General features: G+C 43.6%; 3 protein-coding genes across 3 annotated transcripts in view; all 3 read right to left on the minus strand.

The window, feature by feature from the left end:
- The window catches only part of LOC139565023 (speckle-type POZ protein), a 139,938-nt gene extending 121,491 nt beyond the window's left edge, over positions 1-18,447 (minus strand). The window contains exon 1 of the mRNA XM_071385030.1: positions 18,363-18,447. The gene's annotated coding sequence lies outside the window, so the exon portion shown is untranslated. The remainder of the gene's footprint in view (positions 1-18,362) is intronic.
- A 29,487-nt stretch (positions 18,448-47,934) lies between these two features.
- On the minus strand, positions 47,935-52,148 carry LOC139565380 (cytochrome c oxidase subunit NDUFA4-like). Its single transcript, XM_071385672.1, has 4 exons — positions 51,676-52,148; positions 48,878-48,963; positions 48,625-48,685; positions 47,935-48,199 (listed from the first exon to the last, which is right to left on the minus strand). Exons 1-4 carry the CDS (start codon positions 51,715-51,717, stop codon positions 48,143-48,145), a joined length of 246 nt encoding a protein of 81 aa, XP_071241773.1. The 5' UTR covers positions 51,718-52,148; the 3' UTR covers positions 47,935-48,142.
- A 3,161-nt stretch (positions 52,149-55,309) lies between these two features.
- On the minus strand, positions 55,310-60,723 carry LOC139565381 (solute carrier family 35 member B1-like). Its single transcript, XM_071385674.1, has 9 exons — positions 60,073-60,723; positions 59,456-59,559; positions 59,171-59,301; positions 59,034-59,064; positions 57,517-57,674; positions 57,254-57,380; positions 56,525-56,631; positions 56,160-56,313; positions 55,310-55,869 (listed from the first exon to the last, which is right to left on the minus strand). Exons 1-9 carry the CDS (start codon positions 60,192-60,194, stop codon positions 55,817-55,819), a joined length of 987 nt encoding a protein of 328 aa, XP_071241775.1. The 5' UTR covers positions 60,195-60,723; the 3' UTR covers positions 55,310-55,816.
- Positions 60,724-61,632: the final 909 nt, after the last annotated feature.

The raw sequence follows: 61,632 nt of genomic DNA on the forward strand, positions 1-61,632 counted from the left end.
TTGAAAACGTTTTTGGGAGATGCGATGGATCATTGGGGTTCATTCAATATTCACTTGTTCAGTGAAATCATCCCATGTGAAGAGTCAACTCATTTAATTAAAGTTCAATTTGTAACTAAATAGTTTTTTTATTTCTATTGGAAGGATTTAATAATTTGCAATTATGTCTACTTATGATAAGGTAAAAGGTTTATGTTTCTGTCTCCATTTGATATTTGAATATATCCAATGCAAAAAACATCTACATTTAAATGGTATTAATATCAATTCCCATGGAAAGTTGCCACCTCTGAATATTCCCCAAAATGTGTTATCAGTATAGTTTAGAAAATATTGGATATCAGTATCGGCCAACAATGTCATATCGGTGCATCCCTAATGTCTAGTAATACACACTAGCACTTCTAGTTCCTGCAGAGACTCCCACATAACTGAACAGGAGATAGACTTCATCAGGTTGTATGGTCCCTTTAAGATATGTACTCATATCTTAAATTATATAATTATTATATAATTTACAGACATGTACAAAGACAATAGCTGAGCGATGTGAGACACTTCAAGCTCTTCTGGTTTGTAAGACAAAGTACTGTTTCAGAGCAGTAATCTAAAACAAATAGGCCCAACTTGAGACCATGAAGAAAGCCAATCCAACCTCAATCACAACCCGAAGCCAAGTGCAATACCATTCTGACTAACAATGTCTCTCTGTGACATGTTCTGAATAAAGAACACTCTTCCCCCTGTCTTTAATCCAGACCCTGCCATAGCCCCTGGGTCAGAAACTCAGAGAGAAGAGAGGTGGACTGAAGGAATCATCTTAACACCCTCAGGTTTACACAAGCCAGTCACAAATGTCAATCAGATGCAAAATATAGAGGCAAAATGCAAGCACGGAATGTGAGAGGCAGTGCTATTCTCAGAGGTGTGTGTCTCAGGGGGACAGAGGCTTGATCAATAGCTCACCTGCAATGAATATGTGAGTGTTCTTATTGACTGGACAAGCAGATGTGTATTCAAAACCTGACAACAGAAGCATGAGTCCGGTCGATATTTTTTGGCTCCAAAATCACTAATGCCTCCTGGTTCAAACACCGTTTTAACAGGCAAAAATGGGGATTAAGAGAAACTTAGGTCTGACGATATGCTGTGATTGTGTCAGACTGTGTACAAAATAATGAGTCAACTGTGTGAGGTGAAGAGGGTGCGTCTCCGTGGTCCTGTGGTGGGCAGAGCCTTCCTGGTTGGTCTGTACAGTGAAAGTCATCTGGCTAAACCAGCCTTCAGACCTACATACATAGTGGGGCAAAAAAGTATTTAGTCAGCCACCAATTGTGCAAGTTCTCCCACTTAAAAAGATGAGAGAGGCCTGTAATTTTCATCATAGGTACACTTCAACTATGACAGACAAAATGAGAAGAAAAAAAATCCTGAAAATCACATTGTAGGATTTTTAATTTATTTATTTGCAAATTATGGTGGAAAATAAGTATTTGGTCAATAACAAAAGTTTCTCAATACTTTGTTATATACCCTTTGTTGACAATGACAGAGGTCAAACGTTTTCTGTAAGTCTTCACAAGGTTTTCACACACTATTGCTGGTATTTTGGCCCATTCCTCCATGCAGATCTCCTCTAGAGCAGTGATGTTTTGGGGCTGTTGCTGGGCAACACGGACTTTCAACTCCCTCCAAAGATTTTCTATGGGGTTGAGATCTGGAGACTGGCTAGGCCACTCCAGGACCTTGAAATGCTTCTTACGAAGCCACTCCGTCGTTGCCCGGGCGGTGTGTTTGAGATCATTATCATGCTGAAAGACCAAGCCACGTTTCATCTTCAATGCCCTTGCTGATGGAAGGAGGTTTTCACTCAAAATCTCACGATACATGGCCCCATTCATTCTTTCCTTTACACGGATCAGTCGTCCTGGTCCCTTTGCAGAAAAACAGCCCCAAAGCATGATGTTTCCACCCCCATGCTTCACAGTAGGTATGGTGTTCTTTGGATGCAACTCAACATTCTTTGTCCTCCAAACACGACGAGTTGAGTTTTTACCAAAAAGTTCTATTTTGGTTTCATCTGACCATATGACATTCTCCCAATCTTCTTCTGGATCATCCAAATGCTCTCTAGCAAACTTCAGACGGGCCTGGACATGTACTGGCTTAAGCAGGGGGACACGTCTGGCACTGCAGGATTTGAGTCCCTGGCGGCGTAGTGTGTTACTGATGGTAGGCTTTGTTACTTTGGTCCCAGCTCTCTGCAGGTCATTCACTAGGTCCCCCCGTGTGGTTCTGGGATTTTTGCTCACCGTTCTTGTGCTCATTTTGACCCCACGGGGTGAGATCTTGCGTGGAGCCCCAGATCGAGGGAGATTATCAGTGGTCTTGTATGTCTTCCATTTCCTAATAATTGCTCCCACAGTTGATTTCTTCAAACCAAGCTGCTTACCTATTGCAGATTCAGTCTTCCCAGCCTGGTGCGGGTCTACAATTTTGTTTCTGGTGTCCTTTGACAGCTCTTTGGTCTTGGCCATAGTGGAGTTTGGAGTGTGACTGTTTGAGGTTGTGGACATGTGTCTTTTATACTGATAACAAGTTCAAACAGGTGCCATTAATACAGGTAACGAGTGGAGGACAGAGGAGCCTCTTAAAGAAGAAGTTACAGGTCTGAGAGAGCCAGAAATCTTGCTTGTTTGTAGGTGACCAAATACTTATTTTCCACCATAATTTGCAAATAAATTCATAAAAGAATCCTTTTTTCTTCTCATTTTGTGTACCTATGATGAAAATTACAGGCCTCTCTACAGGCCTCTCTCATCTTTTTAAGTGGGAGAACTTGCACAATTGGTGGCTGACCAAATACTTTTTTGCCCCACTGTAACAGCAGAACAGCTACTTAGATCTACTACCTCTACTGTCTGAATCGGAGACCAAAATCCCCTTGGCTCACTGCAACAGCTCCTCCTGGCCCTGTCTATGACCTATGATCATTTACTCTGTGCTTTCTCTCATCTCAATCTCTTCTGGCCATCCCTCCTTCACCCCCTCTTCTCCTTTCTCTGACCTGTACTCATTCTCTATGCATCCGTCTCCCGCCTTGCTCCTTCTCTTCCCCTCCCTCCCTGACTGATAGGCGTTGGTCAGCGGTGTGGTAATGAGTTGGAACTCCAGGAAATGAGGGTTGACCTGCAGTGTGTGATCCTGTAATCAGGTTGGGTAAACGCTGGGGCCTCGCCCTGCCACCCTCCTTGCCTCTGCACTCCCTGCCCCGGTCTGTCTGTCTGTCCACCAGTGAGCCTGATCGTTTAGTCAGGTTGGAGAGGGGAGGGAAGGGGAGATGAGATGACAACACAGACACCCGCTGCCATCCATCCTGTCAGGACTCCATGGCAGAGCAAACCTACATCTCCTCAGCTTGAGAGAGCAGGGATTGGATGGTGAGGAGGGGAATGAGGGAGAGGGAGGGAGGGAGGGGAGGATGGAGCTGAGAGAGACAGGAGAGTAGCGGGGGGAAACAAAAGTGTAAGAAGAACACAAATGGAGAGCAGAAAAAGCAAAGTGAGAGGAAGAATGGGAGATGAGAGGCAGGATGAAAGATGGGTCGATGTACTACAGGCTGATGAAAAAGAGAGAAGGGGAGCAGCAGACAAGGAGAGGATAGAAACAAAACGAGAAAGGATTGAAGACAAATTAAGCAGAGGGCGGAAAGGGACGGGAGAGATGGGGATAGACATTAAAAGACGTCAGTCATGATACGGGGAAAAAGAAAGAGAAAAAAGGACTGTTCCTCACAGGTTCACTGCTGCTGAAACCCCCTAAGACTTGAAAAAGAGGAATATTTAGAGAGCGGCAGCTGGCCAGGGGGTCACATCAAGCACTTGACCATGTTTAAAAAGAGCCACTAAGAGTGAATAACTGTCATAATTATGAGCACAACTGGGCCAGTCAACCCTGTGCTGCACACAGTGGAGGATCTGGGTTATTCACACACACACACACACACAGGGCCATAAAGGAGTAATATGCCTCGGGTAATTCAAAGGTTGCCTACGATACTCGCATCCTGTCCAGGGGGTTTACACCATCAGCCAATCCGGTGGCTACTTAATACTAGGGCTGGGAATTGCCAGGAATCTCACGATACGATATTATCACGATACTTAGGTGCCAATACAATACGTGTTACGATTCTGTATGTATTGCAACTCGATGTTCCAAGCATATTGCTCACCATATGGTCTGCTGCAGAGGCACAACAGAGAGCCATGAGAAAATGCATTTTAATCAATCTATTTAAAAAGAAGATGGAGAACAATAATATATGAAGGAAAAATACTGGAGTTTTGGTGCAAGTACAGCCAATTAACGCTAAAATAACATTGCGATATTGTCAAAACAATACGATATGGCCTCCCGAGTGACGCAGTGGTCTAAGGCGCCACTGCAGCCTCCAGTTCGATCCCAGGTTGTGTCACAACCGGCCGTGACCGGGAGCCCCATGAGGTGGTGCATAAATGGCCCAGCGTCGTCTGGGTTAGGGGAGGGTTTGGCCGGGGGATTTCCTTGGTTCATGCTCTAGCGACTCCTTTTGGCCGACCGGGGGCCTGCAAGCTAACCTCAGTTGGCAGTTGGACGGTCTTTCCTCCAACACATTGGCGCACATTGGTGCAGCTAGCTTCCGGGGTAAGTGAGCAGTGGGTTAAGAAGCAGCGAAAAAGAGCAGCGTGGCAGGTCATGTTTCGGGGGACATAACTCCCACAGAACTACTTGACCTCTTACTCCCCTCTCTCTCTAGATGAAATCCTGCGACTAATGAAGGCTGGCTACCCAACAACCTGTCCACTTGACCCCATCACCTCCTCCAGGCCTTCTCCCATTCCTCACTTGCCTCAACTCAACCCTGACCACTGGCTGCGTCCCCTCTGACTTCAAGTTTGCCTCTCCTTCAGAAACCAACACTTCATCCCTCTGACGTCAACAACTACAGACCGGTATCCCTTCTTTTCTTTCCAAAATACTTGAGCGTGCTGTAACTCTCTCGTTATCACTCTCAGAACGATCTTGTTGATCGTAACCAGTTAGCCTTCAAGTCGTGTCACTCATCCGAGACTGCTCTCCACTCTGCCAAAGCTGACTCTGTGTCTGCACCACGTACTCTCACTACTGGTGTCCCCCAGGGCTCAGTTATAGGCCCGCTCCTTTTTACACGAAGTCATTCTGCTCTGTCATGTCCTTTCATGGTCTTCCTATCATTGCTATGCAGATGACACTCTACTTTTTCTCCCTCACCCCTTCTGACAGTCAGGTGGAGACACACATCTCTACGTGCCTGGCATATCTCAGCTTGGATGTCGGCCCACCACCTCAAGCTCAACAAAACACAGCTGCTCTTCCTCCCAGGGAAGGCCTGCCTACTCCAAGACCTCTCCATCACAGTTGACAACTCCAAGGTGCCCCCCTCCCAGAGTGCAAAGAACCTTGACAACACTGTCATTCTCTGCAAACATCAAAGCAGTGACTCGCTCCTGCAGGTTCACGATCTTCAGAGTACAACCTTTCCACACACAGGAAGCGGCGCAGGTCCTAATCCAGGCACGTCTAGACTACTGCAACTCTTTTGGCTGGGCTACCAGCTTCTGCCATCAAACTCCTGCAACTTGGTGGAACAAGCTTCCCCCTAAAGTCAGGGCAGCGGAGTCCCTGCCCATCTTTCAAAAACATCTGGAAGAAATGTGTTGAGGGAAATGTACTTGATACAATTGTGATGTATTGTCTCACCTAACTATCTTAAGATGAATGCACTAATTGTAAGTCGCTCTGGATAAGAGCTTCTGCTAAATGACTAGAATGGAAAACGTAGAATGAACAATATGTACTCACAGACCTAGACACACATTATGGTTACATATGGTTCTTATGCACAGCTCATTTGTGCATGCAAATACGCATCTTGACAGGAACTGTAGTACAAATCTGTTTATTCGTGAAAACTTGAACCAAGAGGGTAAATCAATTTGAATCCCTTTGACAGCACCCCTTTTGATTTGAAGCAAACTTAACATACATATTTGCCCATTGTAGAAGTGCTCAGAAAGTTACTTTTTGGACCCGAATACCAAAAGATTCAAGAGATAAAAAGGTACCATACATCCATGTCTTCATCACCGCAAAAGTTAAACGGTTGAGATTGATATCACTTACAAACAGGGTTATCAAACTACTCAATTTGTCGTCATTTTTATTTTATTTTTGACCTTAAATGTTAATTATCTAAAAACGCGTAAACTACAGTTTTTTTTAGATTCACATATGTTGTAGCTTAGAGCCTTGTGTTGTGCTCACCATTGGTTGAGACAACATGTTCTTGAATACAGGGTGGGTGTCATGTTTTGGTAACTAAATGTACTGAAATGGAAATAAAATTTACATTTCCACTTTCAAATGGAACCACAAAGATGATGTGAGGGAGAACGTTGCCTTGAATGGGAATATCTGTTTGTTTTAATTATACTGTTTATACTCCATAGGAAACCTATTGAAATCATAATTTAAGTTGACATCTGATGGTGGGTGGACCAGCAGCCATCTCTGTGGTAGTAATTAGAAGTTACAATTTTAACTCAATTTACATTTCAATGGTATACCAGCTAAATTACAGTGGTCTGAAGGGATAGGTCCATTCTATGAATAATTGTTCTACGCTTGAAATGACACCCACCATTCAAGAGCATGTTGTGTCTCAACAGATATCGGGCACAACACAAAACCCGCAGAAGATGTGAAGTTGGGTCGAAGCTACAATATACGCCCATATCAACAAAAAAAATCTGAGTTTACGCATTTATGCTAATTGGTAAAAAAAAAAAATATTATAACACATTTTTTGGGAAGAAATTATCAAATAGGTTTGAAAACCCTGCTTGTGAGCTTTTGATATAATTTAAACTCAACAGTTTATATTTTCCCAGTGGATGTCTCATGGTATGGTATGCAAAGTGGATGAACTTTGAACACCTTTATCTCCTGAATGTTTTGGCAATCAGGTCCAAAAAGTCACTTTCTGGCCCCTTCTTCCATGGGCTAACATCAATGGAAAGTTCTGCTAAAATCAAAAGGGATGCTGTCAAAAATTTATTGAATTCAAATGGATTAAACCGACAGACAATTGTGTGTGCGCGAGTACTGCGTGTGTGGGAGTCAGATAATGGGTGAGGACTGACGAGTCCAAGCCTAATCTCTGGCCATGTTTACACAAACACACATTCAGATAAACACAGTCCCCCTGACCTCTTCACCTAACTTCATCAACTCATCCCCCATTCATCTCCTAACCTCTCAAGCACCGTCTCTTTTTATCTACTTTTCCCACTATCACACTACCTCCCTCTATCCCTCTCCTTCAAATTTCCCATTCTAAATCCATTCCTCCCTCCCTTCTTTTTCTCTGCCCATCCACAATAGCAGCCTTTCCAGGAGGGCCATCAATCTTCTTCAAGGAGAGCAGAGCCAGAGAGCGCTAAGGCTACGGCAGATTACCATCTCTCCTTACTGATCACTGCTGCTGCTCACTGGACAGCACAGGGAGGGAGGCACAGGGAGGGAGGCACAGGGAGAGAGGCACAGGGAGAGAGGCACAGGGAGGGAGGCACAGGGAGGGAGGCACAGGGAGGGAGGCACAGGGAGGGAGGCACAGGGAGGGAGATCGTGGTTGGAGCCCCAAACCAGGAGAGAGCGACGCCCACCAAATCTGCAAAAGGTATTTGCATCCTAATTCAGAGGTGTATACATTTAAATCCAAACTGAGAACTCCCTATCTGTCCAACCCACACCTGTCTGCCTGTCCCCTGAGAGGACTCAGAGCCTAAGGAGAGAGCATTTAGCTAGGTTTTCCATAGATAGATAAGACCCACTTCTAGTCTTTAGTCTATATGTAATGACAGGGTAGAGGTAATAGCCCAGTGATTGTGGGGATCCATAACCAGCCTACAAGGGTTGGCTTCCACTTACAGCCTGTGAGATACGGTAGAGTTAGAGGGAGAGTAGAGGACAAGTGAGGGGCAGATAAGATAGAGGTGGAAGAGAGGGGAGCATTATGCATTAGGTAGAGGCTGGGAGGCAGGGGGGCAATGAAGCAGCTGATGTTTATTCACTTGTCAAAACGCTACAGGCAAAGACATGCGAGGTGTGCCTTACGGAGACTTCAGGGCAGAACAGAGAGGGTTAGGGGGGTGTGTGTAGCTAAGGGGAGGTATTATGGTGTTAGTGTGGGGGGTGTTAGATATGTATTTACAGGCCAGGATTAGGGGGATGCGGCAGAGAAGAGACGTGACCTTGCAGCCAAGAGTCTTTTTTTTACGAGACGCCTCACAATAATCCACACACCCACACACACGCCTGTGCCACCACCAAGGCTAGTCCTCTACTCTAGAGAGAGGCTGGTGGAGAGGGGGGAGAGGAGGGGTTGAGGACTGAGCGACAAGGGCTCAGATCTTATATATCTCCATGCTGTCTTCGGTAACTCCCTGCAAGTTCAAAATCTAACTGGAATAATAGGAATCACTCATATCATTCTGCAGTGTAAGGTCCTTGTTTCTCCTTCTGAAAGCAGGGTCATCTCAGCTTGGATAAGAACCTAAGCACCAGGATAGCTTTATACAGTTATCCTATAACTTAATGCAATGCCTCTTCCTCCTCACTGAGGTTAAGGCTTTGGGGGTGTTGCCAACTTTCAGTACGCTGTCACCTTGTTGTCTGGGGATCAGAGTTGAGGACAGGGGTTATACTTAGAGCTGTCTACATACTGTACGTCCCGCCACAGCGCTGACTTGGGATCAGTAGCTCTGTTCGGGGCCTCTGTGCCACACGGCGGGGAGGAGAGGTATGGCTCAGCGCTAAAGACTGACACTAACTTAATCACTGTTAATTGAGTCGGCTGCTGGGGAAGGTGCAACATTAAAAGGGGCAATCTGCAGTTGAGGGATGGGGCTGGAGAAATGTAACCACTATGAAATTCATAGGCAGAGCTATGAATGCAAGGACTGACAACATTTAAGTTTGAACTATGTTTTGAGGCTATATAGTTTACAAACAGTGGAGTAAACAAGCTTATATTTTGGGTTCCGATGGGGTACGACAGTAGAACTAAGCTCATGAGGCATTTATAAGTTATATTCTTCAAGAATCAAATGGGTACTTATTCATTCATACGTTTAAAAAAATTGATGCCGCAGCTGCATATTGCCTCTTTAAAGGATAAAAACGGTAGGCAGGGCTGGCTCAGCCTGTCATTGGGTGTCTAATCACTGAGAAGACACACACATGCGCACACACACATCAGATCACTATCGGCTATTAGCTCAGAACCACTCAGGACCCTCAAAGGGGCTTTGATCAGTCGAGGGTCGAGGAGAGCGAACGGACAGAGGGGGGGGCGAGGACACAGCCCACACACACCGTCAGAGGAGCGAGGGACAGAGAGACAGATGAGTGTCCTTCCCTGTCATCAGGACCCAGAGGTGTCCAAGGAGATGACAGAGGGGCATATTCAAAGGGCTGTCTGCCTCCATAGCTGCCCCCAAGAAGCTTGGATCAATTACACTGTAATTACACTGTAACTGCTTAAGTTAGGCTGCTACCCCCAAAGTCAGGGTGCTACCCCCAAAGTTAGGGGGGAATGTAACCCCATTCCATGGCCTTTAATATCATCAACTTGAGCAACAACACATGCTCTTGCTAGTGATCCCAGCAGCAGTTTTAGTGAGTGATGAGACAGGTGACAGTGGGTTGTATAAAGCCTATAGCAGTGGGTTGTGTATAGCCTATAGATAGCTGGTGAGTGGATTTATGAAGATGGGGGGGTCCTGTAATAGAGTGTTGATGAATTGACCAGCCTCCACCCTTCCCTGACCATAGGGAGCATGTCTGGGAGAATGAGACTGGATATCTGTCAAACTGTCTGGAGCTGACAGGGTTAAAAATCAACTGATAAAACTACTGCTCTATCTAACGACAGAGAAGAAAGGAAAGGACAGAATAGGAAAAAGCCCAGCAGGAACAAGCAGAGAGAGGACAAGCTCTTCCCTCTTATTAAGAGTTTCTCCCACAAATGCTGACAGCCTCACACTGCCAAATGAAAGGTTTTTGAGCACACACACAATGACAATGACATGCACACGTTTCTTTCTTGTGCCGCAACATCCATACACTTTGCTGTCGTGGCTCAGTGCATGGATGCCGTGAGATCAAAGATTTTACAGATCGTATGAGATGCTTTAGCGGTGGACTGCAGGGGTCTGACATCAAATCAAATGTATTTATAAAGCCCTTCTTACATCACCTGATATCTCAAAGTGCTGTACAGAAACACAGCCTAAAACTCCAAACAGCAAGCAATGCAGGTGTAGAAGCATCCCCTGCCATGGAGATAGAGGTATGGAGCCATGGAGGAGAGAGAGAAAGGAAGAGGGAAAAAGAATGATCGAGAATCCAAATGAAAGGCTGCCAAGCAAAAAGAGGTAGAGTATCTGTACACTGAAAAGCAATACAAAAGCAGACATAATGAAAGAAGATGAGAAATAAGCACAGCATACATCATATACATTGAGCTTTTATTTCTGAAATGGGTAGAAGAATATAGATTTAAGTTTAAGTAAAAATGCCTCACACAAAAATCACAATATCAAACAATTACTCTGATCAGAATTGGATCAGAGGCCAACAGAGTAATGTTGTGCCAAATGGAATTGTTTTCTTACCGTTTAAACTGCCATGTTTGGGGAGGGGGGTTCCGTTTAAAACAATAAGGGAAAAAAATATCCACATTTATTCATAATGCAAATGAAATGGTCCTATTACAGATGTATGACTGTTAGGGCCGGGAAATTACGTTATCTACCGCGACCCTTTACACACACAGAACGCAGTACAGTAACATGTCCATAATTGATCACTTTGACAATTTTTTAAAAAGTGCCGCATCAGCAGCGTATGTACCTTTTCAGACACTAAAATTCTGCTCCAGCATAGAACGTTCAATTGTTTTCCTGACAACAAACGTTGCTGATTGATGTGCTGCTGTGTCGTTTATGCTGTTTTTTATGGTAGGGTAGCTAGAAGTGCTTTCTTTCTATTAAATGTCTTCGTAAGTCACGATAACTAACATACTTTAAAGTACTTTTTTTAGTCAGAGCACAGGCAGCAGGCATGCTAGGATTGAAAGTTCTGGTCGCCTAGTGATGGAAGGTTGTCCCGCTTCGGCATTAATTTACAGACAAGTAAAATGGCGTTCATGTCTCCAGAGAAGGTTTCTTGTCGGCGTTTAAAAAGCCATAGTGTAGTCTACCCTAACAGACAAACAAGCATGACGTAACCGAGGCGCTTTCAAGAGGACACATATCATTATATCTGAAAAGGGTAATCAACAGGCTACACCAGTACCCTACTGTGATTTCATATGAGACAGAAACACCCCTACCCACTAATCAACTAAGAGAAGCCTACCCCGTGCAAGACTGGCCCGAAGATACTGTATACCGCCAACACCAGTGCCATGAATAGCCTAAGCGAGGATATTCTACATGCAACAGACCAAAGACTGAACACACACTTGGGTCCTTAGCGAAGAGAAAGAGCAGGCAGGCCAGCATGAGAGAGAGAGAGGAGGGGCAGGCAGGCCAGCATGAGGGAGAGAGAGGAGGGGCAGGCAGGCCAGCATGAGGGAGAGAGAGGAGGGGCAGGCAGGCCAGCATGAGGGAGAGAGAGGAGGGGCAGGCAGAACCGTACACGGTTTGGTAATCTGCATCTCGCAATGTCTTAATTGTCTTCCATGCCTCGCAAATTCACCAAAGTAGCCTAAAGTTCACCTCTTCCTCTGAGTTTATTTAAATTACACTACCTTCTGTAGGCCTTCATAGCCATAGTCTAGTTAGGCTATAACAAAGGGGGAAAAAGAATGGGAAAAAGTGTGATAACTGCACTGTGACTTTAATATGTGGGGTGGGGGTTCGGTTAGGGATTTCTCTTAACGTTAAGGATCCCAACTTCATTTAAATGTTCACACCCCTAGTTTTATTAATGTACAGAAATAAAAAATCCTACATGTCAAAATGTAGGTGATATGCATATTGGCTACAGCTTCATGTCCAAACCGATGCCGAAAAGAGGTGCCAAAAAATGTGGCCAAACTTTAATGAGACTTAATTACAAAAATATAGTGATGATTGACAAATATAATGAAGGATAATTAACATGAGCATCTAAAGGCTTGATTCTGTCGACATACTGGAGGCACGGTTCCTTCAGATCAAATGGTCACAAGACTGGAGAGTGAAGGACAGTCCCCCACCTTAAATCTGAGCGGGGGCGGTTAGCATTTTAAAACTATTTAACCGTAAACATAATTGTTTAAAACCTGGACATTTAATGTAATTTTATGAAGCACGTACCTTGTTTCAAAGTAACCTAGCATAGCCAAAATACAACCATAGAAATGTTGTTCTACTGGTACATTATTTTATTGTCCAACAGCATAATCCTAGTCATATTAGTAAGCCATGCTAGATACTGCATCTTTAGATCTCCCCTTCATTTTTACATGAACCCACTGGTGCATGCGGTGCGCTTTTGAGAAAGATCTTTTCCTGCTAATTGCATTGGGGAACATTCGCGCATAGCCTACAGCCATGTGCGCATTGTTGAGCTTATAATATAAAGAAATAAAACTATCAACATTTTAAGCTAAAGGGTCTGATCTGTCGCATCAGCCTCATTGTTTTTTTTTTAATGTGCAGTGGTTGGATGAATTTTAAAACAGTCCGTTTTAAAACAGACATTTATCATCATTACAGGGACAACGGGACTCCCTTAATGTCGAGCCCTGTAGGGAAAAGTATTTTGTTGTAATTGTAACGTTGCACTATGTTGGGTGGCTAACAATCCTCCAGGAGAGCTTTAAAGGGACAGTGTTGTATTTTGAGACAGGCTCGACTACTCAAAGAGTGTAGCATACATTTTGGTCTGATTCTCTATGGTAAAAAAAGATAGTGATGCATGGGTCCTTGATCATACAATGACGTGCAAATGGTGTTAGTGACATGACAAGCAAAAAGTTAATGCCTAGCCCTGCCACTCCATATTCCCTTGACAAGATCTCCACAGCGATGTCAGCTCTGCCTCATGAATATTCATCCACTTCATTAACACACAAGTGGGGAAACAACATATTGCATGAGCCTGACATTATTTGGAGAGATGGGAGGGAGAGAGAAGGAATAAAATACAGATGGGACAGACGCTAGAGAAAGAGGAGAGAGTCCACTAGTAGAGACAGACAACACAATAACTCTTTACTGAACCTCAAGAGTACCAGAAAGTTGTCCTACATTATTCCACGATCCAGCAGCCCCCTCTCCCCCAATTCCAAACCCAGATAAGGCTCTCTAAAAGCAGGAGCAAAGGCAAGGACATCAGGCTGGGAATTACATGCCATTTTACCTTGGAAATCCTCCAGGAACAAAGGTGACAAACAGCTGCAATTTCTCTGCTCATGTCTGGCTGCACACACAATGAACTGCTAAGTGCAGCGTGGAGGAAGCCACAGAGCAATCTGCTGTCATTCTACTACCATTCAGCCAGAGAAGAGAGTCTGCAACCTGGTGTTGTTTTTCCAACCTGCCCCCACAAATACACACACTCAATCACACAAGTGTACAAAGAATGTATGTTTCCTGCACATAGGTTATGCAAACCCACTCCCACAACAGAGAAACTCAAATCCACTTAGCCACAGACACACACTGACAAACCTACACACAAACAAGATTATTTTCTCTTTATGCTGTAATGCCAGTGAATCTCTTAAGAGGGACGGCCATGGGGGAAATCTCCATTCTCTAGTGATGTCCTCAGAGACCCAGTGAGACAGCACACTATATTTCCCAGCTAACTTCTTTGATGACTGAAAAAGTGGGCCGCTTTGGCGAAGCGATAAGACAAAGTCAGTCGGCACCCAAAAACTTTGTCCGGCCTTGTCCCCAGCTTTAAGGGCTGCGGAGCGAGGGCCTCGGACAAAAACACCCAACTATAATTGGAACATGGCCCAGGAATCAATACTGCTGCTCGAGTAACGGTCCTCAGCCAGAGCCATTTCATATTATACCCGCCATACCTGTTTCTGACAACAACAAAAAAATATCAATTTCAGAATGGTATGAACTATTGATTTCACTACCGCAATCCTCTTCCACCCCCAACATTACCTCTTTCTCCCCCCATCTCAATCGCCCTCTCTATACCTCTGCCTCACCTACTATATAACTCCTTTTCTCGTTCCACCTTATCTAGATTTGTTCATCTTTTTATCACCATCTTTGCACATAACACTCCTCACTCCACCTGCATTAAACCCGTTGCTTTCACTCCCAATTTACCAGACGATAGTTTAGTATCTCCCTCTGTAAAGTCTAACTCTTATCTTCCTCCCTCCATCCCTGTCTGGGCATCTCTTTGTATAATTTCACCTTTGACCTTGAATTTGCACAGCGCTTAAACCCTGTCTCACCCAACCCTCAGAGATACTACCCCTAGATGGGTGATTCATTCCCCAAATACCAAACAGCCATATGGAAATTACCTTTGAATTCAATTGGCCTCGCATCACAACAGCAAGATGGTCTACTGCTGCTTTCAAAGCTCAAATGGCAGTAAATACCAGCACGATTAGATCTGACTTTGGGGCCACGGCCGCTTCTAAATCACTGCATTGTCATTGATATTCAGATAGCTTCCCGGGGTCAGCGGCAAGGCTACTCGGCCAGGGAGAAGTAGGCCTCTAGCCCCCAGACCAGGCAGGCCTCCAGCCCACACTCTCCACACCCAGCCAGCCAGACACTCACTAAGCTAAACCGCCACCAGCACAGCACATTTAAATACATCTAAATGGCAGATGGAATGAGCTGTGCCCGGTTTCCCAATACCGATGGAATTTACACTTACGAGTGTTTTAACAATGCATCTTTCCTATAACGCGTTTCCCAAAACACCACGCAGAGAGGTCGCTAAGTGCGTTGTAGGAGCATGTGTCGATACTGATAGGCTGGAAAGAAAAGCAGTACTGCTCTCGGATCAGCTTTCTCCATTAAAAATCTTGCCTTAACAGAATGATTTCACAATACTGACGACGGATCAGAACTTTGACAGCATTTACCACCTAAGGCTGCAAATATTGAGGAGTCTTATTCTAATGTATTCTAATGCTTACCCAATAAAAATGCACTAAGTCACCGATTGGCACATCAATGCGCATGTTAGGCTACACATTATGAAATATATTGAGGCAAATTAGAGAAATTAGCAAAATAGAACAATTGATTGAACATGAAATGTATTTCTATATAATATGAGGCCTATAGCTTATTGTTTATATTTGAATGCAGTTCTCAGTTATTTGAATAATCTTTTTAAACGTAGCTTGGAATTAATTGCAAAGACATTGCCGATAACTACAAATACAGAGTTGTCAGTCACAGAGAGACAGATAAACCATTTGATTCTGTTTAGCGGAGACCTTCTGTGTTTAAAATGACATGGGAGGGCATCTAACGGCGCACTTAGCTGTTCTACGAGTGGTCTGAGGCAAGCATTAAATTCCAAGCATTTAAGTGCAACGTTAATAACGATGGTTTGCGGAAAAGCTTGGATTTAACAATGCTCCTACGAAGGCTCTAACGATGAACTTAGCCTTATGATGCTTTTGGGAAACAGGCCCTGGGTTTGTGTTTCACTTTAAAATGGATGCCATAATGTAATGGAAGAGCAGCAGGCTTGGTGTTAGTCTGGCTGAAAAATGGCCTGGCGTCTCTTTAAGGTGACTAAAAACATCCACTTCGTCTGTGTCACTCCTGCTCCCATCCTGTTATTGGAATGCAGGAACGAGCAGTGGAAACCCATTAGATACCGCCACTGTCTGCATCAGTCACACAAAATACATTTCATCCCACACATCCAAAACAGCCAATAGCACAGGCAGGCGTTTGCGACCCCAATCCATATTTCAATTTCCAACCTCTCAGCAAACTAATTCAATAGTTGTTGCATTCCCTCACAAGTAATCAGCATTGTGAGAAATGGGCTTCTTCTAAAGCTGCACCTGTAGTGTCACAGTAACTCACACACATTTACTGGAGCTGCACACACACACCTATTACCACCATTATCCACATATATACTTAACACAGGTGGAAAGACACAGTTACACAACTAAACTGCCTGGATGCACACTCCGGTGCTCTTCTCCTCATAGCTCTGTGGCCATGTGGAAGCTGAGGCAGGCGGGTATTAGCGACAAATTTAGGAGCTTAAACAGCGACAGCTTTACGATGCCTGAGCGGTCTCTACCACTCCATTGCTGTCAGATTACATTAGCTTGCCCTCCGCCATGCACTTCGATTGTCTGTTATTCCTAGCAGTTACAGAAGCACCTCGCGTAAATAAAACAAAGTGTTCTGTCCTATGGATAGTGAGGAGGGCCGGGGGATGGTGTGTAGAGTGCATCTCCGCTAAATCAAGTGCTGTCCAATTTAACATATCATAACATAGAATGGATGGAGTTGGCTGGGAAGTGATGGCTGGCTAGGAGTTTGTGTGCAGTGAAACGACTAGGTAGGCATTGCAGTACCGGTAACTTTTGAAGTGTTCCATCGCCAGTCATGGTCATGAAGGTGTTGTGCAACGGAAATGTCTTTTACCATTTTGGCATAATCACTGATTACAGCCTGACTTTAACTACAGAACAACGGAACCCTGTGCCTGCTCTGAGGATCCTTTCCTGTCAACGCAGTCTGGAAGCATGTACAAAATTTGTCTTCATACAGAGAAGCACATTCCTGTTGACAACCACAGGGTTTTCCTTACCGTTATGAGATGGCTGTCTCTCAGCACAGCCACACTGACTGGTGAGGCCAGCATGTCAAATCAAGGTAAGTACTCCAGTCAGACAAGTACTCCACTCACACCAAAATGACTTTCTCAGTTAAACAGCTGCCAAGATGAAGTCTCTGCACTCAAGCCACAACTAAACACGTGTCTGTCTTCAGACTTTCACAGGCCCCATTTTTCTCATCAATAGAGCCAAAACTCTCACTTACACTGAAATAGTGTAGGCCTATCAGTTTTGAGGTGTCTGTTGGAGCAGGTGTGTGGCAGGTGAATGAGTACTTCTAGTGCAGCTCCTTGAGGGCAGCTTTTAGGACTGGGACTGTAGTGGGTGTCCCAGTTGTTGTTATCTATGCTGTCTCAGAGCATACCTCACTAAACCACTCAGATGCTGAACTAAACTCCAACATTGCTCCCTCAGTTTCAACCTGCATGTGTTTACAATCTGGAAAAATGCTGAAGGACCACACAAGAATGATTGAGAATTCCCACAGCACTTCATGTACTAAAACTAATCTTGCGTCAACATTTTATTTGGTGAAATACCAGCTGTGCCCCAAAACGCCCACTTAAAAAACATCTGCCACCGTAAAATCTCTCTGTCTGTGCGTGGTTACCCATATTGACAATTTCACAGTTTGCTTATCTTTAGGCAGGACCTTATTCTGCAATGCAGCAACCCCTCAGCCTGGCTCTTCACATTCTCTATGGAGCTCAGTTTCTGGCAAAGGACACTGTACTGCACAACTCATGCAAACAAATACGGGAGACAAGTGATGGTCACTATTTGGCAGGATACAGGCAGTTGTGGGATGGTGGCTTCAGAGCAAATTGTGGGTTCATAATGTGGGGGGGAAAAATGCTTTTACTGACGCACAGGGCCCCTGTGAGAATTACTCATGTATTAATTTCTAGGAATAACTCACCTCTTTCCCGCACACCAACTGCCTTAAATGAATCTTTCCTTCACAAATGGTCAAGCTAAAACCAGCTGTCAAACCATTGTCAGACAAGCGTGAGGCAGCGTAGATTGGCTAGCTAACTAGCTCAGCTGGCTAACCAACTAGCTAGCAAGCTGGCTAAGTAGGAAACTACAACAAGTAGTTTGCTACATTTTAGCACGATTAGCTAATGTTTGGTAGACGATTTGTCAGGGCTTGCTTCCAACGAGCTAACTACCAGTCTGCTGGCTAGTTAACTAGCTAGCGAGCTAACGTTAGGTAGCTAAGTGTAGCTTGCTATCTCGAAAATCAACAGTCGAGATTGTTGAGAAGGTAAAATAGATAGATACAAGTTGGCTAAGTGCCTTCCGTATTCCTGTTAGATACCAAACTCGCACGTTCACTGGTGTTTGGTCTCAGAATGAAAGCAAGTACAAGCAAAGTTTATCATTTGTTCAAAGCAATGTTTCCTTTAGTTTTAAAACTCACCTTTTTTCAGTCTGTTCCACGACAGGATAGCATTTTTTTTGTCAGCACTGGCACTCTACATCCGGGTTATGCCTGTGACGAAAGCATGCACGCCCATACCAAAACATTGCCATGCTTTGTTATTTTAGCGAAATACTTTATTCATGAATGTACATGTCTTATTAATACATTTATTAATGTATATATAAGAGTCAAAAACCTCTGTTTATTCTTTTTGAGAATTAAATTGAACATTAAATAAACACAATTCATTCTTCTCATAGCAACAAAAAAAAACTATCAAAACACGCTATTTTTTATAATGTATTGTCTGTATTCCCCTCACTGTCGTTTGTACAGTGAGGGGAATATTAATACATTTATTAATGTATATATAAGAGTCAAAAACCTCTGTTTATTCTTTTTGAGAATTAAATTGAACATTAAATAAACACAATTCATTCTTCTCATAGCAACAAAAAAAAACTATCAAAACACGCTATTTTTTATAATGTATTGTCTGTATTCCCCTCACTGTCGTTTGTAATGCTTGTATACTCTGTTGTAAACTCATTGTTTTTCTATATATTTTGAATTGGTTTACAATAAAGTATAAATTATATATATAATTGCCATGCTGTGATAGGACAGTCAGTATGTGAAAAAGCCTGATGATACAGTCTTCTTCTTCTTCTTCTTCAATAAAATTACATAACAATAACGAGGCTATATACAGGGGGTACCGGTCCCGAGTCAATATGCTGGGATACAGGTTAGTCGAGGTCATTTGTACATGTAGGTAGGGGTGAAGTGACTATGCATAGATAATAAACAGTGAAGTAGCAGCAGTGTAAAAACAGTGTAAATAGTCAAGGGAGCCATTTTATTAATTGTTCAGCAGTCTTATGGCTTGGGGTAGAAGCTTTTAAGGAGCCTTTTGGACCTAGACTTGGCGCTCCGGTACCGCTTGTTGTGCGGTAGCAGAGAGAACAGTCTATGACTTGGGTGACTGGAGTCTTTGACCATTTTTTGGGCCTTCCTCTGACACCGCCAAGTATATACAGTGGGGAGAACAAGTATTTGATACACTGCCGATTTTGCCGATTTTCCTACTTACAAAGCATGTAGAGGTCTGTAATTTTTATCATAGGTACACTTCAACTGTGAGAGACGGAATCTAAAACAAAAATCACATTGTATGATTTTTAAGTAATTAATTAGCATTTTATTGCATGACATAAGTATTTGATACATCAGAAAAGCAGAACTTAATATTTGGTACAGAATCCTTTGTTTGCAATTACAGAGATCATACGTTTCCTGTAGTTCTTGACCAGGTTTGCACACACTGCAGCAGGGATTTTGGCCCACTCCTCCATACAGACCTTCTCCAGATCCTTCAGGTTTCGGGGCTGTCGCTGGGCAATACGGACTTTCAGCTCCCTCCAAAGATTTTCTATTGGGTTCAGGTCTGGAGACTGGCTAGGCCACTCCAGGACCTTGAGATACTTCTTACGGAGCCACTCCTTAGTTGCCCTGGCTGTGTGTTTCGGGTCGTTGTCATGCTGGAAGACTCAGCCACGACCCATCATCAATGCTCTTACTGAGGGAAGGAGGTTGTTGGCTAAGATCTCGCAATACATGGCCCCATCCATCCTCCCCTCAATACGGTGCAGTCGTCCTGTCCCCTTTGCAGAAAAGCATCCCCAAAGAATGATGTTTCCACCTCCATGCTTCACGGTTGGGATGGTGTTCTTGGGGTTGTACTCATCCTTCTTCTTCCTCCAAACACGGCGAGTGGAGTTTAGACCAAAAAGCTCTATTTTTGAATCATCAGACCACATGACCTTCTCCCATTCCTCCTCTGGATCATCCAGATGGTCATTGGCAAACTTCAGACGGGCCTGGACATGCGCCTGCTTGAGCAGGGGGACCTTGTGTGCGCTGCAGGATTTTAATCCATGACGGCGTAGTGTGTTACTAATGGTTTTCTTTGAGACTGTGGTCCCAGCTCTCTTCAGGTCATTGACCAGGTCCTGCCGTGTAGTTCTGGGCTGATCCCTCACCTTCTTCATGATCATTGATGCCCCACGAGGTGAGATCTTGCATGGAGCCCCAGACCGAGGGTGATTGACCATCATCTTGAACTTCTTCTATTTTCTTCTATTTTCTAATAATTGCGCCAACAGTTGTTGCCTTCTCACCAAGCTGCTTGCCTATTGTCCTGTAGCCCATCCCAGCCTTGTGCAGGTCTACACTTTTATCCCTGATGTCCTTACACAGCTCTCTGGTCTTGGCCATTGTGGAGAGGTTGGAGTCTGTTTGATTGAGTGTGTGGACAGGTGTCTTTTATACAGGTAACGAGTTCAAACAGGTGCAGTTAATACAGGTAATGAGTGGAGAACAGGAGGGCTTCTTAAAGGAAAACTAACAGGTCTGTGAGAGCCGGAATTCTTACTGGTTGGTAGGTGATCAAATACTTATGTCATGCAATAAAATGCAAATGAATTACTTAAAAATCATACAATGTGATTTTCTGGATTTTTGTTTTAGATTCCGTCTCTCACAGTTGAAGTGTACCTATGATAAAAATGACAGACCTCTACATGCTTTGTAAGTAGGAAAACCTGCAAAATCGGCAGTGTATCAAATACTTGTTCTCCCCACTGTAGGTCCTGGATGGCAGGAATCTTGGACCCAGTGATGTATTGGGCCGTAATGCACTGCCCTCTGTAGCACCTTACGGTCAGATTCCGAGCAGTTGCCATATCAAGAGGTGATACAACCGGTTCGGATGCTCTCGATGGCCCAGTTGTAGAAATGTTTGGATCTGGGGACAAATGCCAAATCTTTTCATTCTCCGAAGGGAGAAAAGGTGTTGTCGTGCCCTCTTCACGACTGTCTTAGTGTGTTTGGACCATGATAGTTTGTTGGTGATGTGGACACCAAGGAACTTGAAATTCTCGACCCGCTCCACTACAGCCCCATCAATGTTAATGGGGGCCTGTTCAGCCATCCTTTTCCTGTAGTCCACGATCATCTCCTTTGTCTTGCTCACATTGAGGGAGAGGTTGTTGTCCTGGCACCACATTGCCAGGTATCTGACCTCCTCCCGAAAGGCTGTCTCATCGTTGTCGGTGATCAGGCCCACCACTGTTGTGTCGTCAGCAAACTTAATGATGGTGTTGGAGTCGTGCTTAGCCACGCAGTCGTGGGTGAACATGGAGTACAGGAGGGGACTAAGCACGCACCCCTGAGGGGCCCCCGTATGGAGGATCAGTGGGGCAATTTACCAGCGGCCAGTCAGGAAGTCCAGGATCCAGTTGCAAAGGGAGTTATTTAGTCCCAGGGTCCTAAGCTTAGCGATGAGCTTTGTGGGCATTATGGTCTTGAACGAGCTGTAGTCAATGAATAGCATTCTCACATAGGTGTTACTTTTGTCCAGGTGGGAAAGGGCAGTGTGGAGTGCGATTGAGATTGCGTCATCTGTGGATCTGTTGGGGCGGTATGCGAATTGGAGTGGGTCTAGGGTTTCCGGGATGATGGTGTTGATGTGAGCCATGACCAGCCTTTCAAAGCACTTCATGGCTACCGACGTGAGTGCTACGGGGCGGTAGTCATTTTGTCTGGTTACCTTCGCATTCTTGGGCACAGGGACTATGGTGGTCTGCTTGAAACATGTAGGTATTACAGAGTCGGTCAGGGAGAGATTAAAAATGTCAGTGAAGACACTTGCCAGTTGGTCCACGCAAGCTCTGAGTACAAGCCCTGGTAATCCATCTGGCCCCGCGGCCTTGTGAATGTTGACCTGTTTAAAAGTCTTGTTCACATCGGCTACGGAGAGCATGATTACACAGTCGTCCGGAACAGCTGGTGCTCTCATGTATGCTTCAGTGTTGCTTGCCTCGAAGCAAGCATAAAAGTCATTGAGCTCGTCTGGTAGACTCGCGTCACTGGGCAGCGTGCGACTGGGTTTCCCTTTGTAGTCCGTAATAGTTTGCAAGCCCTGCCACGTCAGAGCCGGTGTAGTAGGATCCAATCTTAGTCCTGTATTGACGTTTGATGGTTGTCTGAGTGCATAGCGGGATTTATTATAAGTGTCCGGATTAGTGTTCTGCTCATTGAAAGCAGCAGCTCTAGCCTTTAGCTCGGTGTGGATGTTGCCTGTAATCCATGGCTTCTTGTTGGGATTTGTACGTACGGTCACTGTGTGGATGATGTTGTCGATGCACTTATTGATGAAGCCGGTGAATGAGGTGGTATACTCCTCAATGCCATTGGATGAATTTCGGAACATATTCCAGTCTGTGCTACCAAAATAGTCCTGTAGCGTAGCATCCGCGTCATCTGATCACTTCCGCATTGAGCGAGTCACTGGTACTTCCTGCTTTAGTTTTCGCTTGTAAGCGGGAACCAGGAGGATAGAATTATGGTTTTGCCAATGGAGGGCGAGGGAGAGCTGTGTATGCATTTCTGTGTGTGAGTAAAGGTGGTCTTGAGTTTTCCTTTCCTCTGGTTGCACATGTGACATGCTGGTAGAAATTAGGTAAAATAGATATAAGTTTGCCTGCATTAAAGTCCCAAGACACTAGGAGCTCTGCTTCTGGATGAGCATTTTCTTGTTTGCTTATAGACTTATTGTAACAGATTTTCTCTTCGTCTGAGGAGGAGTAGCAAGGATCGGACCAATGTGCAGCGTGGTAAGTGTCCATAATAGATTTATAATAAATCAAAATGAACACAGAACAAAAATAACAAAACACGAACAAACAACCGAAACAGTCCCGTATGGTGCAAACACTGAAACAGGAAACAATCACCCACAACACACAATGAAAAACAGGCTACCTAAATATGGCTCCCAATCAGAGACAACGACTGACACCTGCCTCTGATTGAGAACCATACTAGGCCAAACACATAGAAAATTACCTACAGAACAAAACATAGAAAAACAACATAGAATGCCCACCCCAACTCACGCCCTGACCAAACTAAAATAAAGACATAAAAAAGGAACTAAGGTCAGAACGTGACTCTTATTCAGCTCGTTGACTGCGGTCTTAGTGCCATCATCGGTTTGTGGTGGTAAATAGACGGCTACGAAAAATATCGTAGATATAGATAGTGTGGTCTACAGCTTATCATGAGGTACTACACCTCAGGCGAGCAATACCTCAAGACTTCTTTAATATTAGACATTACGCACCAGCTGTTATTGACAAATAGACACACACCCCTGCCCCTCGTCTTACCAGATGTAGCTGCTCTATCCTGCCGATGCACGGAAAACCCAGCCAACTCTATATTATCCGTGTCGTTGTTCAGCCATGGCTCGGTGAAACATAAGATATTACAGTTTTTAATGTCCCGTTGGTAGGATAGTCTTGACCGTAGATAATCCAGTTTGTTTTCTAGTGATTGCACATTGGCCAACAGAACCGATGGTGGTGGCGATTTACTCACTAACCTACGAATCCTCACAAGGCACCCCGACCTTCGCCCCCTGTATTTTTTCTTCACGTGAATGATAGGGATTTGGGCCTGGTCTCCAGGAAGCAGTATATCCTTTGCGTCTGACTGATTAAATAAAACCCTTTGATCAGTTCTAGGTGAGTAATCACTGTGTTGATGTCCAGAAGCTATTTTCAGGTAGGCCAGTTGAGAACAAGTTCTCATTTACAACTGCGACCTGGTCAAGAATAAGCAAAGCAGTGCGACAAAAACAACAACACAGAGTTATACATAAACAAACGTACAGTCAATAACACAAAAGATGTCACGCCCTGGCCTTAGTATTATTTGTTTTCTTTATTATTTTAGTTAGGTCAGGGTGTGACATGGGGTATGTGTGTGTTTTGGGTGATTATATGGTATAGGGGGTGTTGGTTGTAGTGTATGGGTTTGTGTTGAGTGTATGTGTCTAGGTATGTCTATGGTTGAGTGTAGGTGTTTAGGAAAGTCTATGGTTGCCTGATTTGGTTCTCAATCAGAGACAGCTGGTTATTGTTGTCTCTGATTGGGAGCCATATTTAAGGTAGCCATAGGCTTTAGGTGTTTGTGGCTAATTGTCTATGTTGAACGTTTGTAGCCTGTGTGTGTGCAGCCTGTGTGTGTGCGCACTACGTTTATAGCTTCAGGGTCGTTTGTTGTTTTTGTATAGTTTGTTAAAGTGGTTTGCTTCGTTTTTTCCTTCTTCAAATAAAAAGAAGATGTCTTATTTTTCACATGCTGCGTTTTGGTCCGTCTCCTCCACACGATCGTGACAAAAGAAAAGAAAAATAGAAAAATCTATGCACTGTGTGTGCAAATGTAGAAGAGTATGGAGGTAGGCAATAAATAGGCCCTAGAGGCAAAAATAATTACAATTTAGCGTTAATACTGGAGTGATAGATGTGTAGATTATGAATGTGCAAGTAGAGATACTGGGGTGCAAAAAAGCAAGAGAGTAAGTAATAATATGGGGGTGAGGTAGTAACTTTATGTACAAAATAAGTTACAAACAATGCAAAAAAACGAACTAAATAGCACAGTTGGTTAGGAGCCTGTAAAACGGCAGCCATCCCCTCCGGCACCATTATAAGAACATTGTAAGAACATGCAACAATTTCAAAGATTTTACTGAGTTACAGTTCATATAAGGAAATCAATCAATTGAATGATTTCATGAGGCCCTAATCTATGGGTTTCACATGAATGAGAATACAGATATGCATCTGTTGGTCACACTATTTGCCTCATGCAGCGCAGCACATCTCCTTCGCATAGAGTTTATCAGCCTGTTGATTGTGGCCTGTGAAATGTTGTCCCACTCCTCTTCAGTGGCTGTGTGAAGTTGCTGGATATTTGCGGGAACTGTAACAAGCTGTCGTACATGTCGATCCAGAGCATCCTAAACATGCTCAATGGGTGACATGTCTGGTGAGTATGCAGACCATGGAAGAACTGGGAAATTTTCAGCTTCCAGGAATTGTTTTCAGATAATTGCGACATGGGACCGTGTATTATCGTGCTGAAACAAGATGTTATGGTGGCAGATAAATGGCATGACAATGGGCCTCAGGATCTCCTCGGTATCTCTGTGCATTGAAATTGGCAATGATAAAATGCGATTGTGTTCATTGTCATAGCTTATGCCTGCCCATACCATAACCCCACCGTGGGGCACACTGTTCACAACGTTGACATCAGCAAACCGCTCACCCACACGTGCCATACACCATATCTGCCATCTGCCCGGTACATAAAACTGGGATTCCTCCGTGAAGAGCACACTTCTCCAGTGTGCCAGTGGCCATCGAAGGTGAGCATTTGCCCTGTTGAGGATGATGAGCAGGCAGATGAGCTTCCCCGAGACGGTTTCTGACAGTTTGTGCAGAAATGCTTCAGTTGTGCAAACCCACAGTTTCATCAGCTGTACGGGTGGCTCGTCTCAGACAATCCCGCAGGTGAAAAAGCCGGATGTGGAGGTCCTAGGCTGGCGTGGTTACACGTGGTCTACGGTTGTGAGGCCGATTGGACATACTGTCAAATTGACATTGGAGGCGGCTTATGGTACAGAAATGAACATTCAATTCTCTGGCAGCAGCTCTGGTGGACATTCCCACAATTAGCATACCAATTGCACAATCCCTCAAAACTTGAGACATCTGTGGCATTGTGTTTCGTGACATAACTGCACATTTTAGTGTGGCCTTTAATTGTCTCAAGCACAAGGTGCACCTGTGTAATGACCATGCTGTTTAATCAGCTTCTTGATATGCCACACCAATCATTGGATTATCTTGGCAAAGAATAAATGCTCACTAACAGGGATGTAAACAAACATGTGCATCACATTTGAGAGAAATAAGCTTTTTATGCATATGGAAGATTTCTGGTATCTTTTATTTTAGCTCATGAAACATGGGACCAACACTTTACATGTTGTGTTTATATTTTTGTTAGGTATAAAATAATCAAATAAATCCCTACTAACTTCTAGCACATGCTCCCCCCAAAATCCCTCCAAGGCCCCCCAATCCCATTAACTTAATCTATATCATTCTGAAACAATCCACCTTTAGGATTATTCAGCATGTCAGCAACCTTTTCCACAGTAACATTTGTTACCTCCAATAACTATTTTGCCATATCCACAATAACCTTCAACCTGGCATTTCTGCTTTCCACAGCCGAAGTCGTGTTGATAACCTTACCAATGAAAGCTATGAAGTCAACTTTATTCATTATCAAAGTGTCCAGATTTCTGAACAGGTCTTGAAACCATGCTAGGACCAGCAGAAGCACCACTCCCGAAAGGAAGTCCACTTACTACAGGAGTCCGCACTGTAGTTACACCAATCTGCATATGATACATCATGACTGATTCTATTGTAACAATCGTCTGTTGAATTAGGTGTGGACCAAAGCGCAGCGTGGTAAGTGTTCATGTTATATTTATTAAAACAGAACACTAAACAAAATAACAAAGAGAAAGAACAAAAACGAAACAGTCCTGTAAGGTGCAGCAACACAAAACAGAAAACAACTACCCACCAAACCAACATGGAAAATGACAACCTAAATAGGCACCCCAATCAGAGACAACGAGAAACAGCTGTCTTTGATTGGGAACCAATTCAGGCCACCATAAACCTACATACCCCTAGACCATACAAAATCCCCATAGATAAACAAAAAACCTAGACAAGACAAAAACCCCTAGACAATACAAAAACTAAACAAACCACCCTTGTCACACCCTGATCTAACCAAAAAATAAAGAAAACAAATATAACTAAAGTCAGGGCGTGACATCTATTTCTCTGAGCCTATCTAGCCTCTCTCTTAATCGGATAGGGTGTAAATAAGGTCCTGTGTTCTCATCAAACCCCATCACAACTTTCCACTCCAACACATTTTTACTCTTACTTCCTACCTTATGGTGTCTTTATGCTTTCCATACTAGACGCTCCACTGCTTTCAGTATCATGATCTCTCTTCTTCCTATGTCTTTCCACTACAGACCATTCAGATCCTTGACCCTCATCCTTCCACTCCATATCATCAGAACTGTCACCCATAAAGATCGCATTCCAGCACAGCTGTTGCTTCCCCAACCTTTTCTCCATTTCCTCCACTTTGTCCTCACTACTCGCCGCCATTTGATCTCATTCCAGGGCCATGTTCATTACGAAAATGTTGTAGATAGAAATACCACAAATAGAGCTGATGTGATTCCTTATTCTAGATGTCAGAGAGGTATGTTTGTTCTATCTGAAAGTTCCAAAACGTTGTGTCCTCCTGTACGTGGCCCTGGTGAAAACTGTTGAAGCAAAAAGTGACAATGTCACAGCGTTGAAATGAAAGATGTGAGTTTCACAGACAGATTGCATATTATTTTGTGGACTTTAATCTTTCATAGATTATTCATCTTGAACTGAAGTTCTTAGATTCTATATCTGTGATCTTCTTCCAAGCAGTTGTCTACCGGGATATATGGTTTTGAAGGCAGAATAAGTTTATAGAAATATAGTAAAGAAATGTCAAATATTTGTCAAGAAGAAAAAATATAACTTTAAACGTTTATTGAACTCTTACTAAAATTTTAAAAATGCATTGGCACCAGCATTTGGATGTTGGCTTGAACATTTGTGATGTTCCCGAAACAGTGGATGTGTTTGCTCTTTCCCACTCATAACAAGGGGAACAGCCTTGACAGGAATACCATTACATATTTAATTTGTGATTTTTACTACCAAGCATAACACACATGTTCATGAGTTATGCAAAATCCTTGTTATTCCAAGCCAATAGAATGCAGTCACCACATAGTAGTGTATTACCCTGTGACAGTGTCTGCTCAGTCTGCAGGATTGGCACCATGTTCTCCGGTAGCTCCACTCTGAAGGAGTTTAATGCAATTATAAATAAATAAGCATGTGGTGGGGAAGAAGACTGGGCCCTTTGGGGACAAGCTGAGAGAAAATAGTGGAAGTTTAATTAAAGCTGCAAAACCATACTCCTACTCACACACACACACACACACACACACACACACACACACACACACACACACACACACACACACACACACACACACACACACACACACACGCAAACACACACACATAGTGAAACAAACAAACACAGACTGGCGAAAATTTTTGTGTGTGTGTGCTCATGGATGGGCTTTCATTATGTGTAGCATCTGGAGAATATCCTCTCATGTGGCCACACTTATCACTTGGTCATTCATCATTGGTTTTGATAATGTAATCATTATCATTAGAAAGAAAGGAATTACCTGAATGTGGAAAAAAGTGAAGGCAAGATTTCCGGGAGGCAGGTCAAGTGGTGGTACAGTCAGAGTGCTTCAGTTGTGCCCTCCTATCCCCACACCATAAAAAGGCAGCACATTGTCTTTTTTTGCTCATGTTTTTTTCTGGTGAATGATTGAACTGCCAGTCTCCCTGTAATTACCTGAGGGGTGTCAGGCGAGCAAATGTGCAGCCAGTAAAATGTTGATGAGGGAGTATTGAATTTGCACTTTAATTAGAGTGCTTATAGAGTGTGGATTACACGTAGCACTCCAGGGTCACCGCTCTCACTCAATTACTTCACCAACCACACCATGGGAGGAGGGACAGCAGGGGGAACGGGAGGGTTAGGGTTAGGAGAGAGAAGGTACAGGAGGAAATGAGGAAGGTTGGATATGACAGGATGAGGGGCTGAGGTGCAGTTTAGGTCACTTAGTGGACTGTACTGAGGACATGTGAGGAGAGTGAGAATAAATAATAGATGGGGTAGGCAAAAGGAAGATCCTAAGAAATTAAGAGAATTGTGAAACATTGAGCAGAGAGGAAGGTTGAATACATTCCCAGTGCACTTCTCTACGTTTTATTAAAAGCAAGTGGATACCAACCACTCAGTCCAACAGTGATGACTTTTTGTCTGTTGAAGTGTTTATCTCTCCATTTTCCATTTATGTGCTGTTTATTTACATAATTATCCTTAAAGTTGAAAAGTCTGGACCGAGGAGTCAGTAAACAACAACATCAACCACAACAATGCGCTGGAGTCCCTGGGTAAATTCACAAATGGATTTATTGAGCCAATGAGTGAATATCTCCGGCCATTTAGAGTGGATTTGTCTGTTAGGCAGCGATAAACGACAGCTTGCCTTTCTTCGGATTAGCTCCTCAGTTCTGAAAAGGAGATCGTTGAAGGACGTGCTTATAGAGTAAACAAGGCAATGGCAAAAAGGAGAAATAAACTATTTTGATTGCTTGGCTGCACTTTAAAAGACAAAGCGAAATAATATGAATAATTAATTGTTACAGGTCATTATGGCGGGCTTTTACTGCTTAATTACTGTTTGTGTTGTTTACACAATCAAGACAGACTCAGATTAAAACATTTCAAAGGGATAACTTGAACAGAGGGAATACAGTGGCAAAAACCTGTTTAAAATTCTTCAGTCAAACTTATATCATAATATATCATAATTAATGAGATTTATTAATTTTTTTTTTTTTGATATATCCCTACACAAAATGTGTGAACAGACACAGAGGATTGACTTGAAGCATATTAGCCTCCTGTACTAATTTAGAATGTAATAGGCCTACAATGATATGTCCATTGTCCACATGCTTTGCATAATAATAATTAGAATGGGATTTGAGACCACAGATCAGAACAGATCAGATCTTTCTTTCTTTCTTTCTTTCTTTCTTTCTTTCTTTCTTTCTTTCTTTCTTTCTTTCTTTCTTTCTTTCTTTCTTTCTTTCTTTCTCTCTCTCTTTCTTTCTCTCTCTCTTTCTCTCTCTCTCTCGTCAACATAGAGGGCGTGTAGCCTTGTGTGTAGTCTTCCCACAGGCCCTGAAGGAATCTCTCCCACCGCACTCACATAATCACTTCAGACCCGGCTGCTTAGGCCAACATATCCACTGAGACTCACCAGCCCCTCGCTGCAGGCCAAGTCAGACCGCTGAGTGAAAAAAATCAACTGTAAAGACAGAAACAAAAAACTACAAGTCAGACGCTGTCATTTAGATGCCTACTGTCACATGGTATTCTACTATATTTCACTGTGGTTTGTATGGAAATGAATGCTGGACTTTAGGCCTACACTCAATGGATAATGCATGCTGTAAGACTAAATATTCAGTGTGTGTTTGCTTGATCAGGCTTGTATCCTTGACTTCACTGCCAAGGAAATGAAAATATGCATAGAAAAAGCTCACAACGCCCAATCCACAAACTTAATGGGCTAAAACTCCCTTCAACGATATTAAAGGAGAGGGCTTTAATGCTGTGTTTAATGATTCCTTACTCTGGCAAATGGACTTTTTCAAAATCCCAACGCTGTTAGAAAGGGACTCTTTCTCCTCCAATTAGAGACAGTTCCACTATTCCAAACGGAGGTCGTTTTCTTTATTGAAAAGAAGAAATCAGTGCTGTTTGTGCTTGCTACCTCTCTTATGACGAGCTTGAAATGCATACTCAATCAGTCAGCCGAGTGGAAAAGAGTCCTGCAATGAAATGATTAAGTTGAAAAGATAGTTTGAACATTTCCAGAAAGGCCTCTTGAGGGCTGAGAACATAACAAGATAGGTTGTGTGCTCTGGGACATTAGCATACATTTGTAGGAACTAGATTCTCAGTTTGCCCAAGATGGGAAGGGAATCTCTTCTAAATCCAACCAATATAATGCTTCCCAGATAGATGTCCTATTTGCTATTTCAGTTTTCTCCCCACGTTGCTTGTCAAAGGAGCCAATTACTAATATCTTAATTAGCTACTAGGAGATGAAAGGTGAGGGAGAAATATTTGAAGTGGATGCTGCTTGGACACAGTTAGGCTGTAGCCAGCACTATGCAATTGGAATGATAATTGCTTCATAAAGCCTGGAATAAAACAATTCTGCTCTGATTGACTTCTCAGCAAGGTGAATCTCAGGGCTATGTGCCATATACTGTACCTGCACTGCTGCACTTCCAACTAAGACATTCTGGCACACAAGTCATGTTCTTCACACTGTTTCCCCCATACTGTATGTCTGCTCACTGCAGTAGATACCAATCAGCTCAGTATGGGTTTGTACTTGTCTTTATCAATCTGTCTTCCTGACATTGACAGGGCGTAACGACTCCGAGCCACAGGTCAATGCACTTTTTCTTCTCTTCCATCCCCAAATTAGACCATTAGTGCAGCAGTGCTTATAGACAAACAGAAACGGCTGTGGCCTTTAAAGATGCCATCGACTTTTTAATGAAGTCTCATTAAGGCACTATGAAGTGATACAGAGTAAAGCCCATCCTATCTCAGTTGTGTGTTCAGAGATTCTGAGACACAGAGAATAGTGTGTTCTCATTTCAGTGTCGTAGAGAAGAGCTGAAACAGAAACAGTGTCTTATTAATACCTTATCATCTCCCAAAGCAATACTGACTTTTCTTTTAACCGCTCCCTCTTCACTTCAGCCATCAATCACATTGTTGATTTGTAGAGAGAGAGAGAGAGATCAGAAATGCATGACCTGGATTTGGATAGCTTCAGACGTTGACTCCTCAGAGGCACAAATGGCCTTTGAATCTTTTGAATCCCAGTCTGTAGAGGAGTTATCCAGGGTCAAGGTGTTATTGGAAAACCTTCATAGACCTCACGCATGGGACAGGACACTGACCTCAAATCTTCATGCATAGTCTGAACGAGCAGGACCTGGGTTGACCCATCATCACACATGTTACTGACAAATAGAGGGTTGGTAGGTTGGCAGGTAGCCTAATGGTTTGAGTGTTGGGCCAGTAACCAAGAGGTCGCTGGTTCGAATACCTGAGCCGACAAGTTGAAAAACCTGTTGATGTGCTCTTGAGCAAGGCATTTTACCCAATTTGCTCCAGGTGCACCCTACTACTATGGCTGACCCTGTAAAACAACACATTTCACTGCACTTATCTGGTGTATATGAAAATAAAACACTTTTTTTGCGAGGGGGGTGACACACTCCTAGGGCCATTCTCACATGGCATCACCAGATCAAACTGTTCTACCTCCTCAAATCCACTGACAGACTGGGAATGGCTTCAGTCTTCTTTGTACATAATTCATATAGATGACACATATTCTCAGGCAGTGGTATATTAACATGGAACATGGAAGTATCACATTATTATATAAACGCTCGGCCCAAGAACCAATAATGAATATAATTGCATCCGTTCAGGCATTCAGAGGGGGGAGCTTCTTTTCATCCTGAAACAATCTCGAGCTCCAATAGTCAAAGACCTGCAGTCCCGTCCAGGACATTAGTTTCAACCAATCGTGGAAAGGCAAGAGAGAAGGTAATCGGGTTAGCCACTTAAAAGCAGCGCACCAGAAACTCTATTATTGGAAAAGTAATGGAGACCGACGTTTGTCTGTAAGCTTCGGCTGTTTGGTTAATTACAGATCTATGAACAACATTGGCACTCATTTACATACAGCAGAGCTGTTTCTGTCGCTGGTGGCCCTTGTCTGGAGGAGAGAGAGAACGAGAGAAGGAAAGAGGGGAAGAGAGAAGAAGAAACATGACATAGAAAATGGAGAGATACCAAGAAGAGATAGAGAGAAAGAGTCCTAACAGAGAGCCAGGCAGAGGAGACGAGATATTGAGATTCTCTGCAGTCTAACTGAAGTGTTGAGGAACCAGTGGGAGGGGTAGGGCTTTGTCAACACAAGCCAGTTATACACACAGTCAGTGAATCAAGTGGGAATGACTTCACCTGAACACACACCAATTATCTGAGTTCTAAATATGACAAGACAAGACAACCACACTGGTAAACACAGTACAGGGAGGACAACCATATTGTCTATGCAGTTATGCTGAGACACTCAGTTTTGGCACATCATGTGAGTGTTTGTACTCAAACAATTACACATTCCATATGGTGACAGTTACAAGTTTCCTTCAGGTGTACTTCCCTAGCAAGTTCAAGGGGGCTCCTGTCACTGTGATGCTCATGTGTGCACAGATGTTGCTTTGCATGAATCTGTGATCTGCTAGTGTTTGTAGCATTGCATGTTACTAATTCATTTAGACAGCGGGGGGACACGGGGAGCGGGTCCCTGGGGCTTTCTCTGCTTTACACACTGTATGCCACAAGCTGTCTGGGAGAGGGTAGGGGACAGGGTGCTGGTTGTGGTGGGGTGGGTGCCTTGAAACTGAACAGCTAGCAAACAAGTCACGTGTCTGCTGTGTCTGCTCTAATGAGTCACATGTCACTGCTCCATTGACGTCAGTGAACAGCGAGAGGCGTCCCACTTGGGGAGGACTTTGCAGACAAATACTCTCTCTCTCGGCCTCTTTCACTTTCTCTCCATCTCTCTCTCCATCTGACTCTCTGTCTTTCTCTCTCTCTCTCTCTGCCTCTTTCCCTCTCTCACACAAACACCGACTGACTTTACACACTAATATCAATAAAATCCATGTCCCAAGTTGATGTCTTCCTCCTGACTGAAGCCTCCTCCCTCCTCCTGCTGATTTCCCCATCAGACTGCCCTAATTCACACAGTCTCCTGAGGATCCATGAAAGTGCTACCTGTTTTGTCTGTGTTCTCTTCCCAGCTTTCCCCTCTCCTCCTCCCTCCACTGTACTGCTGAGGAGGACTGCCTGTGGATGCTGCTGGCGCTGGAGCTACAGTCCAGTAATTAATCTCTTCAGAGGATGAGTGAGATTCCAGATGGTCCGTGTGTGTGTGTGTGTGTGTGTGTGTGTGTGTGTGTGTGTGTGTGTGTGTGTGTGTGTGTGTGTGTGTGTGTGTGTGTGTGTGTGTGTGTGTGTGTGTGTGTGTGTGTGTGTGTGTGTGTGTGTGTGTGTGTGTGTGTGTGTGTGTGTGTTGTTTCATTGGATTATTAACTTCTGTTTAATGACCTCGCTCCACTTTGCCTAATCCACTTCCACATTGGAGCCATATGTGCGCCTACCTTGCGCACCTTGAGTCAACCCAACAACAGCACAGAGAGCAGAGTAAGGTTTGGAAGGAAGGGCTTCCTTAATCATCTGCTCTCAATCTCTTTTTGCCACTTCTCTGAGATTCGATATTGCGTGTGAGAAATTTCAGCACCATGGACAGCTCTGTCCCCTATTACATAGGCCCAATTATATAGCGAATGGAATTTAAACTGCGATGGAATAAATAATAGATAACCTGCTCTTTATATCCCATTTTGTGTCTGTATGTTGATAGATGTCAGGGTTATTATGAGCAACTTGCAACAGAGGAATGTGGGTCTGTTGAACGCTCACAACCACACACTCCCGACACGCCGAGTCTTTCGCAAAATCAATAATCCAATATGTTCAGTCAGAGATAAAGGATGATCAGAAGATAGGTGCATCGGCCCCGAGAGAAGCTTCCATCACACGGGGCTTGCACATTACAGGAGCGGAACGGAAGGTGAGCCTGCCAAATAGATTCTCGCGGGAGTGTCAATCACATGCACAGTAATGATAACACGGGAGACAAATGAAGGCAATATCTTGCAATGGGATTAGACTTCCTATGAAAGTGCGGATATGGGCGATTTGGGGCATTTGTCTCCACTATATTGTGCAAATATGGCAGCAATACAGTAGGCTCATATGGTTAACGAGTAGGCTCATATGGTTAAAAATCAGGAATAGACCTACAATTATTAGCATGGTCCAGAGCAGAATTCCTGCATCAGCTGTTACTCAACTCAGGTAAAACACACACGGAGATGTTCATTGAAAATAAGTGATGTCACTTATGTAGACAGATTTCTAACAGAATACACAAGAAAAGCATATGGCTATGCTACTATTTAGCACTCGCTCCCAATTGCTGCTTAGCCTATTACCCTTTTCACACCACTGAGCCAAACCAAGCTGAGCCAAGCTGTACTAGGCTAGACTGGTTGGTTACACATCCACCATATTCTTTTCAGTTGGCTAAACATAAGACCAGACTTCTTTGATATGTGGCCCAATATCCTCAAGCGGAGAGATGATAAAATGGGGTTTTAGTTGGATGGTTGTTCTTCTGTGTGGTTAGGGGGGAAGCATGCGTATAAAAGCACCTGGGTGGCTGAAATAGCTTTATAAAACGACTGTCGGAATCCCGAATGCGATGCTTCACAGCAGGCCCGGAGCGGAAAGTCAAAGGTGTAGGCGGTAATCGCCTCAATAGTGCGCTTGGCCATTTCTTCAGTGTGAAGAAGCTGAGCCGCGTGATTGTGAGCTGAGCCGCGGCCCAACCGTCTGCCATCTCCCGGACCTCACTCACATATCAAACCACCCATGTGTCAATAAGACAGGGAGGATAGGCAAATATGTGTCACTGTAAGAGAGTGTGTATGTAGCCAACATATAGGCATATGTTTTAAACGATTTTATGAGGATGACCATCACATCATAGGCATTTTTAAACAAATAATGTCATGTTGAGCCATTGAATAAATGCTCTGCTGCACATCCATCAATCTTCTTGCAATTGATAGCCTGCAGGTTTCACAAAGCGCTGAGTTTAGTGACCCAACAGGGACACAATCAGTGCCAGGTCTGTCTGGGGGAATAGAGGCCCTAAGAAATCAGAGGCCATATTCGCACTATGTCACAATGTGTCGCTTAATGGACTACATGACGGTGGATGCTATTGCTGAGGATATTTGCACGGACAAATTATTGTTTAGCTCTCCGGTTTTAGGAGAGCGTACATTTCGTGTCCCCCGTGTGGCGTCTGACCATAAACAGCAGTCTATGCACAGTGGTTTGGAAGTAGGCCTAGGTTATATCCCTGTCTCTCATCAAAATACTGCCAGCATGAATACTATATTCTAATCATCTCAACTCTGCCTCATGCACGTACGCATTTGTCAGGAAGGAAAAACTAGATATGAAAGTCTAGACAAATAGTTTAGTTTATTTATTTGTTTTACATTTTCATATCATTGCCTCGAGGCTCCAGCTATAATGACCAGCATAGCTCCTGATGAGTTTTCACTTTAGCTGTGCATAATGTTTTGGTTTTAAGCATGCTAGAAGTCTCCAGGTCTCATAACATTTTTGCTTTGACTATATGATTCAGTTTTCAATAAGTAACATCAACCTTGTGGACAAATTAAATCTGATATAACAAGGAGTTACACATCCATACTATTGAATGTCCAGTGTGTTATGGGGACCGGGGTAGCATACTACCAAAAACTACAGCAAGCTGATTTGTCTGTAGCTGTTGAGGCTGAGTTAATTGGCTACATACAGCCTAATCAGGTCTGGCTGATTGTCTGTTTTGAAAATTCCTCTCCAGCCTATATCAATTTGTAACTAAATGGGAACGGTCCACCAGAGATGTATCAGAATTAGTCATGTTTTTTTTCTCTCTCAGTCAAACACATCTGTGGTCACAGGTTCATTTCTGCAGTAGGCTGTAAGACAGGGGAAGGACAGAATGTGAATTGTGAATCCCTATGTGAAAACCTTGTGGTACCATTTAGAAGCACTTGAGCTCAGAATACAAAAACCAGTCCCAGTGTAGCAGAACACGACTCTTGTGTCCCAGCAGTGTTTGGGACCTTCACATAATTAAAATACAGTGGCTGGCATGTAAAAGAGGTGACACCGCCCCCTAGGGCCAGCGTCATATATTGCACACACTCATATTCTCACTGTAGCAACATCTAGAAGGGCAAGGACACTTCCCCTCTAACCTGGTGCTTTCTACAGATACTTTTACTCCAAATGTAGAAATTGTAGGTTATCACAAATAGCCCCAAAAATAATAACATCCTGGGTGAACACACTTTGAGCTTAAACAGAATGCGGCAAAGCGGGAAGGAGAACTAGAGGATGTGATAGAGAAGATGAGGAGGAAGGAAAGTCAGATGCTGGGAGTGCTGGCAGCTGGTGGGGGTGGGCACGCCTGTCTGTGGCTCTCTCTGTCTCCCTCCGCTCTGCTGTGACTGTGGAGAAGGCGACAGATGGAGTCCGAAGGTTCTGCTCCAGTCCCAGCGCTGCTCCACCATTCTGACTGCTCAGGATGAGGGCCAGCAGCCAGGGGAACATGGTGGCCATGCCCAGCCCCGGGGGTCAACCGCTTACAGAGAGGGGTCGCCCTGTCTAGTGCTCACCTCTGCTGCCACACACACACACACACATACACACACACACACACACACACACACACACACACACACACACACACACACACACACACACACACACACACACACACACACACACACACACACACACACACACACACACACACACACACACACACACACACACACACACACTCCCTGTGGAGGAAATAACAACAAATCAATTATTCTGTCAAAGCAATCTGTGAATTCAAATCAAATATTATTTGTCACATGCTTCGTAGACAGCAAGTGTACACTAACAAATCAAATCAAATGTTATTTGTCACATACACATGGTTAGCAGATGTTAATGCGAGTGTAGCGAAATGCTTGTGCTTCTAGTTTCGACAATGCAGTAATAACCAACGAGTAATCTAACCTAACAATTTCACAACAGCTACCTTATACACACAAGTGTAAAGGGATGAGGAATATGTACATAAAGATATATGAATGAGTGATGGTACAGAACGGCATAGGCAAGATGCAGTAGATGGTATCGAGTACAGTATATACATATGAGATGAGTAATGTAGGGTATGTAAACATTATATTAAGTGGCATTGTTTAAAGTGGCTAGTGATACATGTATTACATAAAGATGGCAAGATGCAGTAGGTGGTATAGAGTACAGTATATACATATGAGATGCGTAATGTAGGGTATGTAAACATTATACTAAGTGGCATTGTTTAAAGTGGCTAGTGATACATTTTTTACATGTATGGCAGCAGCCACTCAATGTTAGTGGTGGCTGTTTAACAGTCTGATGGCCTTGAGATAGAGGCTGTTTTTCAGTCTCTCGGTCCCTGCTTTGATGCACCTGTACTGACCTCGCCTTCTGGATGGTAGCGGGGTGAACAGGCAGTGGCTCGGGTGGTTGTTGTCCTTGATGATTTTTATGGCCTTCCTGTGACATCGGGTGGTGTAGGTGTCCTGGAGGGCAGGTAGTTTGCCCCCGGTGATGCGTTGTGCAGACCTCACTACCCTCTGGAGAGCCTTACGGTTGTGGGCGGAGCAGTTGCCGTACCAGGCGGTGATACAGCCCGACAGGATGCTCTCGATTGTGCATCTGTAAAAGTTTGTGAGTGCTTTTGGTGACAAGCCAAATTTCTTCAGCCTCCTGAGGTTGAAGAGGCGCTGCTGCGCCTTCTTCACCACGCTGTCTGTGTGGGTGGACCAATTCAGTTTGTCCGTGATGTGTATGCCGAGGAACTTAAAACTTTCTACCCTCTCCACTACTGTCCCGTCAATGTGGATAGGGGGGTGCTCCCTCTGCTGTTTCCTGAAGTCCACGATCATCTCCTTTATTTTGTTGACGTTGAGTGTGAGGTTATTTTCCTGACACCACACTCCGAGGGCCCTCACCTCCTCCCTGTAGGCCGTCTCGTCGTTGTTGATAATCAAGCCTACCACTGTAGTGTCGTCTGCAAACTTGATGATTGAGTTGGAGGCGTGCATGGCCACGCAGTCGTGGGTGAACAGGGAGTACAGGAGAGTGCTCAGAACGCACCCTTGTGGGGCACCAGTGTTGAGGATCAGCGGGGTGGAGATGTTGTTACCTACCCTCACCACCTGGGGGCGGCTCGTCAGGAAGTCCAGTACCCAGTTGCACAGGGCGGGGTCGAGACCCAGGGTCTTGAGCTTGATGACGAGTTTGGAGGGTACTATGGTGATAAATGCTGAGCTGTAGTTGATGAACAGCATTCTCACATAGGTATTCCTCTTGTCCAGATGGGTTAGGGCAGTGTGCAGTGTGATTGCGATTGCGTCGTCTGTGGACCTATTGGGGCGGTAAGCAAATTGGTGTGGGTCTAGGGTGTCAGGTAGGTTGGAGGTGATATGGTCCTTGACTTGTCTCTCAAAGCACTTCATGATGACGGAAGTAGTCGTTTAGCTCAGTTACCTTAGCTTTCTTGGGAACAGGAACAATGGTGGCCCTCTTGAAGCATGTGGGAACAGCAGACTGGGATAAGGATTGATTGAATATGTCCGTAAACACACCAGCCAGCTGGTCTGCGCATGCTCTGAGGACGCGGCTGGGGATGCCGTCTGGGCCTGCAGCCTTGCGAGGGTTAACACGTTTAAATGTTTTACTCACGCCGGCTGCAGTAAAGGAGAGTCTGCAGGTTTTGGTAGCGGGCCGTGTCAGTGGCACTGTATTGTCCTCAAAGCGAGCAAAGAAGTTGTTTAGTCTGTCTGGGAGCAAGACATCCTGGTCCGCGACGGGGCTGGTTTTCTTTTTGTAATCCGTGATTGACTGTAGACCCTGCCACATACCTCTTGTGTCTGAGCCGTTGAATTGCGCTCTACTTTGTCTCTATACTGACGCTTAGCTTGTTTGATTGCCTTGCGGAGGGAATAGCTACACTGTTTGTATTCGGTCATGTTTCCGGTCACCTTGCCCTGGTTAAAGGCAGTGGTTCGCGCTTTCAGTTTCGCGTGAATGCTGCCATCAATCCACGGTTTCTGGTTGGGGAATGTTTTAATAGTTGCTGTGGGTACGACATCGCCAATGCACTTGCTAATGAACTCGCTCACCGAATCAGCGTATTCGTCAATGTTGTTGTTTGACGCAATGCGGAACATATCCCAATCCACGTGATTGAAGCAATCTTGAAGCGTGGAATCAGATTGGTGGGACCAGTGTTGAACAGACCTGAGAGCGGGAGCTTCCTGTTTTAGTTTCTGTCTATAGGCTGGAAGCAACAAAATGGAGTCGTGGTCAGCTTTTCCGAAAGGATGGCGGGGGAGGGCCTTATATGCGTCGCGGAAGTTAGAATAACAAGAATCCAGGGTTTTACCAGCCCTGGTAGCACAATCGATATGCTGATAGAATTTAGGGAGTCTTGTTTTCAGATTAGCCTTGTTAAAATCCCCAGCTACAATGAATGCAGCCTCAGGATATGTGGTTTCCAGTTTACATAGAGTCAAATAAAGTTCGTTCAGGGCCATCGATGTGTCTGTTTGGGGGGGAATATATGCGGCTTTGATTAAAATCGAAGAGAATTCTCTTGGAAGATAATGCGGTCGACATTCGATTGTGAGGAATTCTAAGTCAGGTGAACAGAAGGACTTGAGTTCCTATATGTTGTTATGATCCCACCACGTCTCGTTAATCATAAGGCATACCCCCGCAGTGAAATGCTTACTGACGGGCCCTTCCCAACGATGCAGAGAGAGAAATAATTGTGATGAAGATGAATACCCTGTTGCATGTACAGTCGTGGCCAAAAGTTTTGCGAATGACACAAATATGAATTTCCACAAAGTTTGCTGCTTCAGTGTCTTTCGATATTTTTGTCAGATGTTACTATGGAATACTGAAGTATAATTACAAGCATTTCATAAGTGTCAAAGGCTTTTATTGACAATTACATGAAGTTGATGCAGAGTCAATATTTGCAGTGTTGACCCTTCTTTTTCAAGACCTCTGCAATCCGCCCAGGCATGCTGTCAATTAACTTCTGGGCCACATCCTGACTGATGGCAGCCCATTCTTGCATAATCAACGCTTGGAGTTTGTCAGAATTTGTGGGTTTTTGTTTGTCCACCCGCCTCTTGAGGATTGACCACAAGTTCTCAATGGGATTAAGGTCTGGGGTGTTTCCTGGCCATGGACCCAAAATATCGATGCTTTGTTCCCCGAACCACTTAGTTATCACTTTTGCCTTATGGCAAGGTGCTCCATCATGCTGGAAAAGGCATTGTTCGTCACCAAACTGTTCCTGGATGGTTGGGAGAAGTTGCTCTCGGAGGATGTGTTGGTACCATACTTTATTCATGGCTGTGTTCTTAGGAAATATTGTGAGTGAGCCCACTCTCTTGGCTGAGAAGCAACCCCACACATGAATGGTCTCAGGATGCTTTACTGTTGGCATGACACAGGACTGATGGTAGCGCTCACCTTGTCTTCTCCGGATAAGCTTTTTCCGGATGCCCCAAACAATCGGAAAGGGGATTCATCAGAGAAAATGACTTTACCCCAGTCCTCAGCAGTCCAATCCCTGTACCTTTTGCAGAATATCAGTCTGTTCCTGGTGTTTGTCCTGGAGAGAAGTGGCTTCTTTGCGCCCTTCTTGACACCAGGCCATCCTCCAAAAGTCTTTGCATCACTGTGCGTGCAGATGCACTCACACCTGCCTGCTGCCATTCCTGAGCAAGCTCTGTACTGGTGGTGCCCCAATCCTGCAGCTGAATCAACTTTAGGAGACGGTCCTGGTGCTTGTTGGACTTTCTTGGGTGCCCTGAAGCCTTCTTCACAACAATTGAACCGCTCTCCTTGAAGTTCTTGATGATCCGATAAAGGGTTGATTTAGGTGCAATCTTACCGGCAGCAATATCCTTGCCTGTAAAGCCCTTTTTGTGCAAAGCAATGATGACGGCACGTGTTTCCTTGCAGGTAAGCATGGTTGACAGAGGAAGAACAATGATTCCAAGCACCACCCTCCTTTTGAAGCTTCCAGTCTGTTATTCAAACTCAATCAGCATGACAGAGTGATCTCCAGCCTTGTCCTCGTCAACACTCACACCTGTGTTAACGAGAGAATCACTGACATGATGTCAGCTGGTCCTTTTGTGGCAGGGCTGAAATGCAGTGGAAATGTTTTTTTGGGGATTCAGTTCATTTGCATGGCAAAGAGGGACTTTGCAATTAATTGCAATTCATCTGATCACTCTTCATAACATTCTGGAGTATATGCAAATTGCCATCATACAAACTGAGGCAGCAGACTTTGTGAAAATTAATATTTGTGTCATTCTCAAAATGTTTGGCCACGACTGTACTCCTATTAGAGAAGAGTGTTGTATATCTTCTGAGGCTTTTCACCCAAACTCACAGAATGTGTATGAATGTACATTCATTTTCATCAGCGGTCATGATGAGAGCTACAGTAACATACCCAGCAATCCTCTGCAATAAGGCAGTGGAACATTTCTGTCTGTGGTCCCCTATGACTTCTTTGTACACGTGGCATGCGTGCACTTAGTGACAACATGATGAGAAGCCAGTCCTGACTCAGGAGGAACAGCATAGTGGGGTTCACTGGATTGTGTCAAAGCCCCAAGGCTGTGAAGTTGATGAGAGTAACTGTGTGATCTCTGTGCCACTGCTCATGTGGCAAATCAATGGAGATCTTTACAGCCATACAGAGTGGAGTGTTATAAGACATAAACAAGCAAATGTTGCTTGATCTACTGGTCTTCCTATTAGCCTCATGCTCATTCGTTTGTGTTCATGCCCTGGACAGTAATTACTGGTACCAAGATAGCAACGTGGCATAAAAGATAACAATCCAAAAACTGGAAACTGTTTCCCTTGCAGAAGGAGAAACAAGTTACACATATTTCTAAATGTGTTTATTTTTTACTCTAGGGCTTCCTTAGACCTACATCTGTCTCCCTCCCCGTCAGAGGACATTTTGGTTCAGTCCTGTTCCAGTTTCTCCTGGAGTCTGCCTCAGTTGTGTGGGTGTCTGTGTTCATTAGCTACAGATCTGAATTATGAGTAAGGCCCCTTTTCTTATAGTCTTACAGCAGCAAAACTGTTGTTTCTCCTCACAGCAGTCCTTACATCTCCCGGGGGTGCTTTTGGAGCACATTATCAGATCTTCTTCTGTCCAGTTAAAAAGGTACAGTTGGCAAAAGCTCCCTCTCAGCATTAAAGAAAGAGTCCCAACTGAAATGTCTGTGATTTATATTAAGAGACAGGACTGAGGGAATCTCACTGGGTCTTAAAATTCTAGACTGTACCTCCTCAAGGCGCTGGCTGTTAGAGTGACAGACTGTGCTATGTAGATTGACCAGGGGGGCCAATGGGAGGGCCACAGATCCCTGACAACACTCTGGGGCTTTGCATGTCATGATGGGAGGTCAGTGACACAGCCTGTTGGGATCTGAAGGGATGGCGAGATCATGTGGACCTCGAAGTAGAAGTTTGAAAGACTCACAGGATTTCTGGTCACTCTTAGATATTGTGGTAATAAAGTAGAACATGTGGAAATGGATCCTGTCGTCCATAGGTTGAACCACTACACAAAATATAAAAATACATAGATGATTCTACAATTTGGCAATGAAAATACAAAGTCAGGCTGCCTACAAAGACATATGATCCGTCTCTCTCACCAGTTTACCATTATCAAGACAGACAAAGCCCTTCCATTATCAGTGAACATGAAATGAATCCTACGAGACCATTTCAGCAAATAATTCAGCCATTATCATTCATGACTCAATCACAGTGGAAATTGCCAGGGGAAGACATGCCATCAGCCTTCAGTGGAGGAGAAGAAAAGAGAAGAGTGATGTTGGGGAAAACAAAAGGAAGACAGACTGGTGTTATTGATAAAGATATTATGCTTGGCCAGAGACAGGGTGCTTTCTATTTGGGCTGGTGATGGTAGCAGAGGGGGGTAAGGTGTGTTGGGTGGTTGGTGGTGGTGTGGTGCTAATCAGCTGCTGGCAAGCGTGTGAGCCGGCGGTCTCCTTGCGGCGGAACCCCAGGTCGAAAGCGGGTTTGAAGTTTAATGATGCCACCTGCCAGCCTTGCCAGTCTGCAAGCGCTAACGAGCTGGCAGCGCTGGTGGCTCGGGCCACAGCACCTGAAAATGCACCGTGTGTTTCAGGGGGGCGGGGTTCTACCAGGGCTGTTGAGGGGCTTGCTGGAGACCCAAGACGGCACGGAAGGCCCGCATCTCTTTGAAGAGCGCCCTCATTTCCATATTTCATTACGCACCGGTGACTGACAAGGCCCAGCCAGATGTTCTATTTTCAGCTATTTAAATTTTGACCTGCTTTCTTTCCACGGTTGAAGAAAAGATTAGATTAGATTTCAATCAACACACAGATGCCATGGATGATAAGAACTTGGATATAGATGTTTGTTTATCTGTTGTGGTTTTTTGTTGTCTATATTCTCCTATTGTATCTTACCCCTCTGAGTAAAGGTGTTGATAACACATAGACAGTAGCTGCCATTTAACTTCAGAATCAGGAAATGTTTCCAAAGTGACTCGGCACCTTAGACTCCAGCACAGTCCCTGATTCATTCCAATGGTATGTCCTTTGAATTGGCTGTTAAATTGCAGTGTCCTTACTCAATCTAACACTCAAAACTACATCGACAGCCCTGACCTTTCTGGGTGTCTGCAGCAAATGGCACTTTGTCAGAGGGAGTGAAGGAGCCCTAGGATCAATGTGATTGTCTTGGTATACAACAGCATTGACTTCACTCTATATATATGCATGCCTATTGGTTTGTCTGTGCATAATTGAGTTGTATTAGATAACAAAATGATGGCAGAGGAAGAATGATAGTGATCAGTGGGAGAAAGGGAGCAGAGAAAGAGACAAACTTTTATTTCGACAGGAAAAATATAGCTAGGATGACCTCTCCACAACCTCGCTCCTTTTCTCTCTGAATGAACGAAACTAGGCCAAAGGAAGACAGGTATTTAGAAGAATCATGTTGGGTGACTATGAGAGTGATCATGTACGGAGTGGTAAACTACAGCTGTTTCTGGTCTGGGTGTGTAGGGTGCCTGTGAAACCACAGTTCTGGAGACAGAGAGGGCTGTCAACACATGAGCATATCCATCACTCTAATTTAATCAGGTTTTAGCACCGTCAGCCTGTAACTCAATCATGAGCCTGGTTTCCCCTTTAGCAGCCTCTGCCACCTGTCATCACCACACAGTGCGTGTCAGATGAGGGTGTGTCGTTGGTATTATACACTGGGGTCGGTACGGCACAGCTGTACGTGTGAGGGGTCACCTGCTGCCTGTCAAACCTAATTTGTAGTGCAATAAATCTTGGTATACTGTACAGTTTATCATTAAAATCCACCTCATGATTCCTATTCTTCATTGTTTTAATCGAATAATAATACACAGCACCAAGCACTGAGGCCATCTAAATCTCTAAATATCTCTGCAAAGATATCTAATATAAGATATTCATATCCGTGATTTACCAGAGGATCCTTCTACTAAGAATGCTATGATCCTGGGTAAACATTCATATAGCCGGAGAGAGTAGTGACTGTTCTGATAAAGATTGAAACCCCGGCTCTTTGCCTTAATGGGTTATAAATTGTCAAAGAAAACATGATTAATATCAGAAGACTAAATGTCATGTTTACTTCCGATTTGAAATTGCGGTTGAACTCTGTGAACCACAGTGATGTTGGGGGAATGAGCAAGGGAGGGAGGGGGGCATTGCAGAATTATTGCTGTTGTATATTGAAGCTGAAAACGAATGAAAGTGGGCTGGTGGCATGTGAACTATGTGACCACAGTGTTGCTGTGTTTAGCAGTGAAACCATCGATTCGTAATACCTTCAGATTCACTACTCACCAAACATGGAGACAGATCTCTGTATTGTTCATGCTGTTATTGAAACCCTGCTAGCCTGTGTGTGCATGCATGTATGCACACACTGTGACTCAGATTGCCTGGGTGTCTAGGATTGGCCTCAAATGCTGAGTGCCATCCAGTTATACATTATACCAGGCTAAACTGCTATGTAACCTTAACATGCCTGTGTGACAGAGCTAATGTCTACCGAGTAGAGACATGCAGTACCAGTCAAAAGTTTGGACACACCTACTCATTCAAGGGTTTTTCTTTATTTTTTATTATTTTCTACATTGTAGAATAATAGTGAAGACATCCAAACTATGAAATAACACATATGAAATAATGTAGTTACCAATGAGCATTGGTTGAGAATTCCAAGAGTGTGCAAAGCTGTCATCAAGGCAAAGGGTGGCTACTTTGAAGAATCTCAAATATAAAATATATTTAGATTTGTTTAACACTTTTTTGGTTACTACATGATTCCATGTGTTATTTCATAGTTTTGATGTCTTCACTATTATTCTACAATGTAGAAATAGTACAAATAAATTGAGTAGGTGTGTCCAAACTTTTGACTGGTACTATAAATAAAAAATTATAAAACTTTGTCTGCATAGCATAAAGTACACATGAATGTAAATATGTAATTAGTACCTGTGTGCACACACACAAACTGCAGTGGAAGCATTCCAAGTACCTACTCAGATTGTCAGAAGATATGAAGCAGGGGATAGGTATACAGGGCGGCAGGTAGCCTAGTGGTTAGAGTTGGGCCAGTAACCAAAAGGTTGCTGGACTGACTCCTGGAGCTGACATGGTAAAAATCTGTTGTTCTGCCCCTGAACAGGGCAGTTAACCCACTGTTCCCCAGTAGGCTGTCATTGTAAATAAGAATTTGTTCTTAAAGTAAATTCTGGATGGACAGTGTGTTGCTGGCCGATGTGACCAAGAGGTCATGTGAAAAAGAGTAAAAATGCTGGCCAGTGGTTAAGAATTCATGCAAACTTTTCTATGTACAGCCGGTTTCTCACTATTGACTGGTCTTCCAGTTCTAGGGAGCCGTCACCACGTAATAAAGAGGACCAATAATATATATCCAATTTTATATTGTGACAATATTTTGTATGACTAAGCAGAGGTCTCACGGTCAGAAAAATACTCATGGCCCCAATTACAGTGGTCTCTGATAAAGCACAGAAAGTAGTCTTCAGATTAGTTTACAACCTGAAGATTTCAGCATAATCAAAGGGGTTCTTTGTAAAACAAATTAAAGTTGTGAAGGAAACAGTTTCATCTCTCAACTGAAACAATTATTGTATTGGAGACAAAGCCTGTTCCAACCTTTAAGAGGGGAAGGTCTTATATGTGACACTTTATGCCAATGTGAAGACATCCTTGACATTTCCAGCATTGTGTTGGCTGCACATCCTTTTCAGAGTTTTCCCAGCCTGAGAGACGCAGTGTGACCTGATGACATTCACAAACTCATCAGAGCCATGACATTCTAGGAAACACCTCCGCACCAGTCTCCCTGAGAACCAGGTTTTATCTGCTCTGTTTATTACTCTCGGGAACATTATCATTGCTTTATTGGTTGCTAATACAATGCCAACTTTTATAGTTTGTCTGTTATCCTTTACTCCCACCTGCCTGGTTTTAGTCAGTGAGTGATTGCAGACCTTCAGACAACATGGCCTATAATGGTGCAGTGCAGCCTTGAACAGATGGTCAGACCATGTGAAGATCTATCAAAAGGCACACAGCAAGAGCATGTTAAGGGCTCATCTGAACTTGTGGGTGAGCATATGCAGTACCAAGCATGTTGTCATACTTTAAATTACACACTGGACCGTAGTCAAGCGTATTATGATATACATGTATGCAGACAAAGGCACCAGGCAGAAAAGGAGGGCAAGGACGACAAAAGGTGGAATGAGGCAAAAACCAAGAGCAAAATATTGACAGTCAAGATAGTGTGGGGAAACAAAAATGACTGACTTCATGATTTCAAACCTATAACGTGGTACGAGAATATCATGTTTTAGGATCAAATCAGTCCTGAACCCCTTTAAACACAGACTACAAAGAAATACAGACAATTTTCTCTGTACACAGGAGAAAAGACTCCTTCACTTTATTGATGCACAACCATGAGGTTGAGAGAGACAAAAAAAGAGACAGTCAAAGGGGACAGAACTTGTGCGGTTTAGCCTCTTTGCATCCACTGGTTTCAAGTTAGAGGTGTAAAGGAAGTCAGTGTTAGAATAAGTCATTTTTTTCCTCAAGCCTTTGGTGCAGCAGAAGAGTTTAGAAGTCAGGACCCTCTTTCTTCAGCTTGCTGTAGTCCATGTTCACTGAGTAAAACTATGAATGAAATAAAGGAACAATAAAGTTTAAGGACAAGACCATCAGAGATCAAATATTGATGAATAACAGTAGATATTCTAAGCAAAAACCTGCCTTTACTTTCTGAATCATTCCCAGGTTTGTTATTCAGTCAGTGTCAAACTTGCTTTGTTGTTGTGACTGACAATTAGATTGGCTGATCAGATTACTTACTAAACTAACAGGATTATACTGTATAATTAATTCAACTATGGGATGAGTGGAATCAGACGACAGCTCAATGACATTTTTGGCTCAAGCCACTACATTAACATGTTCCCTCACTGCGCTGTACAACCTCTGCTCACTACCATGTGCGGCAGAGACCAAGTTTAATGCACTGACCATTGTGATACAGGATGGGCCGTTATGTCTGGATAAATGTAAGTGAGTGAGTGACCTACCTTGTGCTGCTGTGTGGGTTCCGTCTTGTTCCATGGCTCGGGGTTGCCATTGCGATTCCAACTACAACATACATATTGAAATGAAAAGTTTAACTAATAGCAATATACGCATCCTGCACATTGAAATTGACACCGGAGTCTGACTTATGACTAAAACACTCAAGGTCAATCCAGTTACTATGCGGTTCTCATTTCAGACGGTTTCCATTTGAACTGGATTCATATTAGCAGAGTGTTTTACAAGGGCCCTTACCTGACATGGGGTCCCATTGCCAGGCGCAAGAGATACGCTCCAGACATAACCGTCCCACCACCGATGAAGATGAAAAGGGGGACCAGCTGGAGGGAATAGAAAAGAGTTAGGGGGAACAATAGAGGACAGGGTAAGGTGGCAATCAAGGGAAATATGGCTGACCCCATTCAGTCAACTTGTCGATCGTTTGGTCGATAGATGTTTTTATGGCACAGTAGACACCTGTCTGATTCGTGCCCGTCTCAGTGGACTAATCCATTGCGGAGGCCGCTGGGGATGGCACAGTCCATCACACTAAGATGAGCATCGGCAACGCAAGGCACAGGTGCCGTGAGGGTATTTGAGAAAATTTTGAAAACAAATTAAACTCCATTGGTTTTCCATAAATGGCTACTGCTTTGGACCTGAAGCTGTTTGTGAGAATATTCCTTAGGCCTATAGTATGTGTGAAGAAAATGTGTCTTAAGTATAATTAAAAAATGTAAGTGTGGCTTAGATGTACAAGGTTTGTGTCTCTCCAGAATCTGCTCTCTACCACCAATTTGTGTGCATTCATTGTTTCATAACTTCATTGTGTGAATTGGTTTGCCCTTTGAGTGTCTTTCAAGTCACGATTACATATAAACTCAGCAACAAAAAAAAAATCCTTTCACTGCCAACTGCATTTATATTCAGCAAACTTAACATGTAAATATTTGTATGAACATAACAAGATTCAACAACTGAGACAAACAGAATAAGTTCCACAGACATGTGTCCCTGAACAGGTGGGGGTCAAAATCAAAAGTAACAGTCAGTATCTAGTGAGGCCACCAGCTGCAGTGCATCTCCTCCTCATGGACTGCACCAGATTTGCCAGTTCTTGCTGTGAAATGTTACCCCACTCTTCCACCAAGGCACATGCAAGATCCCGGACATTTCTGGGGGAAATGGCCCTAGCCCTCACCCTCCGATCCAACAGGTCCCAGACATGATGGGATTGAGATCCGGGCTCTTCGCTGGCCGTGGCAGAACACTGACATTCCTGTCTTGCAGGATATCACACACAGAACGAGCAGTATGGCTGGTGGCATTGTCATGCTGGAGGGTCATGTCAGGATGAGCCTGCAGGAAGAGTACCACATGAGGGAGGAGGATGTCTTCCCTGTAAAGCACAGCGTTGAGATTGCCTACAATGACAACAAGCTCAGTCTCATGATGCTGAGACACACCACCTCAGACCATGACGGACCCTCCACCTTGAAATTGATCCCGCGCCAGAGTACAGGTCTCGGTGTAACCCTCATTCCTTCGACAATAAACACGAATCCAACCATCACCCCTGGTGAGACAAAACTGCGACTCATCAGTGAAGAGCACTTTTTGCCAGTCCTGTCTGGTCCAGTGACGGTGGGTTTGTGCCCATAGGCGACGTTGTTGCAGGTAATGTCTGGTGAGGACTTGCCTTAAAACAGCAAGCCCTCAGTGGAGCCTGTCTGAGCACTGATGGAGGGACTGAGTTCTTGGTATAACTCGGGCAGTTGTTGCCAAACTGGACCTGTCCCACAGATGTGATGTTCAGATGTACCGATCCTGTGCAGGTGTTACACATGGTCTGCCACCGCGAGGACGATCAGCTGTCCTTCCTGTCTCCAATTTATTGCCCTAGCCACATCTGCAGTCCTCATGCCTCCTTGCAGCATGACTAAGGCACATTCACACAGATGAGCAGGGACCCTGGGCATTTTTCTTTTGGTGTTTTTCCAGAGTCAGTAGAAAGGCCTCTTTAGTGTCCTAAGTTTTCATAACTGTGACCTTAATTGCCTACCGTCTGTAAACTGTTAGTGTCTTAACGACCGTTCCACAGGTGCATGTTCATTAATTGTTTATGGTTCATTGAACAAGCATGGGAAACAGTGATTAACCCCTTTACAATGAAGATCTGTGAATTGGTACATTTGACGTTAATTCCAATCATTTCTAATCTATCTTCGTTTGTTTGGTTACGGTAATTTATGTTAATTCAATATATTATTATTAGTCGTTTACCATTCTCATTGTCGGATCGGACACGTTTGCAGAGCTCACAATTTATGCCACAAGAAAAAGACTCCCTACCCCTGGTGTAGCCTATTACCTGCAACTTCAGGAGCGTAATGGCAGGACCGAGGGTCGTCTATAAAAATATTTAGTCAACTGGATTGCTTTCGTCCCCCCCAAAAAATACTTTCGCCAAAGTCCCGAGACTACAGTTACCCGATTTCCACCAAATAAAACTTGATTTAAAAAATATATAAAGTACTTTCATAGCTAGATAACCTTTTTCAATAAAGGCCCACTACACTGGCATAGTAACGTTATGTCCTCGGTTAACCGCCTCGTCCTTGACGGAGTCGAGGCCTTTTTTGGCAGGTCGCAATTCCAGCAACTAACCATCTAGCTAAACACGCTCACTCCCTCCCACTTAAAAAGTGTAAATAATAGTAACTATATATTCAATTATTTTTGAGACCTTGCCCTTTCAAGTACATAACCCACACTGTCTACAGTAGCTAACTAGTTAGCAAACGGGGCAGTTTAAGTCTGTGGTAAATGCCATCACTTGTCAATCAACGATCAATGCAGCAAACACCATATCGTTATATTCAATCTTGTCATTTTCCAAACACTCAACAATACATGACAAAAAGGCGACATTTGGGTGAAACGAGTAACGTAGTAAAAATCGAGGTTAGCTTCGAAGTTAACGTTAGCACGACGCAAATCCCCCCCAAAAATGTATACGATTTAGCAAACTTCACGATTTCACATGTACTTACTGCTGGATGGCTTTTAAGTTGCCGGCTAACTGTGCTCAGCATTGTGAGGGTTTACTTCTCCCAATTTGTACAGAAATAACCGGATCAATGTAGGCCTTGCCAGGCAGGAACAGAGCGTATTTTCAGATGCGTTTCAGAGATATGAATGATTTTTATAACTAACCCAAGATAGACTACAGTCTGTCGTTTCCAATGGGAGCAGATGAACGAATCATAGTGGGTCGAACAAACAAGGAGGTGGGAGCAAAGCACGAGCCAGTGAGATCCATTCGCCCTTGCACGCCTTCTAAACAATGCATTTTTTTCTTTGGTAAAGTCTACAGATTCTAGTTTTGGAAACAGAAACCTGTATGGAGATAAAATGTTTCATCGATGAGAAAATTTTCAGAACTTCGGCCAAAGTCCATCTCGTTCAATCTGCTCCCACTGCCGGCCACTAAGCTTCCTCTCGTCACCATATTTGGTAGTGAGTGGAAACGCCAACCGGATGCTTCACATTTATACATCCGGTGAAATATCTGTCTCATTGTTCTATCTGTGGAGATTCCTCACGCCCTTGAGTCCTCAACTCGTTCTTCTTCTTCTTTGGTGTGGTTTAACGGCGGTTGGCATCCATTCAATATATGTTGCATTACTGCCACTAACTACGCTCGGGTCTAAATCCCTTATACTTTACGGAACAAAATGAAATACAATAATATGAAGAAAAAACTGTCATCTAACCATTAAAAACCCACCACCCAATTCCAATATTTAAAACCCTATCTGGACACCACCACTCAACACACTCTGTAACTCTTCTGAAGTAAAATCTCATACACCCAAATATTTCTCTGCAGCAGCCACCAGAACCTCTCTTTTCTGGGACTTACGTTCCATCCCTGTGGTTGATAACCATTGCTATAAACGTTAAGAAGCCAATCTTACTGAAGCATATGTCACTCATAATCCTATCCTTCTGTTCTGGCACAGATCTACTACTCACACGGATCCTCTCAGGATCCCTCCCCCTTGAACCATCTTCCTCTACTTTCTTCACTGCCTCAGCATAGGACACCCTCTGCACTACTCTAATCCTGGTAACCTCAACCTGCCTCTCTCGCAACAGACACTTCTGATCCATGGGCACCCCTACAATTAACACGTAGCGCTTCTTTCCCCAATACTACACATTCCTTTGTCTCATGTCCTTCTGCACACTTCTCACACCTAGGAACCTACCTCCTATACACTGCTGCCACGTGCCCATAAGCTTGACACCTGTAACAACCTAATGGATTCAGCACAAAAGCTTGTACGGGATAACTGAAATATCCTAACATCACTTTGTCAGGCAAAGACTCAACATCAAAACTCAAAAGAACAGATAATGACTCTTCTGTTTCACCACTCACGCCACCCTGTCTGAGTTGCACCAAACGACGAGCATCACAAACACCGGGTGTCTTCCCCTTCATCTGGTCCACATTCACATTTACCGCTACCCCAGTAATAACTCCTTTCAATGGCACCCTGTTCTTGAGAAAAAAACAAGTCACCACTCTTGTCCCCATTTGTGTGGCGCGCTCCCTCCGACTGACAGAAATTCAAATAATTATCACAAGCACACTTCGGGTTATCTTCACTGACTCCACAGCACCCAACTCCATTTTCACCCACCCTGAAACCACATATGGATCAGCCAAAAAGCAGGGGCCTACTTTCTCCAAAAATGTCACTTCTACTGTAACACTCATATTTATCCTGACCATCGGTACAAGGCTCAGGCTCCAAGAACCTCACCAAACCTGGTACCAAAAACTGGGCCACCTCTGGTAATTCACCCTCATTCACTTCCATTTCGACTCCAGAACTGGATCCGGTGTACGGCTCACTCTGTTTGCACTTGCCACCAGCCTTCTTCGACCTACCATCTCCCTTTTTTCGCCATCTTCAACAGATTCAATCTCACCCTCTGCCACACTTACTCTCTTCAACCGCCACCTCTCTCTTTCCCTCCATTCTCCCACAATATTCCATAAATACGTTGCCATGTGATAATAGTGCATTTCTCCTAACATACATCTCGTTTTTTACCCTCTCAAGGGACTCACTTTCCTTCTCCCTTGATCAAAGTCTCCATTCCTCTCCTCCTTCTCAACAAAGTACAACATTTTACACTGCAGTTTTATTTTCATTTTCAACCAGTAGGCAGAGATGGTTTAGTTAATCCCACCACATAATGTTTTTCATCTGGCAGTAAATAAAGTACCTAAACCTACTAAATGTCACGTCCTGGCCTTAGAGATCCTTTTTATGTCTCTGTTTTGGTTGGTCAGGGCGTGAGTTTGGGTGGGCATTCTATGTCTGGTGTTCTATGTTGTCCTTGTGTTGTATTTCTGTGTGTTTGGCCTGATATGGTTCTCAATCAGAGGCAGCTGTCATTCATTGTCTCTGATTGAGAATCATATTTAGGTAGCCTGTTCCCACCTGTTTGTGGGTGGTTGTTTCCCGGTTTAGTGTTTGTTTTCACCTTTCTGGACTGTTGTTTTTGTTCAGTATTCATTCTTTATAAAATGTATTATGAATACGTACCACGCTGCACTTTGGTCCTCTTCTCCTTCCACCATCGACAACCGTTACACTAAAGCTTTTACCAGTCCAATTATATCTGATTATATTCAATCACTGATTAGCCTACTTCAAGGAAGGGAATAAGGAAGGATGCTTTTTCAAAGTATTTGAACAAGACCTCAGTAGGTTTGAAGATGAATCCCACCAGTCATACAACAGAAGCATTCATGGGAGAATATTTGTAGAGGGATGTCAGATTACTTTCACTTGACTCTGTCTCACACACCTACAGTACATTCAGTAATGATACTCCAGCGTCTTCAGGGGTAGACCAAGCTAGACTCAAACTAACCCTTCATCTGTTCATCCAATACCTGAGCCACTATGCCTAGCTGTCGGAAGCTCTTAACTAGGTGGGATGCAACACTATCCCCTGGGAAGCGCACAACGACATCATCCCACTTCTGATACCAACACAGCAATTTTGTTGGGTAGCCGACCGGGACTCAAACCTACGTCCAAACCACTGCACCATCAGGTCCTCTGGTGTTGAACGAAGGAGGCTATAAAACAGTATAGTACTGTTCAACTACTGCTATTTGACAGCATTCTTGTATATTATAAGGGTGATGCTACATCAGAGAACAGCATCCTCACACTACATGTGTTGTAATTCATCTGTCTCTATTAGCAGGACATTGGGATAGCTTGCCCAAACAGTGGGCTGGACAATTTAGTTTTCTGTGTGCTCTGCCAGCGTCCTGCAGCTCACCCGGTTAATCAGATTGCCTCGCCAACATCTACCAATGTTAGTTTCCTCTGAATTGTATTTTCACTGAAAATTGGTCATTAACATCTCATAAGAGTTTCTGCACAGCCTGTCTATGATGCTGTGTGGGAAAGTTCCAACCAGTGAAGTAGACCTAATTTGATAGACTACAACGAACAAACCTTCCAAAAGTCTTTCAGTATTATGTAAAACAAATGCACTCCCATGACATGTATACATGATACATTTATAATTTTGAGAAAGAACTAGGTCATTGTCAGCCTGGTGTTACAATCCTAGAACCATGGAAAACATGTTTAATCGTTTATTAGGGTGTTTTTCTGTAACCAATTTCTTTACGATTACAAATACCAGTGAAAACCAGGCATTCCTTGGTGATGAGTTCATGAGGTAAATCTTGGGGCTGAGATTCATAGGCCTGTGTGGTTTAGATGTAGTCCAATGGGAGGAGCAGCCTCAACCACCACAAGGGATTTGACGTGCATGTTGTCATCTTTCCTCTGCCCACCCATCTCATTCTGCCCCATTTCCTCTTCATGTGGATGTGGTCTTGCGGTCTAAGTAGATGATGCTTGTCTGTCTTAGTAGGTTCAGGAGAATGGGGACGTTTGAAAACATAGGGGCTTCTTTCATGATTATGTAAAAAAAATCTAAATGATAATATGGTAACTAACAATGACTAAGTGTATGTATGTGTACTGCCTAGGCAAGATGTGGTAAGAAAATCAGAGAGATATGGATTTCTGTCCACTGGACTTTCAGTTTGTCAGTTTTGCCATGACACATATTCCAGGTTCCTTAGTGTGTGGTCTTCTTTGGTGTCTTGCCAAATTTGGCATCAAACCCGAGACCTTAAATGAAAAAGCACATGATACAATTAAGACAGTAGAGGTGTCTAGTTATCTCATCAACCAAAAAGAGACTTCACTACTAGTTGAGGCCTATGAGCTCTAATGGAACATTTCCATAAGCAGCTGAAGAGCAGCTCACTATTTCAACTATGAGGTGAAGCATAAAGTTACTACAGACACAGGAGCACATGGTGGAGGGAGATGGCGAGCGAGCGTGAGAGAGATTGAAACAGAGAGATAGTCACAACATCAGAGATATTAAGAGTTAACAAGTTAATGTTGTTACTCACCAAGGAACACCAGGATAGTGCCGACCCACTGCATGGTGATGAGGACGTTGCCGAACAGAAGGACAGAGCCCAGGATGGTAAAGAACTTCCGTGTGGTCGTGACGATGGAGCAGGTGAGAGGGCCGAAGTACACCACAGTCATGAAGATGAAGGTCTAAGAGAGGAATTGGAGTGAATGACTGTTACTATAAAAGACCCTCTGCAATGAGAATGAGAGCAAAATAGCGAAAGACCACTGTAAACCACATACTGGCACTTATCCATAAGAATCACACGCATGTGAACCAATTAAAATGTATGTGATTTGCAGACATGGAAATGTTTTCCTTTTAACACACACACAGTCACACCCATGTGAGACCCACCTGTCCTAAAGCACTAGTTATTCCAAACAAAAGGATGTTCCAGAAGATGCTGGGGTGACGGTCTGTGAAGCTCAGGAAGTCCCATACCTCACCTGTCCACAACACCCCTGAAAGAAAAACACATGGGATCATTTACTGAAAGTGACACAATTCAGCATAAATTGATTTATTTTATCCTGCTTGTAACAATTGCTTTTTTGTATTTATTATTTTTTATTTAACCTTTATTTAACTAGGCTGCTTGATTCTTATTTTTTAACCTCAAGTTTAAGGATTGGTTAGCCTTTTCTTCTGCTACAAATGGGGGGAGAAGCCAATTAATTACTTTAATTGTTTTGGAATCAAACCCATGCTGAGATTTGGTTCCATGACTTTATGGTGAAAATGCCTGTTCCAAAATCAAAATCAACAGTGGATTAAGGGCTCCCCCTACTGGTACAGAGCAGTAACAGCAGTTTGATTGGGTTGAATAGAACTGGGGAAGTGGGGACTGCTTTGGCCAAAACCGAAAAAAGGGTTTCTGATAAAAGTAAGGCTGTAGAAAAGCATGAGATTGGGACACTTAGACTGAGAAGGAAGATCTGAGATGAAGATATTTTATTGAATAGATAATGGTGTATTTAGTAGAGACGTGGAGCTGGCAGAGATAGAGATACAGAAGAAACACAAAGCAGAGAGATCGGACAAAGTGTATATTTTCACACTAGTGGGGGGAAACAGGTATCTCACCTAGTCCCAGCACCAGGGTGGACCACATGTTGATGTTGAGCATCATGTGGTTGGCACTGGTCTGGAAGAGACTCCTCATGTGGTCCTGGGCCACACCAGTCAAACCATCCATGGTCAGAGATAGCAGCTAGGATACAGGGAGAGAGAAGGTCACATTTACAAACCCACAGAGGCACAGACAGCGAATACACATATAGGCAGAGAGAAACACAGACCAGGTCACAGAGATAATACCACAGGCAAATGAGGACAGTTACACTCACCAACAGGATCTCCCCGAAGCCAAAAGCAGATTCTGTGGAAGTGACACTCTTGTTGGGTTTATAGAGGAACAGGGCTACCCCGCTGACGATCAACAGCACACACAGGTACTTGGCCAGTGGGTATTTCTTCCTCAGTACAAATACACCCAGAATCATCACTGTGGAACCAAAGGCAAAGGGATGTGAGGGGTGGTTATCAGCAGCAGCCATCACTGGTCTATTAGGTTGATGTGCACATAGAAAGACAAGTCAGTCAGGGGGTACAAACCATGGCTATGTAGATTAATGGGCTGCACGTGCTCAAGGGATAAGACTGGTCAGTGTATTACTATAGAACACACTAACCTTAGACAGTGTTTACATATTGCAACATACTGGGCGGGACAGAAGACTAGGCTCATGTACTTATTGACCATACGTCAGGACTACCGGGCATGATGACTCCTTGCTGTCCCCAGTCCACCTGGCCTTGCTGCTATTCCAGTTTCAACTGTTCTGCCTGCAGTTATGGAACCGCCACCTGTCCCAGACCTGCTATTTTCAACTCTTAATGATCGGCTATGAAAAGCCAACTGAAAATGATTCATGATTATTATTTGACCATGCTTGTCACTTATGAATATTTTGAACATCTTGGCATAGTTCTGTTATAATCTCCACCCGGCACAGCCAGAAGAGGACTGGCCACCCCTCATAGCCTGGTTCCTCTCTAGGTTTCTTCCTAGGTTTTGGCCTTTCTAGGGAGTTTTTCCTAGCCACCGTGCTTCTACACCTGCATTGCTTGCTGTTTGGGGTTTTAGGCTGAGTTTCTGTACAGCACTTCGAGATATTAGCTGATGTACGAAGGGCTATATAAAATAAACTTGATTTGATTTGATTGTTAGCATGACACTTGCAGTCATAGGGTAGTCTACATGGGGAGTCAGAGACTCACAGCAGGTGCATGCAAATAGAATGTATGTTTATTAAACAGGGACACTGAGTTTGGAAGGGCTGATGGGATGTGTAGTTTAAAAAAGGTGCAATATGCAGAAATCACACAGATATTTCCTGGTTGCTAAAATTATAATAGTTTGTCAAATTTCAGTGTATGTGACAAAACAAGCCACGTATAGAGTAAATAATCATTGTATCATACAAAACCGAAAGTAAAAGGTGCAAAAATAAAACTTAAGAACGGGAAGAATAGAAATAGTGAACAGAACAGATACATCGCTTCTTAGACTGGCTTGCAATGAGAATGACAAATCTATAAGTCATATTTCAATGTGAATTTGGTTCTGTCGCCCAAAAAGTTACATATTGCAGCTTTAAAAATGGCACTAGAAATGCAGATAAGGGCTGACACTGAAACATGACACACTGCTGCAGTAAGAGGCCATGCAATAAAATAAGGCAAACTAACCCCTCAAACCTGCACTGGTCACCAAGCCAAAGGCTGCATATGACTTGTTAATTACATATTCAGGTGTTGCGAGTGGGGTCAGGATGAGCAATAATATAATTATTACACTTACCTGGGATGGGCTTACAAGACTTCCCCAACACCTGTGACAACAATAGAGAGGTTGTTTAGATATTAAAATAATAAAATATCACAACAAATTATGATGATGACAGTGAGACACTGTATGGGCTGAGGGATAAGACTGACCTGTGTGGGGTAGTTGACATACTGTAGGGCAGAGTTGCTGGATACCATGGCTCCAAGATAAGACAGGGAACACACTCCATAGAGCCAGCTCTTGGTGTGGTCTGGTCTGGAACCCTCAAAAAACTGAATCACTAATGGGGAGGAGGCAGAGAAGAGACTATAATACATGGAGATTCACTACCAACAGACCATTGAAACACCCATGGGGGGCAAGATATGTTGGAGATTACTGTGTTGGGCAGAAGGTGAAAGGCCACGACTGATGACTATGTGTGGTTGACTCACAGATCTTGGCAAACCCAGCATTGATGATGCATTGGATGAACACCAGCGTTGTGGCATAAACAAACTTCTCCTTCTTCTCCCCCTCACCATACTGTCCTCGGGTACTGGGTAAATCAGACAAACAGCATTATGACAATGTATCAGTGCAACCACTCATGTTAATCCAGAGTTAATCCACTTCTTATTACACATATAAGACAGGTGTGACTCACAACAACACACAGGCCTTGATATTCAGCAAGGGAATTATTTGTTAATTAAACTGTGGAGTATCTGTAGCTATAAAAAGAGAATGAGAGGGCATTCTGCTCTGGTTGACTACAGATACAAATCATCACTGGAAACAAGATGAGATTCCTCACCCTTGAGTGACATACCATTCAAGACATATCTACAGTATGTAGCAAGCTAATAACATAGGGATATACTTTTTTGAAAATGTTCAGCTCTGTAGAGTTGGCTCGCCTACATTAAATAATGACATGAACTTGTTGCACTACAGCATCAACAACTAACATATGTGCACAAAGAAACAGCCAATAAAAGAAATGTGCATCAAGAGCCTATGTTTTGAAATCAATGATGTCGCTCGGATGTCAGACCAGAAAACGACTTACATTGTCTCTTGTAATATGCCATAGTAAAAATAACAAACGAAGACTCCGAGAAAACAGACAATGAATCGTATACGCTCGTTCTGCAATAGCGAGGGCTTCCCTGCTCCCTTTCCTGCAGCCATGCTGTCCTCTAGCTGTCCGGGTATAGAAACCGATACAGATCCGATCCCCGTACCCCTCAAAGCAACGTCCCGCTCCACAATCCCAGATATCACAAGCCCGGAAATGGTGACGCTGTTACCCTAACTTGGCAGACAGTTGCTAATTTGACTACAGATCCGTCCGTGGTTCCTCTTCAAAGATTTAGCTAATTGTGCCTGTTAGCTAGCTGACTTTGCTAGCTAGCTAACGTTAGTTAGCCAACGTTAGATTGGTGGGTTGGTTATTAGCTAGCAATTAGCTAAATCCATAATTGTTGTCAATCCAGCTGTCGCAGTATAGTGTTGAATCCGGAATATATGTCCTTAATTGCAGGTCTCTCGTACTGGCAAACGTTACTCCTGTCCCGATCCAGGTTATGTCAAAGGCATCCCATTCAGACAATTTTCCCGGTGGAAAGGATACCGGAGTGTAGTTGTTTTCATTGAGATACGTCAGAGAACAAGCTTGCTCAAAGACCTCAGTGGTTCATTAAGAGCCCTCAACGGATATGCCTGAGCTTTTAGCTACTATACCATTCATATAAAACAGTGCTGGCAGAACGCAGATGCTACAATTTTATAGCTATGCATGAACCATGATTTGTTTTCTCCTTTGAATCAACTTATATGCAGCATACAAGGTAGCTCGGAGATGTTCTTATTTTTGTTGATGTATCAAAATATTCATCTGGAATATGTATGTGATCTATACTCTTTGATTTATTGTTCATTTAAATGGCAGTCTACACAGACGACTGTTGAAAACATTTGCGGGGCTTTCTCGAACTTGTCGCGTGTCTTTTTTCGTACTGGGATGTGGATGGATTCTATTGGTCCAACTAAGGCAATAAACCACTAGATTCGGCCATTGAAACAGACGGAATAGTGAAAGGGCGGGGCTTCTACTCCAGAGACTCAACTACACGTGTCAAAGGGAAATTTGACAACAATGAAATGCACCACCACATTTTAGCATTGTTCAATAATCATGACTGAACCCATTCACTATTGGTTTAATGTCCATTTATTGTTAGTGTCCACTGTCAAACTAAAAACATGTTTATACAACTGCAATGCTTAAAACGTGAAATTATACAGGAAAGTAATGGAAGAACACTTACATGTTGGTGATACAATGTCATTTTACATCACAAAACAGTAAGGTAAAACGTATCTGAAGCTGGGGGAAAAGACAACTATGTCCAAATGACTCAGACTGTACCTTTACATCAGAAGAGAGCAGAGGTGCATGCTCATGCATGACACTACATGCATTTCAAACTGATATAGGAACAGCCACTATATTGCCATAAACATTGCTCATCATCAACCTGAGCAAGGGATAGGTCAAGTCACAAAGTGAGTACTCACTAGTTATACTCACAAACCAACTGTAAAAACAATTACTTCACAAACAGAT

The sequence above is a fragment of the Salvelinus alpinus genome, chromosome 36 (genome assembly GCF_045679555.1).
Source record: "Salvelinus alpinus chromosome 36, SLU_Salpinus.1, whole genome shotgun sequence".
NCBI lineage: Eukaryota > Metazoa > Chordata > Actinopteri > Salmoniformes > Salmonidae > Salvelinus > Salvelinus alpinus.

What these genes read in the sequence shown, in the direction of transcription:
- LOC139565380 (XM_071385672.1), bottom strand. Translation starts at nt 51,717, where the DNA reads ATGCTGAGCACAGTTAGCCGGCAACTTAAAAGCCATCCAGCA. An exon ending in GCAATGGGACCCCATGTCAG is followed by an intron (nt 48,686 to 48,877) that starts GTAAGGGCCCTT and finishes TGTATGTTGTAG; the next exon opens with TTGGAATCGCAATGGCAACC. An exon ending in AACCCACACAGCAGCACAAG is followed by an intron (nt 48,200 to 48,624) that starts GTAGGTCACTCA and finishes TTTCATTCATAG; the next exon opens with TTTTACTCAGTGAACATGGA.
- LOC139565381 (XM_071385674.1), bottom strand. Translation starts at nt 60,194, where the DNA reads ATGGCTGCAGGAAAGGGAGCAGGGAAGCCCTCGCTATTGCAGAACGAG. An exon ending in GGCATATTACAAGAGACAAT is followed by an intron (nt 59,560 to 60,072) that starts GTAAGTCGTTTT and finishes TGATTTACCCAG; the next exon opens with TACCCGAGGACAGTATGGTG. An exon ending in CACCCTGGTGCTGGGACTAG is followed by an intron (nt 56,632 to 57,253) that starts GTGAGATACCTG and finishes TTTTTCTTTCAG; the next exon opens with GGGTGTTGTGGACAGGTGAG.